The sequence below is a fragment of the Botrytis sinoallii genome (assembly GCF_014898435.1).
Source record: "Botrytis sinoallii strain Bc 23 chromosome Unknown BSIN_033, whole genome shotgun sequence".
NCBI classification, from domain to species: Eukaryota; Fungi; Ascomycota; class Leotiomycetes; order Helotiales; family Sclerotiniaceae; genus Botrytis; species Botrytis sinoallii.
In genome coordinates this window covers 433,180-505,268 of record NW_024066060.1, presented here as the reverse complement: position 1 = coordinate 505,268, position 72,089 = coordinate 433,180, and the positions used below count along the sequence as shown (strand labels likewise).

At 31.3% G+C, this 72,089-nt stretch overlaps 5 protein-coding genes across 5 annotated transcripts; 2 read left to right on the top strand and 3 right to left on the bottom strand.

Annotated features, from left to right (window-relative positions):
- Positions 1-52,658: 52,658 nt before the first annotated feature.
- Positions 52,659-54,613, bottom strand: EAF02_011599 (uncharacterized protein; the record flags this gene model as incomplete). The annotated part of the gene is made up of 3 exons (XM_038907646.1): positions 52,659-53,479; positions 53,548-54,414; positions 54,472-54,613. The coding sequence occupies 3 exons, from the start codon at positions 54,611-54,613 to the stop codon at positions 52,659-52,661; spliced, it is 1,830 nt and encodes a 609-aa protein (XP_038752659.1).
- A 601-nt stretch (positions 54,614-55,214) lies between these two features.
- Positions 55,215-56,986, bottom strand: EAF02_011598 (uncharacterized protein; the record flags this gene model as incomplete). Its single annotated transcript, XM_038907645.1, has 3 exons — positions 55,215-55,419; positions 55,473-56,640; positions 56,698-56,986. The coding sequence occupies 3 exons, from the start codon at positions 56,984-56,986 to the stop codon at positions 55,215-55,217; spliced, it is 1,662 nt and encodes a 553-aa protein (XP_038752658.1).
- Positions 56,987-58,103: 1,117 nt separating this feature from the next.
- EAF02_011597 (uncharacterized protein) lies at positions 58,104-59,409 on the bottom strand (the record flags this gene model as incomplete). The annotated part of the gene is made up of 4 exons (XM_038907644.1): positions 58,104-58,530; positions 58,579-58,955; positions 59,019-59,126; positions 59,179-59,409. 4 exons carry the CDS (start codon positions 59,407-59,409, stop codon positions 58,104-58,106), a joined length of 1,143 nt encoding a protein of 380 aa, XP_038752657.1.
- Positions 59,410-63,497: 4,088 nt separating this feature from the next.
- On the top strand, positions 63,498-65,204 carry EAF02_011596 (uncharacterized protein; the record flags this gene model as incomplete). Its single annotated transcript, XM_038907643.1, has 6 exons — positions 63,498-63,726; positions 63,792-63,926; positions 63,981-64,387; positions 64,454-64,789; positions 64,842-64,949; positions 65,007-65,204. 6 exons carry the CDS (start codon positions 63,498-63,500, stop codon positions 65,202-65,204), a joined length of 1,413 nt encoding a protein of 470 aa, XP_038752656.1.
- A 987-nt stretch (positions 65,205-66,191) lies between these two features.
- Positions 66,192-67,591, top strand: EAF02_011595 (uncharacterized protein; the record flags this gene model as incomplete). The annotated part of the gene is made up of 4 exons (XM_038907642.1): positions 66,192-66,723; positions 66,783-66,811; positions 66,864-67,114; positions 67,168-67,591. 4 exons carry the CDS (start codon positions 66,192-66,194, stop codon positions 67,589-67,591), a joined length of 1,236 nt encoding a protein of 411 aa, XP_038752655.1.
- Between the last annotated feature and the right edge of the window lie 4,498 nt (positions 67,592-72,089).

The window sequence follows — 72,089 nt, the reverse complement described above, 5'->3', positions numbered from 1 at the left end:
AAATTATTATTATCCCTGCTATATTTCTTTTTATTGATATAGAATTTCAACAAATTAATAAGAAATTGTATATTAAAATATATCAATGGTTTCTTATCCCTATCATATCAACCTCTATTATCCTTCCTATCACCATCACCATCATCGTTATTATCAGAATCTCCTCCTTTGTCACCTTTTTTATCATCTTTTCAATTATCTTCGTTGTATTCGAAATTGTTATCAATGAATCTGTTAATTGTTCCGAATCTAAACTTAGGTTCTTTAAGATTACAATCTTTCAGAACTTCCTGAACTTGGTTTTTTGTCCATATATCTGTAGTAGACCTATGTGATTGGTTGTATAAAGCTGTAGATGCTTCAACACCTAATTTCGGTATTCATACCCCTTGGGCATATAGTACCATATATAGCTTTCGTGCATCCAACTAATGGATCTTCGCGAATTGCCTATTTGTGAATATGCTGAAGTCATTATAAAAGACCTCGGCTAGCTCATCGTTGTTGATATCCTTATAGTTGTATTGCTTGCACTTGAATTTGATGTATTTAGTGAACTCCTTAAAATCAAAATCAACAATTCCATCATCAGCCTATTATTCCTTCAATAGGCTTAACTACTCTTCGCAATGCTCCTCTTCCTTTTCCGTATATAATTCCTTACTGATAACCTTAGAAGTAATCGGGGTATTGTCGCTGTCCGACATGATAGGGTGTGTATAGGGGTATTTCGAAGGTTGTAGGTATTTCAAAGGTTGTAGGTAGGTTGTAGATATGAGAGGTATAAGAGGGTGTATGAAAGGTATTTAGATAAAGGGTTTTACCTTGTACAACATGCAGTACAAAGATGAATGTATGATGAACGCAAAATCGATTCGTCACACTTGATCAGTTGATTCTTTTGAATATATTTTCCTGATACAATTATCCAGAGCATATTCTTTAGTACAACAAGGAGAGAAAGCGTATCGTATCCAGTATAATAATATCTTTCTTTGTGATCTCTTCAGAATTTCTACCAATCCTAAATACTACTTCTAAACACCTAGTACTTTCTAATAGAATCCAAAGCCCTAATTTGTGATATCACTAATTAGTATTAATATCAATTTGGTGTTGATTAAAGTGTAAAGTACTTTATTCTTATCAATATGATTGATTGTATTATTTGTCTTGATCATTATTAACTATGGGAAGCTAGTACTTGATATAGTAGAAGTGCTAGCGCTAGTGCATACGCTAGTACATACGCTAGTGCAATACAGTGCCCTCTTAGATCACATGATCGATATCCCGACAAAAAGGAAGGTATACACATAAGCCAACTCGATCTTGATTGATTAATTGATTTAATTTAACATCCCGCTTCAGTTCATAACTATATAAAACAACTAGACCATAAAACATTAGCAAATAACTTTTGAAATATACAATAGAAATAAAATATTAAAAAAAGTGAAAACAAATACTAAGACATATTATTCACTATTATATATAATTCACATAATAAGTTTTGAAAAGAGTTTTACTCTTTTCTTTTTTCTCTTTTATCTTTTTTTTCTTTCTTCTCTTTTCTCTTTTATATTTCTTTTTTTATTTCTCTAATTACTCTTTCTTCTTTCACTTATTAAATCTATTTCTTCAACTATTTCGTTTTGAATTTCGGCTTTAATTAGATGCCAGATCCTTATAGCAATTTTAATAGTATTAATAAAATTAATTGTTAGTTCGATATCTATTTTTGTATATAATAGGAATTGTAGATTAATTTGAGATATTAATAGGTTTTTGAAGATTTCTTTTCTTTCTTTTTTATATATTGGGTATCCAATCAAAAAGTAGACAGCAGTTTCAATATTATTATAGATATACTTATTATTAGAAAGCTTAAATCGATATAAATAGAATTTAATATAATTATAACCAATTTTGAATTAAAAGAAGACATTAATAATATTTTGCTTAATACCTTTCAGTAATTTGATTTTAGAACTAATTTTCTATAAAAAGAGTTTCAAATAGATTATATTGAATTGATTTGATCTGGATTTATATTAATTAAAAATCTCTAATTATTAATCAGAATTATATTCTTTAATTATTATGCCAAATAGCCTTATATTAGTTTTGCTTGAAGTAGCCTATATTGAAATTGCTTTTTTTATTAATTTATTTACTATTTTATTTCCTTATATCGAAATATAATCTGAAACCCAATTTAAAAAGATTTCTACTTCTTTTGTTTTAATAATCTCTACTATTTCGATTATTTTTATTTAATAAATTTGTTCTAGATAATTGAAAAGAGTTTTGAAATAATAAAGTTCAATTTGATTATTTAAATAGATTTTAAATTTCTGGTTTTTATATATTATAATATTAGTATATTCAATAGTTTTTATAACTCTAAAGAGTTCTTTATTATAAACTAATTGATTTGAATTAATATTGATTTGTTTTCGATAAGAAATTACTCCGTTTAGTTATATTATAATTATTCCTATTTCTATTCCAATTTCTTTTTTAATAGAAAATATATCAATATATATATAAACTATATTGTTATCTTTATATTTGAATATAATATTATAAGAATAATTATATTTTCTTTTGAAGCTTTGTTAATATTAACTTTATAAGGAATTTCTTTTTCCAAAAAGAAAAATTATAATAAATAATCTTTTGAAAATAATTAGATTAAAATCTTGATTTATCAATTCTCTGATTTTATCTAATTAGAGTAACTTGTATTATTTTCTTTAAAAATAATTATTATTTTTAAATCTAATTTATATTGAGATAATAATTCTTTTTCGATATTTAATTAAATAGTTTAAAATAAGTTTTATTAATCAAAAAGTATATTATCTTATATTTAAATCTAAACAGATTTTTGCTGGCTTTAAATTTACTTCAATTTCTATTAAAAGAATTAAGATAGTTTTGAAAATTCCAAATATTTTTTGAAATATTAGATTTTGAAATGATTAAAGGATATTCTTGAATTTAGCTTAATTTTTTTATTAAATCTTTAATCTATAATCTGTAATACTTGTTATATAAACTAAATATAGTTATTTTATAGTATTAGAATTAAAACTCTTTTATATATTAATTAATCAAGTTATTTGTTAAAAGGCTTCTTTTACTTATATTATTCTAATATTAATATATTAATCGAATTTGAGATTTGAATTAAACCAGATATCAAACTATGTAATTAAAGATTAAAATATTATTATTTTTATATTAAATAAAGTAATTAGATATTGAATTATTAATTTGAATAAAAAGAAATATATTAACTTTATTTTAATTAAATCGAATTGGATTGTATTTTTTGAGTTAAATTTATATAATTGTTTTATAATTCTTTCTAACAAATTGATATTCTTTTTTTAACTAGATAAGCTTAATTTATTTATTTATTTATAGTGATTAACGTCTAATATCTGACCTCCCAAGGGGTATTCTAGACGTACTAAGGAGCGGGCCTACGGGCCGCTAGCGTTCCAGCCGCTCATAGTAGTGTAATGTTAGCTAAACAGGGGCTTGTTGCCTCTGGTATTCCCCCGCTCAGTACCGCTCATGGCGATCCTGCGGCTGTTCTGTCTAAGGGTTTGTGGTCCTGTTTCAGAGGGCCTTGTTTCGTATGCCATCCGGGTGTCGGCGGATGATCAGGTCGATCGCTGTCGATCGGGAGAGCGCTCGGAGCGCTTATGGCTGTTCGGTGCGGGTCTTAGGTTGATCGGGGTGGAGAGCTCATCCTCGGGGTATTGGAGCAGGTTGGAATTCGCGTAGTTCCGCGTAGTTTGAGCATATCCTAGTATAGAATCTGGATCTAGCGAGAAGGTCAGTAAAGCTATATTGTGTTCGCAGGACGCGGTTGACATATGCTATCGCGTCCCATTCGGATCGACTAGATAAGCTAATAATCAAAGCGATATTATTAATATAAGAAAGGAATTTGATTAAAATTCTATTAAAAAAGGTTTCTAATATATATTAAAAATAGAATTAACGAGATAAAGCTATCTTGTAGGATTCCTATTGAAATTGGTTTGAAGGATTTGATTTGATTATTGAAGGATAATTTTAGTTATTTATATTGTAGAAATAAAACTATCCAAACAATAAAATTTGTAAATAATTATAATCTTTTATAAATCTCTAAAAACCGATTTTTAGAAATATAATTGAAAACTTCTTTTATATTTATAAATAAAATTAAGGTCTTGAGGCCTTTTTGTTTATTGCTTTTGATTTTTATATTTAAAAGAAAAGTTATATTAATAGCTGATTTCTTTTATCAATCTTTTATTTGATTATAATATAATAAATAAATAGTTTTCACTAAGTATTCTAATTTATTTATTTTATTTATTTATTTATAGTGATTAACGTCTAATATCTGACCTCCCAAGGGGTATTCTAGACATACTAAGGAGCGGGCCTACAGGCCGCTAGTGTTCCAGCTGCTTATAGTAGTGTAATGTTAGTTAAACAGGGACTTGTTGTCTTTGGTATTTCTTTGTTTAGTATTGCTTATAGTGATTTTGCAACTATTTTGTTTAAAGATTTGTGGTTTTGTTTTAAAGAGCCTTGTTTTGTATGCTATTCGGGTATTGGTGGATAATCAGGTTGATTGCTATTGATCGGGAGAGTGTTCGGAGTGCTTATAATTATTTGATACAGATCTTAGGTTGATCAGAGTAGAGAGCTTATTCTCGGGGTATTGAAGCAAATTGGAATTCATATAATTCTATATAATTTAAGCATATTCTAGTATAGAATCTGGATTTAGTGAGAAAATCAGTAAAGCTATATTATATTCACAGAATGTAATTGATATATACTATCATATCCTATTCGGATCAAAGTCGATTTGATATAAACAATTAGTTACCATATATCTAATTATTAATTGAATATTAAAAGAAATGCAATAAGCTTTTCTCAATCCTATATATACAAGTATTTGTATTATTTTCGTGATTGAATCTAATATGATAGGCTGTAAAGTCACTGTATTTGATCCGTATCGCTATGAATCTGTGTAGTACCCTGCGAGGGAGTTTAAAGCTTTTCGGTTTCAAAATATTATATATCGATTTCCATACATTATATATTTCGGAGATCAGGCCCCTTTTTTCCTTTTACTATCTACTTTCGGAATACTGATATTTAGTATATAGAACAAAGCGGGAACTGCTAACTGTGGGGAGGCAGGATGGGCCAGGGTCAAGCGGCCCAGCCGTGCCCTGATCAGCAAGGCGATCGGCTGCCTTGTTGCTCTCAATCTTAGTATATTTAGGGGACTACTTGATTATAATATTGTAATGTTGTATTACTTGATGGTACTTGTAGTATATTTATTGAAAGGAGGCAGTAGTGCTTTTTCGTATTCCCTAGATTACTGAGGTGCTATCAATATATAACTATATTCGTTTCTGGTAGAGGCAATCAATGATGTTCAGGAGGTATTTTAGTCCTCGCTATACATTAATCGCCTTAGCATCAAAAATATACGATTATTTGTGTATATAGCTGTAACCAATATCGATCTGTTGCTTACCACGATAGATTGCAAAGCCATACCCTATACAATAATTATATTCATTGTATTATTCAGATCCATCTGAAAACACAAAGTAATCTTCTTAAGGGATTAAGTTCTATCATTTCTTGAATATTTTCACAATATCCTTTTTATCTATATTATTCGTTAAATCAGTATAGCACTTGGGAGAGAAATGAGGTTATAAGAGTTTGGAACATTCGGTAATAGGAATCGCCTATTCTATTCTTTACAGTTTTGTATTGGAATCTTTCAGAATACCTATACCTCGTTCTCTCTTTCTGATATACAGCTTCAATCGATTTACAAATAGATATTATACATTCACTATCTAAAGCCAAAACACGAACCTCAATCTGATTTATTTTAATACAATAATTCCAACTGGGAAACCAGTTTTTATAAAGAATATAGTTATTGGGATTGTTTTGTAAACGGGTAAAGCTTCTTATATTGTATTATGAATCGTCTTGTTAACTAGATTAATATATTTCTTAATCCCAATGCTAACCGGAATATGGCTTGTATTTGGGCGTTGTTTATATAGCCCATCGAATTATACTTCGGAGTTGAAGAAGGCGACAGGGAATATACAGGTAATAATCGCTTTTTGTAAGCAGGCTACAAATAATCTGTAGGCTGTATAAGCTATTGATTGGATATAGGATACAATACATATAGCTTTTGCGATGCGCATTTTGATATGCTATAGGAACATTAGATACCGATCAAAAAAAACGCTAAGCCAATATAAGGTCGGTTGTACTCTATTAGTGAGCCCTAAAGGAATCGGCATAATAACTAGATCCCGACTTATTCTTATAGCCAGGTTTGCAATTTCATATTTCCTCGATATGTAAAATAGCTCAAACTTTTCCAAAGTGAAAAAGACCTTATTCTGATCTCTTTATTGTAGAATACATCGAATAGTTCGACAGAGCATATATGTATTTGTGGATAGGTCCTTAGATGTGTAATATATAGCTATATCGTTAGTATATTCAAAACACTATGCTCTATCTTGATTGAGAAGCTCAGCAAGATAAAGGGTATACAGAATAAGGAAAAGTAACAATCCCTGGGGAATACCGCATGCGATCGGGAAATCCTGTATTGTGATCCCCTCAAGCCTTACACGTACACATCTCCCAGTCAGGAATGAATCAACGAGTTATAAGAGTACTATAGGCCAACCTTGCTTCTTTATATATTGTAGAAGCTGTCTTTTAAGAAATACATTATAAACATCTTGTATATTCATTGTTATTAGTGTGACCACTTTGCCAGCTGCTAAAACAAGCTCAGCATTATAAGTAAAAGCAGTTGTAAGATCAATACTAGCTTTTTTCAATAATACTTTATAATACTAAAGGCTGATAATATTGTATCTTATAGCTATCCATACAATTTGACTAACGATATATCTTTCTAATCCTTTTTCAATATACAATATCAATGCAATCAACTTCTACGATCTCGGGAATATTCTGTCCTTCTTATCAACCTTAGGCAGTATAACTATTTCAGCGAGTTTCCATTCATTAGAGTAATAGTTAAGCTTGAGATAGGTTACAAAAATCTTATGTATTATATTCTTTATACTAAGCCAGTATACTTTGAGAAAGCGAATAATTACCTAATCGATTTTAAGTAACATACTCCTGATTCCTATTATATATTTTTCCACTTCCTCCACAATGATCATTCTTTTTCATGGTAAAGTTGTCTAACAGTTTTGTTTTTGTAAAGGGTTGTGCTATAAATTATTCAATGCTTTGAAGTGATCGAGTATTGTTATAAAGAGTGCTTTGGCTTTTTCTTTAGTATTAGTAATCTCTTAGTCTTTGATTACCAGAGAAGGGGCCTTGAGGCTTGCTTTTGGGGTTAGCTTGTACCAGTTCATGACTTTGTATAATTCCTAATTGTTCTGTACATTGTCCAAGTACTTAGTCTAATAGGCTCGTTTCGATATTCGTACAACCCTTTATAGATCCTGCTAGACCATTGCTATTCCATCAGCAGTTCCAGTTCTCCTGGTTTATATATATATTCGATATACCTCCTTACACTCATCAGTTCACCACAAGAATGATTGGTAGGGTTTGCAGCCTTTCTACCCTATAGCTACTATAGAGGCGCTCAATGCACTTATGAGTCTAATAATCAGTCTGTCGACATTATAGGTAAATCGGAAATCTGGGTTTTGGAGGTTTATTAAGCGGTTAGTCATTATGCCTATTAAATAGAGTAAATCTGAATTGTATATCCGGATATATATTTGCTTGTATTCAGAGATTTCTCTATTCAAGATGATAGTAATTTAAGTAGTATGATCGAAGCTGTTGTGCAGGTCGTTATCAATCACTATTGTAGTGGTGATCAGGTTGGAAAAGGTCAGATCCAGAATGTATCCCTTTGTATATATAGAAGCACCAGGAGTCCCGATATATTCTATTTCCTGTTTAGCAGCCCATTGTACAAGCATATTATCTTGATTAGTAATTGCTATTCTAGATTCCCATAAATCATATTTAGTATTGAAGTCACCTCCGATAACCATACCAATTCCTAAGGCGATCTCTAATTCGAGTATATATTCTATTATCAATGGATTAAATAGAGTGTGGTAAGTATTGAGGATCGAGTATCTATTAATATTGATTTAAAGTAAATCTTTGCTTCCGGTTTGTCTTATTTATTTGATTTTCAAATTGCCTCCTTTTGTATATAGATAATCATTTGTGGCTTATACTTAAAACTATTAATCACTTTCTAGGTGTCGATCAGCTAGTATCAGTTATATACAATATGATTTTGGGTTATCGAGTTATTATATAGTTGGGGTTCTTGAATACAGATGATATTCATATTAGCTTTTCTAGCAATCTGTAGGAGGGTAATATGATTAGAGTGTTCGTACCCCATATTCGCCTATGTAATCGTGAATCCCCTTTCCCCTGTTGAGTTTGTATTGATTATATAATTTATATAGAGGTAATGGCAGCTTTATTGATATTTGACTTACTCCTCTCACTTATTTCAGAGTTGGAAGATGAGAAGGCTTTTTCAGTTATAATTGTTATATTGTAGTTTATCCCTTTGTTAGTGTGGTGTGGAGGGTTACAGTTTGGGGTATAAATTGGATTATTGGAGGGATTCTCCCCTAATTAAGTCTATTTAAGTGATTAATCCATTAGTTATTATTCGTTCTTGTAGATAGTAATACAGATTTCTGATACAGAGAGTCTGAGAATAACCACTTAAGGCTATTTGACTAGTATTGGAATAAATACCTTTCTCTTATATACTTTCTAAATCTCCCTTCAACCAGCAATCCTGACTTCTCTTACTTATCGGTAAATAAGCCTAATCAGTTTTCTATTGATTGATTGTAATGCTGCAGGGCAGTTGTTGTATACGAATTGGAAGAGTCCTAGGCATTCTGTACATTGAATATCGTTTTGGTATTGCTTATAGATCTTTCCGTTAGTGTATTTAGTAGTCAGTTTGCTGCACCTAGAGCAACGAGCCAGGCGATAACATATATATGGATTATAGTATAACTGGCACCCATTGGAGTACTATTATGATTAAGGGCATTACAATCTATTAAGAGACTTCGAGTATTCACTAACATTAAATAACCGGAATGGTTTTACTGTCTTCTTGAAACTAACAATCCAGTTAGCCCTCCCTGTAAAAGGATTCACCTTATATTTAGAGATTCTATATTACATTGATTCCTCTCCTACCTATACCTTGATCTCTTCTCGAATAATTGTATCTGGGAGTGTTATGAATACACCCAGCGTGTTATAAGGGATCTGAAGCACAATATAGTTATACCAGGTCTCCGCAGCTTAAGCATTATTCGTATTAAGCGTAATAATCAACTATATACGATTTTCATCTTGCAAAAGGTTTTTGTATTCCTTTAACGTCTTGTATCCCAGAATCCACCCCGTTTTGTTGCAATAGAGCGAGGGGATTAGTTCGAGCCTTAATCCAGGAATTGCTTTTATAATCTTCAATTACAATTCGAAGAGGTTATTGACAATCATCTATTACCCACTTCCCATCTTTATAAGAATCATGCAGCTATTTCGCTCCCATCATTCGCACTCCTGTATCGTCTCCGTCGTTTTGGGTATACTCGCCTTAACGCCCTTCAGTACCTAAGGCGCTCTCCTAATCTTGAGTATATTAGTATAGGATTTAGCAATTCCCTCTGGAATTGCTCTTATGATTGATATAGAGATTCTCTATATAAGCCCGGCTTATCTTATAATCTTGATTATACCATCAATACACACAGACCTCAACATATCAACATAGCTCAGTTCCATCTTGCTTAGGGTTTTAATACACACGTCAATCGCGCTCACGATCTTTAGGGTTACTCGTCGCTTTCCGTCCTCCTTATAAAATTGATCGGTTATTGCTTTGTAAATAGACCGTATGTCGTCATCTTTATTTGCTTTAATTATCGATGTGGTCGTCGTCGTCGTCGTTAGAGCGATTGGATTGCGACCCGATGCGTTTGGCAATACGACAAGTCGCTTACGATTGCATATTGACGGTATTATGGTATTGTAAGATTCCTTTAATATGATTTGTTATAATATAGCTAGTATCCGACTTTTGTTTTGTATATGAATCTTTGTTATGTGTAAATAGATATATAGATAGAATGTGAAAAAGTACTTATTAGAATTGGAAAAGAAAGTGATTATTCAATATATGCTAAGTATTCTAATCATTAAATTAGAATTCTTTTATTTACTTTTTCTAGATAATTGAGAAATGCAATAACTTTATATACCTTTGATATTGAATAATCTGACTTTGAAGCCTTTTTGAGAATTGTTTTAATAGTTTATTTTCAGTATTATAAATAATATTTAATATTTAGAAGTTTATTATATAAAATAAAAAAGATTTGGGAAATAACTTTATAAACTTTTATAATGATTTTCTGAATAATATTATCTAAACCAGGAATTTTCTCTTTGATTTTAGTTGAGTAAGTATTCTTTAATTCGATTTGGAAAAAAGCAGGCTATTCTTATTCATTAGATTATCGATATCCTTTCCATTCTGATTCCGAAATAATAAAAGATTGAAAAAAAAAAATAATTCGAAAAGTGGAGTATTTTTCTTTAAAAAAGGTTTCTAAAGCAATATTAGGAATCCTTTGATTTGATAATCCTTTATATAAACTATTACTTTGAAAATGATTTAAATATTCTTTTTTTCTAGGAAATCATTTTAATAATTTTTCTTTATTATTTTAATAACTTAAAAGTATTTGTTTCTAATAATTTGATAGGTTTCTTTTGAATCATTATTTTCGAAATTGGATTTAACTTATTGTTTACTTTTCCTAATTCTTTTCAAAAAGCTTTCAATTCAGAAGATTATTATACCTTAGTTTTTTTATTTGTAATTGTTTTCGAAATATAATTTTCTATTACTTTTTGAATAATTCTTATAAGTTTATTAGTAGTTTAATTTAATTTCAAACAATAAATATTGTTTTCTTATAGAAAGTTTATTGAATCTTATATAATAATTATAAATATTTCTAATTCAACTATAATAAATAAATAATTGATTTTGAATTATAAAATAGATTTGAATAACTTTCAATTAACTAATTTTATATAATATCTAATAATTGATTCTTGATTAGAAATATTCAAATTCTCTTTTCCTTTTAATTCAAATAGTATCTCTAAATGATTGGATCCAATATTTGGGAGTGTTTGCTAGTTTTGTATTCTTGAAGAAATGTTTTCGAAGGCTAATGTTAAATCAAGTATATTTGGATTTATAAGATTAGATCAAAAGAAAATACTAATTTCAGGTTTGTTTAATAGAATTAGATTTTGATCTTTGAATTACTTTTCTAGTTAATCGGTATTAATACTTTTATTTGAAAAGGGATTTTATAATAGATAATAGGAATTGAAGTCGTCTAATATTATTGTTTATTAATTAATTAACTAATTATAAAAGAATCGATTAATTATATATCCTTTTTCTTATATTTAATCTGTTTTGTTATATATATTAATAATTTGAAAGGTTTTGTTTTTATATTGATAGTTTATTATCTATATATCTAGATCTATTAGAGAATAAAGGACTAGATTGATTATAGTTTTAAAGTTTTTAATAATATAAAAAAGGATTCGAGATTTAAATTCGGAATTGAAATTGGGGAGAATTTGTATAAAATTGGAATGTATAATCGATTTGCAATTGAAGAAATTGATTCTATTCTTTTGAATTCAAGGTTTTGAATTAGAATTAGATTGATATTTAGTTTAAGAATAAATTATAGAATATTTTCTATAACTTAAAAGCTTTTATTAAGATTTATTTAAAGAAATCTAATATTATTATAACACATTAATTAATACTATTAGCTTTTTATTAAATTACTTTAAAGATTTTACAGCTTTTGAAATTAGCTATATAATTTTCTTGATAATTGAAGTATTTAATAATAATATAGAAATAGGCTTTTTCTTTTAGATTATAAACTATATAGAAATATATTACTATAATATATTTACCTTTACATAATTTATAAAAAGGATCTTTTTTGTAATACAAACTTTAATATCCAAAACCTTAACATTTTTGATATTAAATAGTTGATTTGGATTTATAGAATTGCTTTATTCTAATATTAATACTTGCAATATATAATTACTTTCGAATAGTTAATTTAGTTTCTAATTTCAAAATAAAGACTATTATAATAACACTATTTTTCTAATAAACTCTTTTAACTAATAAAATAAGCCAAAAGGGAGTTCCTATTAGCTTGAAATCTATATTGAAGATTTCGATTTTGATTATAATTAAATCCATTCTTTTAGATTTAGAAAATTCTTTTATAAGAATATTGTAAATAATAACCCTATGCCATTTTTGATCTTTTTAAATTCTTTTGAATTTAATAATATTCTTTTAGATAGCTTTTTTTTAATTAGAAATTGTAATATAAAGGGATTATTAATAATAATAATAATATTATTATTAAAAAAAAATGTTATTGTAGTAATTATTGGTTCTTTGATTTCAATTTCTTGAAAAGCCTTATTAATTTTGTTTTGTATTATTAGAGGCAAAAAGGTTTTAAGATTAAAGATTTCTGGTTTAATTAAGAAGAATCTTTTTTAAGTAATTTTAAGCTTTTTTTTATTAAAATAAATTTGTTGTTTTTTCTTTTAAAAATTAAATTCTATTCTTTTTCTTTTATAATATTGGTATAAAAAAATTTCGAAATTGGATTGATATTAATCAAAAAGAATTTAATTAAAGCTTTTACTTGTAATTCGATTTTTCGAATTGTAAATTCAAATTATATAATTTGAAAGATAATGATTTTGAAAACTATAATAAAATTGCCTTTTTTAATATATTCTCAGAAGATTTTTAAAAGATTTAATAATTTAGATTGTTCTTTATGAATTTGAATAAGAATAAAAATTAAAAGAATAAAATCTTTTACTTTTAGAATAGTTTTTTTTAAGATAATAAATATAATTTGGATTTGTAATTGTTTATTTGAATTATAAAGGGAATTTAAGAAATCTCTTTTTTTATTTTGAATAAATAAAGTTGATTTAATTAAATTTTGAATAATAAAAGGGTTATTACATAGATTGAAATCCTTTATTTTTATTATAAAATTAAATATAATTAGGGAATTAGAAATCGATATTGATAACTTTTTAAGGGGATAAAAAAAGTTTGTTAAAGTAGGAGTACCTAGAATAATTATAGGATAGGAAAATAATAAATTAGAGACTTTGGGAATAGCTTCTTTCATTTTTATTTTATTAAATACTACAGAATTATTAAAATGATTTATATTGATATTATATCTCTAAAGTATAAGGTTTTTGGAGAAAATTTTTACACAATTTTTTATATAACTTTTGTATTTAGAACACTGATAACAATATTACAATAACTATTGATTCAAATCAATTGAAAATAATTACAATGAAATTGGTTTAATAACTATGATCTAAAACAATTGCGAAAGGGTTGATTGATTGATTGATTGATTGATTTCATTTACGTCCATCTTCAGTCTAAGACTATATAGGACAGCTAGGCCTCTAGAGGCTCTAGCGGATAACTTTTTATTCTACAAAAATGGATATATATAATTTAGGGAAGTAAAAACAAATACTAAGGAATAGTGCCCGCTCATTATACATATTATATATAATAAGAAAATTATGAAAATTAAGAAATTGTAAGGAAATCAAAGTCCTTTCTTATTTCTCTAATTACTTTTTCTTTATTCTCTTTTCCTCTTTCTTCTTTTACTACTATTCCTTTTTTTATCTTATTTTGTATGAAAGTTCTAGTCAGATATTATGCTCTTGTAGCGATTTTAATGATATTGATAAATTTAATAGCTAATTCAATATCTATTTTTATATAGAATAGGAATTGTATAATGATTTTAGATAGTGATATATTTTTGAATATTTCTTTTCTTTTTATTTTGTATATGGAACAATTAATAAGGAGGTGTTATGAAGCCTCAATATTATTATATATATATTTATTATTAGAGAGTTTGAATTGATATAAATAAGATTTGATATATTCATAATCTAATTTAAATTGAAAATATACGCTAGCAGTGTTTTGCTTGGTTTCGCTTGGTAGTTTGATTTTCGATTCTATCTTTTATAGAAATAGTTTTGAATAGGTCAAAGGGGATTGATTTGATTTGAGTTTGTATTGATTAAGAGTAGAAAGTTATTAATCTGAATTGTATTCTTTGATTATTATATCTAAAAATCCAAAACTTATTTTATTTGAGATAGAATATATTGTGGTTGTTTTCTTTATTAGTTTATTTGCTAGCTCATTTTCTTCTATTAAAGTATATCCTGGAATCCAATTTAGAAATACTTCAGCTTCTTTTGCTTGATAATTTCCGCTGCTTTGATTGCTTGAATCTGATAGGCCTGTTCAGGGTGGTCTGATAGTGTTTTTAAGCGATATAGACTAGCTTGGTTGTCTGAATATATTTTGAATTTGTTATTAATATAGGTAATTGTACTAGTATATTTAATAGTTCTAGTAATCCTGTAAAGCTTTTTATTATACACTAATTGATTATTATTAATATTCAATTGTTATTGATATGAAATTCGATTGTTTGATTGTATTGTGATTATACCTATATCTATACTTATTCCTTTTTCAGTAGAAGAGATATCAGTATAAATGTAGATAATATCCTTATCTTTGTAATTGAAAACGATATTGTAAAGAATAGTAATATCTTTTTTTGATAAATTGCTAATATTAACTTTAAAGGGAATTTCCTTTTTCTATAGGGAGAAATTGAAATGAATAATCTTTTCAAGTGAAATAGGATTGAGATCCTGATTTATTGATCCTCTAATTCTATCAAATTGAATTGATTTATATTGTTTTCTTTAAGAAATAGGAATTATTTCCAAATCGATTTGATATTGAGCTGATATTTCTTTTTCGATATTAATTGAATAGTTTAGCGAGAGTTTAGCTAGACGAAATGTATATTGCCTAATATTTAAATCTAATCGAATTTTTAAAGGCTTTAGATCTATTTCTATTCTATTGAAAGAATTAAGGCTATTTTGAAGACTCCTAATATTTTTTGAAGAGTTAGATTTTGAAGTGATTATATTATATTCTTAAAATGAATTTGATTTTTTTATTAAATTATTAATCCGTAATTAGCTATACTGATTATATATATTATATATAATTGTCTAAGGGCTTTAGGATTAAGGCCCTTTTCGATATTAGTTAATTGAGCTATTCGATGAAAGGTATCTTTCGCTTATATAATTCGAATATTAACATATTGATTGAATTTGAGGTTCGGGTTGAATTATATTCCTAGTTATTTAATGAGAGATTGGGGTACAATTATTTCCGAATTGAATAGTATAATTAGATATTTTTTTGTTAATTTGGATAATGAAAAGTATATTAGTTTTATTTTTGTTAAATCGAATTGGATTGTATTTCTAAAACTGAATTCATAAATTTGTTTTATAATTTTCTTTAAAGTTTTGATATTCTTTTTTTATATAGATAAATGTATGATTAAAGTAATATTATTTATATAGAAAAGAAACTTGATTGAATTAAATAAAAAGAGCTTTCTGATATATATAAGGAAAAGAATTGGAGAAATCGGGCTGCCTTATAGTATTCCAATCGAAATTGGTTTGAAAGATTTGATTTGATTATTAAAAGATAGTTTCAATTGTTTTTATTAAAGAAATAAGACTATCCAGACTATCAGATTTGTGGGTAGTTTTAGCTTTTTATAAATATCTAATAATCGATTTCTCGAAATATAATCGAATACTTCTTTTATATTTATAAATAATATTAAGGTCTTTTTACTAATTTGCTTATTTCTTTCAATTTCTATAATCAATAAAAGTGTAGTATTAATTGCTGATTTCTTTTAGTGTTTTTCCATTTGATTTTTGTAAAGAAGATAGATTGTTTTTGCTAAATATTCTAATTGTTGAACTAAAATCCTTTCGCTTATTTTATTTAGGCAATTTAAAAATATAATTATTCTATATACTTTTGGAAGGGAATAATTTAGTTTGAAAGCTTTTTTCAAAATAGCTTCTATAACTTGTTTCTAACATTTTGAATAATATTCTAAATTAATAAGTTTACTAAAAAAAGTAAAAAAGGTTTGTAGGATTATTTTATAAGTCTTTATAATAATCTCTTAAGTGATTTTATCTAAACCAGAGGTTTTTTCTTGGATTTTGATTGAATAGGTATTGCTTAATTCGATTTGAGTAAGATTAGGCTATTTCTATTGCTTGAATTGTTTATACTCTTTTTATTGTGATTTTGGAATAATAGAAGGGGGTGGAAATAGAATTGATCTGAAAATAGAGTATTTTTCTTTGAAAAAGCTTTTTATTGTAATATCCGGTATCCTTTGATTTTGAAAATCTTTAATATAGACTATTACTTTGAAAATTGTTTTTATATTCTCCTTTTCTAGAAACTTATTCTAATAATTCTTTTTTATTATTTTAATAGTTTAAAAGTATTTGTTTCTAGTAATTCAATATTTTTTCTTAAAACTATAATTCTTCAGATTTGATTTAATTCTTTATTTTGCTTCTTTTAGCTTTTTTTAGAAATCTTTCAATTCAGGTGTCCATTATGATTTAGCTCTTTTAATTAAAATAATTTTAGATATATATCTTTCTATTGCTTTTTGAATAATCCTAATAAGTTTATTTACTACTTGATCTAAAGTTAAATAATGATTATCTTTGTTTTTCAAAAAGTTTAAAAAATCCTTTTTGATTAAAAGGATTAATTCTAAATTCGATAGAATAGGGGAATATAAGGATTTCGATTTGAATATTAATTCGAACTTTTTTCAATTTGTTAGCTTAATATTATATCTAACTATCAATCCAATATTAAAAGTACTTAAATCTTTTTTTCCTTTAATTCGAATAATATTTCTATATAATCAGATCCTATATCTGAAAGCATTTGCTAATTATGAATTTAAGAAAAGATTTCCTTTAATGTTAATGTTAGATCAAAAATACTTGAATTAAAAAGATTAATTTAATAGAAAATATTGATTTCAGATTTGTTTAAAAGAATAAGATTCTAATCTTCAAATTATTTAGTTAATTAATTAGTGTTTCTGTTTTTCTTCGAAAAAGGATCTCATTATAGGTAATGAATATTAAATCGCCTAAAAGGATAGTTTCTTGTGTAATAGATATATTATATAAGTACTTTTCGATTATGAAACCTTTTTTTTTAATTTGATTAGTTTTATTATATATATTAATAATTTAAAAGATTTTGTTTTTATTTTGATAATTAAAAATCTGTATATTAGAATCTATTGGAGAATTGAAAACTAGATTGATTATAGCTTGAAGAGTTTTTGATGTATATAGTAATATACATAGTCAATAATTAGAATTGAGTCTTAATAATATTTATATAAAATTGGAGTGTATAATAAATCTTGAATTTGAATAATCGATTTTGTTTTTAATAATCCAAGGTTTTTGAATCATAATAAAATCGATATTAAGTTTTATTGTAAACTATAGAATGTTCTTTGTAGCTTATAAACTCCGATTAAGATTTATTTAAAGGATTTGAATATTAATGTGACTCATTAATAAGTAGTATTCGATTTTTATTAAATAATCTGATAGATTTCGCATATTTTCGAATTTGCTATATAATTCCCTTAGTAATTCAAGCATTTTACTTTTAAATGTTGATAGAACTTTCCTCTGATATTATATATTATATACAAGTATACTGATATAATATATTTGCCTCCATATAATCCATAGGAAGAATTCCTTTTACAATAAGCATTCTAATACCCAAATCCTTAACATTTCTGATATTATATAATTGATTTTGATTTATAAAATTGTTCTATTCTTATACTACTTTTAGTAATATATAATTGCTTTTGAATAGCTAATTTTGCTTTTAATTTTGTAGCAAAAGTAATAACAATAGTACCTTTTCATTGATAAGCTTTTCTGAAGGTGGGTATAAGCTAAAAGGGGATTCCTATAGGTTTGAAGTCTAGATTGAAGGTTTTGATTTTGTTGAGTATAAGATTTATTCCTTTTATATCTAAGAATTCTTTAATTGGGATTTTGTGAATAATAACTTTATACCATTCTTGATTCTTTTGAATTTTTTCGAATTTGATAATATTACTTTAAATTGCTTTCTTTTTTAATAAGAATTGTAATGTAAAGGGATTATTTATTGTAATAATAATATTATTATTGAAGGATATAATTGTTGCTATAATAACTAGCTCTTTGATTCTAATCTTTTGAAAAGCTTTATTTATTTTGTTTTGAATAATTAGAGGGGAAAAGGAGGTAGAGTTTGGAAAATCTGGTTTGATTAAGATAATTTGTTTTTGGATAAGATTAGATTTTTTTTTTATATTAGTAGATGTAATGTTTTTTCCTTTAGGGATTAAATTCCATTCTTCTTTTTTTGAAATATTAGTGTATATTGATTTCAATGTAGTGGTAATAGTAGTAATGGGTGGAAGAGGTTTAGTTAATGCTTTTGTTTGTAATTCGATTTTGTGTGTAGTGGTTTCTAAATAAATGATTTGAGAAGTGATGATATTCGAAGTTGTAGTAAGCTTCCCCTTTTCAGTATATTCTTTAAAGATCTCTAGAAGATCTAAAAGCTTGGATTGTTTTTTGTGTGATTGGGAAAGAGAGGAAGCTAGCATTATAAGGTTTCTAGCTTTCAAAATAGCTTTCTTGAATATATTTGAGTTGTTTTGGATTCTAGATTGTTTGTTTTGATTGCTAAGGGGTATTGTAGGGCTCTGTTTCTTATTCTGATTAAATATATAGATAATATTGATTATATTTTGAATAATAAAAGGATTATTAAGTAGATTGAATTCTTCAAATCTTTTTCCAAAACTAGCTGGCTAATTGATTGATAGAATAGGGCTAGAGATTTCAAATTAAGGGTTTTCAGAAAGCAAGAAAGGGCTTGAAGATATTAGGGTATCTAGAATAATAGTAGGATAAATGTTTGATATAATGGAGGTTTCAAAAAAAGCCTTTATTATGACCATATCCCTAAGTATTGATGGATTGTTAAGAGAGCTTATATTGAGGATCTAATTCTTATTCTAATAATTCGAAATAAGAAAATTTTATGCGAATTTTCATGTATGTTTTGTATTCGGAGTGCCGACGATAGTAGCATAACAACTATTGGTCAGAATCACTGGGGGGCAATTGCAATCAATTTGGTTTAATAACTATGATCTAAATCGATCGCGAATGGGTTGTATTTCGAAGAAAAAGTTTCCTTCGAAATTTGTTGTGTGACAGACGACATCTATCTATACCAATCATCAGCAAACGTTCAACAAAACGTCGCAATGCTAGCAAGAAATGTGAAAAGCATATTCCGCTGAAGAGCTAGGAACAAAATAATCTTCGCACCCGAAAAGATGGAGATAATCCACATAACACAGCACAAGCATTCCATCAACCCGACATACAAAATAAACCGCGATTACACCATCTCACCAATCGCACCAGGATCGGCTCTACGATAACTAGGCATATAGTTTGATCGCAAGCTCACATTCAAACAGCATATCGAAACGCAAACAACCAAAAACCGGAAATTAGCTCATCACATCCAAAGGCTAGCCCGAATCACAAACAAACCCCCAGCAGCATCCTTACGGAAAGCAGTAATCACTTGCTTATACCCAGCCCTATTCTATAAAACAAAAATATAATACGCAAAACAAACAAAAACCACTGGACAGCACCGAAATGGAACACCAATAATAGTGAGCACTCGATTAGGAAGAACGATTCTAACTATCAATAAGGTCCTACGAATAGCAATCAGAGAAGTCCTCCCAGTCTGACGAACAACCCCGAATACAGTGATAATGAAGAACAGCACTCTCCCACCAGCAGAAGTAGCACTAAAACAAATAAAATGGAGAGCAGCCTTCCGTGCCCAAACTATTGATCCAAAACACCCGCTTTATCATCAAGAAATAAGAGCCACCTACTCCTCCAACAACAGGGAAGGCCAATTGCAGCCAGCCAGAACAAAAGTCCAGGTAATCAGCCAGTGCCTTCCCCAAATCAAGGAGACAACTTTAGCAAAGCCCCACTACACACCAGGGTATCGAACAGATCCCACTAGAAGCCTTACAAAAGAGATAGCGGCAGAGCAGTTTCAGGAATAATAGAACAAGCATACACACAATCAAATCACCATATTCTCTAATAGATCGAAACAGACCGATAAGGATAGTAGACGAGTAGAATATAGATATGTTATATATAGAGAACAAACAGTAATATATAAAGGAAACAATGGATTGCATTACAACTCTTATGTATTCAACGCGGAAGCGATCGGGGCATACCAAGGCCTCCAAGCAGCAATCAGAAATATCACTGGCATAAAACAAATGGAAATCTATATATACATCAATAATATATTAATAATATAAGAAATAAGAGATACAGCCTTTATCACATCGCAATGGGCTTTCCTCAAATACCACAAACTAATACAAATGTATTTAATCTAGATCAAATAGTCGCCAGACTATACAGGGATCGAAAGAAATAAGTGTGCGGATGTATTTACTGATAAAGGGATAAGAAAATCAGCCTCAGAATATACAAATCGATCTACAACAAGCAGTATTCGCTCTATAACAAAAACTATTATAGAATCAGTAGTATAGGTGTAATAGATCAAATAGATACTAACACTCTCCAAATAATACTAGAAATGAAACCCAAAAAATACAAATAAATGCCCTAAGAAACTAAAACTCTCACAAGCAATTCTCTATTGTATATTAACGATCCGTTCAGTATATAACAACTTTGAAAGCTATTATCAACAATTTAAATATAAGGAAGCAACAATCCACTACTTATACGGAGTATTCAAATCCCCCAAGCATATTATACATTACCGTAAAGTCCTTGCAACCTATAAAACCTGGCCTCTAGATATTAAGCTCAAATACCTATTCTGCAATTAAGCAGCTCAAAAACGATTATTGAAATAGCTAATATATATATTAATTAAATTCGCTAAATTCATTATTGTAATAGATTTTTATAAAAGTATATGTCTTAAAACACTATCAGAAGAATAAAAAGAGAAAAGGAAAGGAATCGATTGATCTAGGCGAATATAAGTAGGGAGTAGGAGGGGATAGATCTAGAAAAGCTATATAAAAGAAAATTGAAGTATATAGTATATCATATTACAATAGAATATATACAAAAGCTATTTTTATAAGATAAAACAGCTTTCAAATAAATACTATATAGGAAATCGGAAAGCGCGTACGGAGGTACTTAAAGAATCGGAAACAAAGATGTAAGTGCGCTAGCTATTGCTTAGGAGGCTATTGAGGGTATTGAAACCCCATCTCTAGGAAAGGGGGATCATATAAACTAGAAGATCATCCCACAGTTAGCCTAACCGTAATGCCCCCTGGGAGGCTCGCCTATACGGCCCGGTTGAAAATTACTAATAATAATAATAATAATATAGTACCCCTTAGAGATCCTTACTATTACTTATACTCTATATACTCTATCTTACTGAATTTCTTAATCGAAATACGAAATTTCGTTTTGATTATATAGATAATATCGCGATCTACCATTCTTCTAAGCATTTCTCTATAAATACTAGGATCCTACAATAATAAATATAACAAATCATTAGATGAAATAAGGAGAACAGAATTCTATTTGTTCTTAAGAAATTCGAATTACTTTATATTACCAGATAACATAATATTATTAATTTATTATTGATAGTGAATCCAGATCTAATAATTATTTCAATATCGATTACAACGAGTAGAAACATTCAGTTTATTTTAAGATAGTTAGGTATCTTCTTTGATCACTAGCTTTTATTCTTATAATATATTAAAACATATATAGTGAAAGCTATAAAAGTAGCCTTGTATATCAGATCAATCACTTGCATTATATATAGACTACCAGCTTTCTTTTTAAGAAAAGCAATAATTATCTATGTTCTTCTAGTAGTACTATTCGGTACGGAAGTATAATATATTGGTAAATATAAGCCTAGCCTAAACTAAAGTAATTTAAATATAAGTGTAGGCATAAAAGATTATTTTTGTTGTATTAATAAAATAATTAATATTATTATAAGAAAAGTAATCTCAATATACAAGACTATACCGATCATAGCTTTTATCAAAAAGCGAGTCTGTTATTAAAAATAATTGTATTAGAATATATTAAACTATAATTCGTATTTCAATTAAAAACAATTAATAATCAATACTTACTAATAAATCGTTTAAAGTTAGTAATACAAAAATACAGATGAGAAGTAGATATAGTAAAAGGGTTTTTTATAAGAATCCAGTAATTTAGTTATCTTATCCCAAAGATATATGTCAAGGTACGGGTAAAGACTTATATTGTATCATAAGGGTAGAAGAGCTATAGAAGAGTGAAGCCCTACTTATAGGAAGTAGAGCGTGCTAGTATACTATGCCTAAGGCACGAAGGTAACTACAGATCATGTAGTTGGCGCTGTGATAGTATTCTCTGCTTAAGGCGATCGGTTTACAATCGTAATATCAATTGATCTTTTAGAAAACAAAATAATATTAAAATATTCTAATTTCTATTATTGGATTAAAATAAACTTTTTTGGGAATAGTAATCAATTACTAGAGCTTTTTAGATTTACCTCGGTTTTGATTCAAAGGTGTGTTTGGTGTAAGTATTAATAGGGGATCAGGAGTAGTAGATCTTTTGAAGTTTACTCAAGTAGATAGTTCTGGTTTATCTAGATTTGCTAAATGGAAAGCGATAATTGTATCTTTTTAGCCACAAAGGTTTTCAACAGGTTGCTAAGATACTGGGTGATGTTTTTATTTGATTTGATAGTAAAATCCATCTTTGTTATAATAATCAAATAATTTATTGAATTCTCATCACTCAGTTTTCTTATTCGTTTTGTTATCTTTTTCTAGAATACAGCTTTGGTTTCGATAGGATTCGGTTTCGTTAATTGCTTTTTAATCAGTTAGTCTAAGTGAGTGGTGGAGTAGTTGAAGTAATAAATTATGGAATACTAAAAAGATTTTAAAACTAGTGAGGAGTTGGAGTAGACAGGTTTGTTTATAAACTTTTAGAATTTTATAGGGGCCATCCTATTTGTTATCACCTTTTTTTATTAAGTAATTGGTTTTTATATTTTTAATACTAATTTATACTTTGTTATCTTTTTTATATAAAAAAATATCGATACAAGTCTTGTTAGTATAATCTTTATATCTCTAAATGGATTGAGTGGTTAGAACTTTCAATTTTGTTAGGATGATATCAAATCGGTCTACAATCTTATTGGCTTTTAGAAATTTGTGTTTGTATTAATATAATAGGTTTAAGGGAACAGGTAAAGAGAGCTCAACGTCGAGGCATAAGTGAAAATCATAATTAGTGAAGAATAGGGATATGTTAATAGTCTTTGAGATGATATTATTAAGTATAAACTCTGTGAATGGAAGCTAATTGTACTAATTATTTTAATAGAAATTCATAAAAGCCTGAAGATATTATTCTATTATAGCATTAATCCTTTTTGTTTATCCATCGGATTCAGGATAAAACGAGAAGGATCGTTTCAAAGTGATCGATAGACACTTGGATAAGTGTTTTTAGAATTCTAATATAAATTGTAAACCTCTATCGGATACTATATTATTAGATGCACTGTGTAGGCAGTAGACTTTTTTGATAAACTGATTGGCGAGCTCCTCTGTGGACAGTCTTATAACTGGGATGAAATAATACATTTTTGTTAGACGGCAGATAACTGTAATGATATGTTGATGCTTTTTACTATAGTATTTGCTGATTGATAGCGGTGTAATGTAGTCAATGGAGATATCGGACCAGAAGCGGAATGGTACTGGCAGGGGTTTTAGGAATCCGGGTGCAGCAAGATAGAAAGCTTTGGTTCGGAAGTAGAGTTGATAGGTTTGTATGTAAATTTCGATTTCCCTTGATATATTAGACTACCAGTATGTATAGGAGACGAGATTAATAGTTTTAATTCGATTGGAATGTCCTGCCGGATCAATAGAGTGTATTTGATATATAATTTGGATGTAAAGCTTAGTGGAAGGGAGAATAAAAAGCAATTGTGATAGAAAATTTTATTATTAATTAATCTATAGTTTTGAAGAGTAATTCGGAGATCTTTTTGGATTAATAGTGGTCAATGGTAAACAGTTGGGTTTTGAAGTATTTTATGTATGGTAGTGATTAATTCAAATGATTTATATATTTTATTAATAAGATTGTTAATTGGCTTTTCAATATTAGGAATAATTATACCCATAGACATTGTGATGAGGTTGATATTGTTATTTGTTTATCGGATAAGATTCTTGAATGTAGTAATATCGAATACTCTTTTCGGAAAAACTATTTATAAGCGATTCTTGATTCGGTTGTTATTAAGATTGATGTATACAAAGTGATCTTCTGCTTTTCTATTCAGTGTATCGAAGCGAATTGTTTTAAGACCCGGTCTGTATATGATACGAAAGTTGAAACCAGCTAGGAATTCAGTTTATCTAGTTTGTTTTTGATTTAATATTTTTGTTAATATAAAGTACTCTAGATTTTTATAATTAGTAATAATCTTGAACAGCTTTTGAATTCTATATAGTTCAGATTTCTATTTTTCTAAGAACTTGATAATAACTAATAGTTCTTTATCATAAATCTTATAGTTGCATTCGGCAGCGCTGTATTTTAAGGAAAAGTATACAATCAAGTATAATCGGCCCTTATCGTTATACTGAGAGAGTACTCCGCTTGTAGCTTAGTCAAAAGCATCTATCTCGATAATTGTATAGTAGTAGTGATCAAATATTACAAGGACTAGAATGGAGGCAAAGGTATACTTCAGGTTTTCAAAGGTATTCTTTTGATCAATAGTCCAATTCCATATATTCTCTTTTTTCAGCAGGCAGTTTAAAGGTTCTGTAATTTTAGAAAAGTTGCGAATGAAGTGTTGGTAGAAGTTGGCAAACTCTAGAAAGTATTGAAGGTCTTTTAGCTTAATTAACAACTTCCATTCGAGGATAGTCTTAACCTTGTCGGAGTTCATCTCAATATTATTAGGAGTAATAATCAGGTTGAAGTACTTTGTTCTCCTTGTTTCGAATTCGCATTTGTTAATATCAATTTGTAATCCAGTATCAATAAGTCTTTATACAACTTTGCGAATTTGCTTTTAATAATCTATAACATTTTCAGAATAGATTAAGATATCGTTTAGATATACTATACAATTCTTATCCAGGAGATTAAAAAGAATATGATTAATATAGTTCTGAAACAAGACAGAAGTATTGCAAAGACTGAAAGGTATTACTAGGAATTCAAATAAGCTAAAACAAATTGTAAAAGTAGTCTTCTATTTGTGATTTTCCATAATCTATAGTTTATTGAATATAATGATAATATTCAATTTGATATAAACTTTAATATAACATAAAGCATTAAGGGTTTCTTTAATCAGTAACAACAAATAATGATTCTTAATAATAATATTGTTCAGTCCATGGTAATCCTAGCAAATTCAAACGCCCCCCCTGGGCTTTGCAGCTAGAAGGAGTGGGACAGCTGATCAAAAACGGAATTTGTGGATGAATCCTTTATTTAGATTATCATCAAGCCATTTGTGAACGATTTGAAGTTTGGCTGGGGATATTGGGCGACCTTTGTTGTATAAAAACTCTTTGCCTAGCATAATCTCGATCTTGTGATTCCAAGAGTATCATAACAAAAGCTTATTAGCGAGAGAGGGTAAAAACCCAGCAAACAGATCACAAAGCCAGAATAGTAGCTTGCTCTAAATCTTTATTATAAATGATACAGGTTGATCGGTTTTTTCTATGAACTTCTTGATATCGTTTTTCATGATACTGCAACGTAGTTGAATAGGATCGTTTGTTATTATACAGTGTAACTCGCAAGCTCTATCTAATTTATCCTAGGTTACTTTTGTGATATAAGCTTTCTGATCTTTACAGAATTGAACAAAGCTATTAGCTATAAGGAACTTTATATCATTCATTTTCTGTCAGATATTTCGTAAGACATCAGTTAGTTCCTCAGAGAGCTTCTATAGCAATAAGGGATTTAATAGGAGTAAAACATTTTGGTTTCGTAATAGTCTTTTATGTATTCTAAAGTCTACAATAATCTACGCTAGGGCTGGTTTCAGGATTGGCTGGTTTGATATTATCTTAATACAGGTTTCTGTTTTTTTATTGATTTGGTGAGTGTAATGACAGTTTGAGTCGAATAGCATTAGATTAGCAGGATTTATGTTGTAAAGGTTTCTATTAGTATTCTTTTTTACAGCTAAAGTTGAAGGATTGTATTCCAAAAGTATTGACTGGTTTTAGAATGAAAAAGAGAGAGTCTGGAGACTTTTGTCAATAACTTCTTCGGTAAAGGCATGATATAGGATTGAAATAGATTTCTTTGAAGTAGACTTCAAAATAAACTTCTTAATGGGTATATATAATATTGGATTGAGCGTTGTATCTGCTGGGGTTAGCATATCGTTACAATCGGGAATAACAATTACAGTAGAGTTAACTAAGCAGCAATATCTAAAGCAATATATGAATATGAATTTAAGAGTTATTATTACTCAATTAATAATAGGATTATAGCATTGAAGTCATAGAAGACCAAGGATTATAGAATTTGTATCAAAAAGATTAATAATATAGAATAAGCCAATTTCTTTATAATTATTAATCCGTAGATCTAATAGTGTATACTAAAATAAAATATCAGAAGTCCTTCCATCTGCAAGTAATAAATTGCAGGTAGTAGAAAGGGGATATATAGGAATACCAAACTTGAATATAAGGGTTTTATCTATAAATCCATATCCCACAATTCCATTATTTATTAAGCCAATAAGTAGGATAATCATATTAGATATAAGGAAAATTTCCATTAAGATTTTAAGAGATTTGCTATTCATTATTCTAAAATATAAAGAATCCCTAGATATAACCAATCTCTTAATCTATAAAGACAAACTTTCTATAACAAACCTCAATTCACAACTATAAATCGAGATTAGTCTTTTAATATACTTAACTAAGAAATTGAATTTCCGTTATTATCCGAATGTACAGAGTCTTTAACAAATCCGCCCAAATCTCTATTACTAATGGGGATTGGAGAGGTATATCGAAATAGTATTGCGGTAATCGGGAAACAATTAGTAGACGGGAATGTATTCTAATAAGTAGAACTATAAGTGTTGTAATAGGGTTCAGGATTATGATAATAATTAATAATAAGAAAACAGTGGATATTTAGAGTATATTGATTTATAGTAGGGGGACAATCGGGGTATTGTATAATTCCTGAGTTAGTATTATATTTTGTATTGTTACATCACTTTTCTTTATAGTTGAATTTAATATAATCAGGCTTTTTGTAATAAAAACAGAGACTAAGATTTAGACATTGTTTTTTATTGTAATATAATAAGAATTGCTGGTTTTGACAAGCAGTATCCAGTTGTATAAAATCTCTAGAGGGATTAGGTGTAAATATTATAGTAACAATAGTAGGCTTTTTTTTATTAGGTTTTTTCTGATTACTGAAATTGATACCTTGATTTTTGCATTAATTATCAAGATAAATCTTTTCCTTTAAGTCATTATAAATACCTTGCCATCAAACTACCCACATATCGATATCGATAGTAAAAGGTTTATTAGAATAATTAATTAAAGTATTGATTAATTCTTATAAGACTTTGAGTTTAAGATCAACAATTTGTTATTTAACAGTCTTCTTGCATTTGATAGCGAGCTGCTTGAATTTGATAATAAAATTATCAAATGGGGTCTTTTTCATTTTATATTTATTATAATCTATGGAAGCTTTGTATAAAAGATTTAGAGTTTGATATTGCTTATTTAATTTACACCAGATATCTGCTATAGTGTGTTATTTAGAAAGCCAAAAATCGGAATTATATATATTATCTATAATTGTATCAAAGTATATCTGATTATTCGTATAAGCAGAGCTAGAAAGTAAACTAGCAAGAAATATGATTTTCTGAAATTCTAATTCATTTTCGTAATCCATGGTCAAGCAGCAATTGATTGTACTACGAAAAGTTGTGTACTGATCTTAGCGCTTTGCAATATCTTACTCATCACTATTAAACTTTTCGGGAACAGCGAGATACTTACAATAAAGTAAAGCTTACAAATTATTGCGAATAACAATCTTCAATATTTCAATTATATCTTTCAATTCAATAATCTTTAATTAAATATCAATAACTTAAGCCTAAGCAATAGCAACTTGGGTTTATAATAAGCCTGCGATCGATTCGATCAATTCAAATACAGCTTAAGCGGTAGTGAAGTGTATAGCGTTTGGATCATTAAATAGGTCTGTAAAGGGAGAGATATTGGTTTTGGCGGAGTTGAGAATATAGTTTAAGAAAAGGAATTGTGGAGGTAAGCCAAATATAAGTGTTTCTAGTATAGGTGCTTGTTTATTTATCTTCGGCACTTTTTGAAACTCAAAATATTGGTGGCAGGGTATACAATGGATTAATGGTAAATACGATTGGTGTGATCGGGATAAAATGTCGATAGAGCTTTGGAAATAAAATAAGAAATAAAGCTGTAATAGCTTATTTGAAGATAATATAAATTATCAAGATATAGATAAAGACTTATATTATACCATAAGGATAGAAAAGCTATGAAAAAGTAAAGCCCTATTTATAGAAAGTAGAGCGCGCTAGTATGCTGTGCCTGAGGCATGAAGGCAACTACAGATCATATAGTTGGCGCCGTGACAATATAATACTTAAAGTTACTCTATTCATATTTTTTAAATAACTATAGAACAAATCCAATAAAAGGATTAACCAAAGAAAAAGCAGTTTAAGTCTTCAAAAAATAATGATGATAATTCTTATTCAAAAATTATATAATCTTTTTTAATGAATCAGAACAAACTATTGATTGTAAATATTGTATTAGCTATGGATATGTAATATATTATAATAATATTTAAATAATCTTGGATTTAAGTAGATTCAAAGTAACTTATATATATTCAATATAGAAATAATAAAAGCATAATATAAATTAGAGTATCTAATTATTATACTTAAAAATCCCTTAAATAGTTAGATCTGAATGTATATTGATAATATATCAATTATTTGGAATATATACAAAAACATATTGTTTATAATACAATAAGCTTTCTATAAGTGTTATAAAGTAATGAAACAATTCGATGTCAGGATAAAGTGATTATTTGGATATATAGAGATTAAAAACAATGAGGAAGCAGATCGCTTAGCAAATACAAATGTAATTGAGTTTATAGACTAGACAATCGATAAGCTATTAATAATCAATAGGATTCAAACAATTATCTATCAGAAGTACCTATACACAAAATCTACCTGATAGGAAGAGATAAATTCCTCTTTCTTCATTAATTATAAGAAGTAGTCTTCTAGATACAATATAAAGAAATCAAAGGAATTAATTCTACCAAAAATAATCTTATATTAATTAATAACTATAAAAACAGATTATAGCAATTACACTATTTATTATCAGTCTTGGAGGTTAGCTTTTATAATAATAAGGAATAGTATTATTATAATGATAGTGGAAGATCTAGTCAGTTTAAGCTTGAGGGATAAATCGAATATATAGAATAAGAGTTGAATTGAAGTCAATTTAGAAGAGCTAGGCTGAGTTTGAGATGAATTGCTTGCTTTTTCCTAGATTTTCTTTAAAGAATATTCTAGGGTTATATAGTTTATAATGAAATTCCAGTATATTCTATGCTTATAAATAAGATCGATTTAAATCGTATCTTATAGAATCATTTTAGATAATAAAAAGAAAGTACAACCAATCAATTTAGCGATATTTCCTGTATACTTCCATCTAGTTCCATTTCATTCTATTCCATTATAAATCAATTTGATAAGAGATACTATTATACAACTATATGATAATATGATTTTATAATATAAGATCATATTATATGTGTATTAGTCATCAAGATATCCCTTATTTAGTAAGATATTAATAAGTGATTTAGTGGACTTATTATGAATCCTCACAATCAGCAATTTGATTATCAAAATAATAAGCTGAATTGTTTATACAACAATATTAAGAAATTATATCATTTCTTTAAATACACTATAAATAACCTAAAGTATTTAGACTAGCTTCTTGCCCCTATAGAAATGCAATTTAACAACAGATGATTATATATATCAAGAACTTTTATATATATCTAATAAACTTATTCAGTTAATTACTGATTCAGAATTCTATACTCAGATCTGTTCTAATTACTAAAGGATCTTTAAAAAGTAATAATCTTTTTAATAAAGCTTGTTGCTTATTTCTTATAAACTTATTATTCAATTAATTATTTGAATATATTATACTCTAAAAACCGCAAATCCAATATATAATACAAGAGCCCTATTACTTAGCTAAACAAATAGCAATTCATTTTCGCTTTTTTTTCTTTATTATAGGAATCAAAGCCTATAATAAGTTTATTTATTTGGGAATTAAGTTCTATCTTAATAATAATCCGAATCAGATATTCCCTTTTGGAAATAAAAACGGATTGTATCTGTAGAGGAGCGAATAGCCTTTAGCATTAAAGTTAAATTACTAAATTCAATTGCAACAATTATACTGCTCAAATAGTTCCTTATCTTAGTATGTCTAAATACCCTTAGGGAGGTTTAAAACAGATGTTAATTAATATAAATAAATAAAATAAATAAATAAATAACCATTTAAAAAAACTATATGGGGTAATAAATAAACTAAAGGTCTGTTCACATAAGATTGGATTTGGATTGTTTATTATACTAAAAAGGTAACCCTACAATTCGAAAATAACAAATCCAAAGCAATCCGTTGGTATATACACAAAAAGGATTTTACAAAAACAGATTGATACTCAAACTGCTAAATGATTGGATCCGATCTGATATAGATAGAGAAAACAGAATTCAGATAAAAAATACTCTTGTATTGCGATACAATATTAAATCGTAAAGTTATCAAACTCCACTAGAAACGTAGATACTATAGACAACTCTGAAACATTAGTACTATTATAAAAATTAATAAGGCTTTTTATAAATATATATATATAAAGAATTTATATGATTTAAATAGTAGATTTCTATTATAAAGGGGATATTGGAAATTATATGTGTAGCATATATATAGCATATACACATTACTATAAAACTCCTTCTTCGGACTTCCCGGATATATAGATCTGATATACATATTTCAATATATTACTCCTTATGCGTAACTTGCTGTCTATTTCTGACAAATATTATATATTATATATAAGTATACTAATGTTATATATTTGTTTCTATAGAGTTTACAGGAGAGGTTCTTTTTATAATGTATATTCTGATGTCCAAATCCTTGGCATTTTAGGTATTATATAATTAGTTTGGTGTAAAGGACTGTTATAAAAGGATTCAATTCTACCTTAGAATCTAAAACTAAAGAAGGAAGAAAAAAATAAAAAGAGAACTATAAGGGCTCCGGATTATATACATCAATGAGTTATATGTTAGGCTAAGGTTCTAGAAACTAAGTAACTAAAAAAGGAATCTAAAAGGGACTGAATTATCACATTACTCTTCCATCTGAAAAAAGCTTGCCCTTGAGTGTTTATTCATCTCCTTATCTCTAATAATATTATTATACTTATTATTACTATCTTTGTAGTATTTCAGTTATTAAGATAGTACTTTAGGCAGACCGGGAAGGTCTTGATTGGCCAGATGATATTCTTTAAATTTGTAAGAAGAGTATTTGAAGTTATCAGTAGTATACCAAATAAGGTAAATATCATAATTATACTATTATACTCGATAGTAAATATTATTATAAGTGTTTTTTGAAATTATAATTTGTTCGATTTCTTATTCTTTTTTATTAGTAATATTAATTAAAGGGTTAGAATTGTTTATTTGATTAGGAAAAGGGTTATTCATAGCTTTTTGTAGTTTTTCAGTTGGGAATATATCGAAAATTTTTATTATATTTGGTAGTATTAGTTTGAAGGAATGCTTTATTTTTTCGATAATAAGGAATTTGCTATTTATTGGAAAATCTAGCTTTTTTGAAGAGTGTTTGATTCAATAATATTATATATCAAGTTATACAAAATCGCTTACTTTGAAATCAATAGGTTATTAATATATATTAGTTTTAAACTAGGCTCTTTCTTGAATATTTGTAAGGTGTTTTGTGGCGAGTTTTCATATATTGTAGTATTATTGAACTATAATATAAGCTTTGTTTATATTAAGCTTATTATTGATTTCGATATTATAGAATTTCCAATCTCAAAAGATTTGTAGGGGATAGTTGTGTATAATTTCAAATGGAGAAATATTATCAAGAGAATTATAAGATAAAATAAACTATATGTAATCTATTATCGATAAGAGCTCTAACTAATTATTTTGATAATAGAAAACAAAGGGTTGGAGTTTCTTTTAAAAATATTAATTATAAATTTTACTTTGTTTATTAATTTGAGGGTGATTTATAGTTAAATAGCTAGTATTAGTATCTAAAATCTTTTGAAATTCTTTTTAAAAACTTAATATAAATTAAGATCTATAATTGGATATTATAAAAAGAGGAGAATCGAAATAACAATAAATATAATAAATATATAATTTGATTATTATAATTAAATCGATTATCTTTTTACAAAGAATAGAAATAACTTGTTTGTTAAATCAATTGATAATAACAAATATATTATTATATTCATATTTGTTTTTGTTGAAACTACAATAATCTATAATAATATATTCCCAAAATCGGCTTAATATGATAATGAGTATAACAAGCCAGGGGTTTTATTTCGAGAGATATTTATTCTACAACAAGTATTGCAATTTCGATCATATTGAACTACTGTTTGAGAGATTCCTCGTTAGTAATAATGATTAGTTGGAACTTTCCTATATATTTCCAAAAACCTTTAAGCTATAATTAATCTAACATACATACACAGTTACACACAAGCTTATAACAATCATATCTACGGATATCCCGAAATCATATTATACAATACATACCAGCACAATCGCTGTAGTACTCCGAGCTGCTTGGCTCGAGAATACTGTTACAGCAGAATCAGAGAAGGCTGGTAAGCTAGTTATCACCTACAAGAATAACAGACTCCCCGATCGATTTCGATAACTACTTTTCAACCACCACTTCGAAGAGAGTGTGGATTAGTAATAAAAGTGCTAATCCCCTCTCAAGCTTGTTCAAAAATGGCTAGAATATTATTGAAATAGTTATGAAGATAGTTATTCAGAAAAAGATCGATATATAATGGAAGCATATTGTAGACGAGATTTTAATACTCATCAGCTTCGAGATAATCCTTGTACAGTTCGCAGTGCAATTTGTGGAACAGGATCTAAGCCGATTAGCAGGAGAACTGGTATACAAAGTATTAATAGTTATTATAGATAATATAAAAGGAATTTTCAACTTAAAGTTAGCAATAAAAAGTGTAAAGTCAATTATATAAATGTATATGGGAATACTTCGAATCTCCAAAACCGTAATTGCTATTCCCTTTGGCTCAACTGTGGAAGTAGGGGCTATAAACGGGCTCAAACAGATGATTAGTGGAGTATCAAGATTAGAATGTATAAACGAAAGACTCTTCCTCCGATTCGACAAATAAATCAAGATGGAGTTATTCTCATGAAGGATCAGATAGGTATTAGTAAAAGTGGTTCTAAAGATTGCTACTTTAGGGGCTAAAGCTATTGTAGCAATAACATCCACTCAAACTGGGTGGGCAATTACAGCTTCCCCAGAAGCTCGTATAGTCCTTTTTGTGAATAAGCAATAAGCTATAGCAATTATTAAAGCTATAGATCTTGCAATCAGTGAGCTATAATATACATATATAGCATCAGGGATCCTGATGATTATTACTGATCTCCTGAAAATGCCTACAAAGATTGGGGAAAAACAAATAAGGAAAGAAATCTGATATTAGATAGAATTACATCTAATACAAATAGCAAGATTCAAGTTTGGAGCAAATAAGCAAAATCGGATTATCTGGATATTATCCTTTTAGAAGTAGTTATTTTGTTATAATTTATTCAACAAGATCTGAATATTCCTAGTAAGTAAAAAACAAGCCTTAGGAAGATACAATCCAGAGTATCAGCAATACTATGAAAGCTGGAAATGCAAAAGAGAAGTAGTATGCAAAAAGTATATACACTCATTATCTATTTATAAGCCAATCAGGGATTATAATTACCCAATATAATACACAGAATGCACAGGCCCTTCCCAGCAGATTATAACAACTATTCCACTAAGCCCTAATGAATGAATAACAAGATAGTGTGTCTAGATCAAAAGCAGATTTAGATTATCTAATGAGTAGAGGAGATTAGTATTACTATTACCTCAGCACTAATAGTAATAGTTCAAATATTAGTAATAGTATAAGGAAGGAAAAGAAAATTTAGAATAAATGCAATCTCCCGATATAAAGATAATAGTAATTCGGAAAGCAATACTGAAAAAAAACAAGCAATGATATCTCGAGAAGCTCAATAGATAAAGAGCGGGATATACAAGGTTAATGTATTACTCATAATAGAACAGCAAAGATCAATAAGAATCTCAACCTTAAAGCTCTAAATAATCAGACTATAACTAGGGGATATAATATAATAATAGAAGATCTATATGAATAGATCGAATCTACTATCTATTATCTAAATAAACACACGGAAAAGCCTTACACCACATACAGCAGCATTGCAGTGAGTGTTTAAGGAAAAGATTGATATAATATATATACAAAAGCCCTAGATATTTAATATACATACTCAAACACATAACAAATACCAATACCTATCCCTAATAACCTCCTGAAGGGAGAGCGGGATATGCGAGGAAGAGCAGGAACGCCCACGAGTAATAACATATATCAGAACTAAGACTAGACTATAAGTGCTATAATTAGCAGAAAAGGAGCATAGAAACTATATATAGCTTTCTATAAACGGAATTAAACTACTAAACCTATATAGGGAACTGAATACCTCAGGATCCTGGAGATAATCCTTGATCTAATACTAATTAGGGACACGATTATTGAGGAAGACTTCAATGCTCACTATATATTATTCGAGCTAGATATAAATACAGTGCATAGTAATAATCAGCTCGCGGAATGATTTAGTAATAAAGATTTCAAGTTCACGAATATCCTGGGTCAAGCAATACACAGAGTAGGATATATAATCGATCTAGTCTTTCCAATATCCTAGGAATATATACAGAAGTAAGGGCTGATATGTATTACGGATCTGATTACAATACCCTCCTTATTATTATATAAAAAGCGAGCTTAACATCGAGATCCCAATATATGTATTGTATCAGAAAGGAAGACCTACTTTTGTTTCAAAGAATAATATTAGTTAATATAATAGGAATCAAACAGAAAGTATAAATAGCAATTATAAGTATAGCCCTAAATCAAGCTATCGAAAATATATAGAAGGTATTATAATAGGCAATTAAAACGATAGGAAAACCAAATCGAAAAACAGGAAAATCGACTTTCTAATAGATATTTGATTACACGATTACTTGAGATATATATTTCCGGAACTATACAACTAATAATAATTACTTTACAGAATGTAGAGCATTCTTATTATATATATAATAAGCCAAAAAAGAATACTAAAGGAAATTCCTTAATAAAATGAAATCAGATTGAGATCTATATAGAGTGATTGGATGGCATAATCTGAACTTTATATACCACTCTCTATCAATTATAGTAGGCGAATGTATCACTATATTGGATAAAGAAAAGGCTGAACTACTATGCTTGGAGATTCTGTAGCGCTTCAAAGCCACCAATAATCTCCCGGATTTTGGATACGATTAAAATAGGGAAAAACTATTCTAGAGAAAGCCTATCTTTATAAAAAAAAGTGGAATGTAACACTATAGGGATCTTAAGTATATCCCCGGGGATAGATTGGATTACAATAAGATTACTGAAGGCTATCTAGATAGAAATAGGCCTAGTTCTATATATCATTTTTAATAAATATCTATAGCTCAATTATTTCCCTATAGTATGGAAGCAAGTAGAGATAATTATATTATCAAAAATGGGAAAAAACAGATTAAATGTCCCTATGATTATAGCGGTCTATTACCCTCCTCTTTTATATTAAAAAGGATTTTGAAAGGATTATAGTAAGATATCTAATGTAGATAGTTTTAATATAAGAAATATTTAGTTTATAATACTACAATGCCCTTCCGAAACGATTGGCTATAGACTTAGTAATATTGTTTATTTATGATGTAGAAGTAGCACTCAACAAAGATTATAAGATTATAATAGTTATACTAGATATACAAAGAGTATTTAATATTTTATTTAAAAACAAATTCCTAAAACAAATAAGGAAATAAGAATTTCCACAAAACCTGATTATTTTAATCGACTTCTTTTTAATCTAAAAATAATTTAAGATTAGATTAATAAAGCAATAACTAATTACATATAATGAAATATAATATTCTATAAGACTTACCCCTTTTGTTAATCCTATATATACTTTATCTTACAAAACTACTTTAGCAAAACCCTAAACTCCAATTTAGGTATATAAACGATATCTATCTATACCAATTATCAGCAAGCATTCAATAAAACATTGTAATGCTAGTAAAAGATATGAAAAGTATATTCCATTAGAAAAACTAAAAATAAAATAATCTTTACACCCAAAAAGATAGAGATAATCCATATAATATAGTATAAGCATTCCATCAATCCAATATACGAAATAAACTGCAATTGCATTATCTCTCCGATTATATCAGGATCAGCTTTACAATAACTAGATGTATAATTTGATTACAAGTTTATATTCAAATAGTATATTGAAATGCGAGTAGCCAAAAGCCAGAAATTGATTCATTACATTTAAAAGCTAATCCGGATCACAAATGAACTCCTAATAGTATTTTTATAAAAAGTAATGATTATTTGCTTATATCTAGTTTTATTTTATAGAGTAAAGGTATGGTATATAGAATAAACAAAAACCACTGAATAATATCAAGATGGGATATTAGTAGTAATAAGTGTCCGATTAAAAAAGTAATTCTAGCTATCAATAAGATTCTACAAATAGCAATCAGAGGAGTCTTTCCAATCTGGTGAATAATCCCGAATACAGTGATAATAAGGGATAGTATTCTTCTATTAATAGAAATAGTATTAGAATAAATAAAATAAAGAGCAGCCCTCTGTATTTAAATTATTAATTCAAAACACTCTCTTATTATCAAGGAATAAAAGTTATCTACTTTTTCAGCAATAGGGAAGGCCAATTGCAGTCAGCTAGAACAAAGATTCAGGTGATCAGTCAATACCTTCTCCGAATCAAGGAGACGACTTTAATAGGGCCTCATTATATACCAGGGTATCAAACAGAATTCTATTAAAGACTTTATAAAAGAGGTAATAACAAAGCAGTTTCAGGAATAGTGAAACAAGTATATATACAATCAGATTATTATATTCTTTAATGAATTGGAACAGATCAATAAGAATAGTAGGCAAGTAGGATATAAATATATCATATATAGAGAATAGACAGTAATATATAAAGGAAATAGTGGATTACATTATAATTTTTATATATTCGATATGGAAGCGATTGGGGTATATTAAGGTCTTTAAGTAATAATCAGAAATATTATTGGTATAAAATAAATAGAAATCTGTATATATATTAATAATATATTAATAATATAAAGAATAAGAGGTATAGCCTTTATTATATTGTAATAGGCTTTCTTTAAATATTATAAACTAATGTAAACACACTCAATCCAGATTAAATGATTGCTAGGCCATATAGGGATCGAAGGGAATGAGTATGCAAATATATTTATTAATAAAGGGATAAGAAAATCAGTCTTAGAGTATATAAATTGATCTACAATAAGCAATATTCGTTTTATAGCAAAAACTGCTATGGAATTATAGTATAGGTATAGTGAATCAAATAGAAACCAATACTTTCCAAATAATATTAGAAATAAAATCCAAAGAGTACAAATAAATACCCTAATAAACTAGAACTCTTACAGCTATTCTCCACTATATATTAGCATCCACTTAGTATATAGCAATTTCAAAAACTATTATTAATAATTTAAATACAAGAAAACAACAATCTATTGCTATATAATATATACAAATCCCTTAAGTATATTAGACATTACCACAAAATCCTTACAATCTACAAAAACACTAGCCTCCAGAGTATCAAGCCCAAATAGCTATCCCACAACCAAACGGCTCAAAAACGACTACTAAAACAGCTAATATATATACCAACCAAGTTCACTGAATTTATTACTATAACAAACTTCTACAGAAGTATATACCCTAAAACACTATTAAAAAAATAGAAAAAGAAATGAAAATAAATTGATTATTCAGATAAATACAAATTAGAATAGAAGGCGATTGATATAGTAAGGCTATAAAAAACAAAATCAATATATACAATACATTACGCTATACTAGAATATATACAAAAGCTATTTTTATAGAATAAAGCAGCTTTTAATCAAAACATTATATAAAAGATCGGAAAGTATATACAAAGGTATTCAGAGGATCGGAAACAAAAGTGTAAGTGTGTTAGCTATCGCTTAAAAGGCTACTGAGGGTATTAAAACCTCATTTTTAGGAGAAGGGGATCATGTAAATTAGAGATTATCCCGCAGTTAGCCCAACCATAATGCCTTCTGGGAGGCTCGCCTATATGGCCCGGTTGAAAATTATTAATAATAATAATAATAATAATAATAATAATAATAATAATAATAATAATAATGATTAGTTAATAACTTCAAGGTTTTTCGGATACCTGAATATACAATAGAGATATTATTATAGGCTTTTTGAATTAAAAGAGTACAAAGATTATCTATATCAGAAATCACTAGTTTGTTTTATATAATATAATCTATTTTCGAGGCTAAAATGATTATCGTTTTTTTATATTTATTTCCGTAAGGCTTTTAAAAAAGGAATATAGCGATTAATGAATAAAATATAATCGATAATCTATAGAACTAGGAAAATTGAAGTTAAATTTAGGATTCGGATAAAAGCTTTTTCGGCAGGATCTAATCGAAGCTCGCAAACCAGGATAAAAGGATTGATTTGATCATCTTTCAAAAGTTGCTAGTAGCATTGCAACTTTTTCTTTTGATTTTGGTTATCCAGTTCGTCGGTATAGCAAATAAGAGCATCAGCTAATAAATTGTTTTTTCCTGAACAATAGTATATTACAAAATTGTAATCCGCCAGGAATTCGGTTCATTGTACTTATCAGGAGTTTAAGGTTTTCGTAGTTATAAAATAAACTAATGCTTTATGATCAATATAAACACGAATCTGGTATAGTATACTAATAAGTTCAGTATGCCAATATCCAAAGGACTTCACAATAGAGAGTATCTCTTTATTGTAGACTTCGTAATTAAGCTTAGCAAAAGCTATAGTTTTCGAATAGAATCCTACAAGTAGCCAGTCTTCGCTATACTTTTGTGAGAGAATATTCGCTACTACTCTATCTAAGGTATTTATTTCCAGTATACATTCAAGGTCTTGTTAATAGTACTGTAGAATAGGAGAAGAGGTAAGAGAGTTCTTAAGAATATCAAAGCGTGTATATAGTTGTTATCGAATTGGAAGGGGATATTATTTTTAATCAGATTGATTAAAGGTTTGATTAATATACCAAAGTTACATATAAATCGGCAGTAGAAATTATAAAATCCTAAAAAGAACTGGATTCCTTAACTGTAGTCGGATACGCCCAATTGCGTATAATAACAACTTTCTCAGAATCTACTTTAACTCCTTCTGTAAAGATTATAAAGCCAAGGTATTTAATACAAGTGATACTAAATTCGCTCTTCTTTAAATCAACTTAAAGATCAGCATTTTTTAAATATTGTAAGATCTTTTTCATATGGATTTGATATTCCAAAGGATTTAAAGAGTAAATTAAGATATTGTCCAAATAGACTATACAGAAATCATCGAGGTAATCGAAGAGAATGTTATTTATATAATATTGATAGGTAGTAGGACTATTGGTTAGGCTAAAGGAAGAATACGGTACTTGTAGGCTCTATAACACATACGGAAAATCGTATATTCTTCAGATTGAGGGTCCATTCTAATTTGATAGAATACTTAACGGATATCGAGTTTGGTGAAAATCTTAGCGTCAATAAAGCAGCCAAGGATTTTGTTAATTAAAGAAAAGGGTATTGATTCTTTTGGATAAGTAAATTCAGTATGCGAAAATCGATATAGAATTGAAAACTTCCATTTGCTTTCTCACAAAGAGAATAAAACTATAAATAGAACTTAACTAGATTTAATAAAAGACAAAAAGACCATTGTCCTCCGCAAGGAGCCCGGCTGGTTTAGTGGTAGAGTGATCGGGCTACTCTCCCACTGTTCTACAACTTAAGGCTATAGTGATCTGATTTACATGGATTCACTCTATATATTGCCTTATAGACCATCTTAGTGTAAATCTTTTGATACAGCTCCACTAAGCTCCAACAATCTACCGCTAACCCTAATAGAGCTTTTCTATTATAAGCCGCAAAAGCAATCGATCGAATGCTGAGAGGAAACTGATCCTCTCTTTAGTTATTATTACTACACTTATATGCTATTCTACTACTCAGCAGAACTATCATTCCGATTGCTTCTCTCAAGCAGCCCAATAGCCGAATCCTCCACTCCCATAAAGCACCATTACACATATACCTGTTTTTTTGAAGTAATATATCTATATATATTGCTTCTACTCATATAATTTTATGATAGGAGTAATTGTATAATCAGAGCGCTCCTCTTCACGAGTAACAGAAAGTGCTAGGAATATAGAACCAATCAAATAGCCCTATTTGCAAACATTACACTAACTTGTTTAGGATATATAAAAGAAACTAAGTTTACCCTATAAGGTTTTATTAGTATACACATCAGCGCCTTTCTGTATTTGTAACTCTAGATCTAGCCACATCTTTCATACCCCTAGGGAGGTCCCCCACAAGACATTAATCACTATAAATAAATAAATAAATAGATTTAATAAAACCTTTATAAAGATTATCAGTAATATACTTCTTGACTGTTTTGAGCTCTTCAAAAGATATCTTATAAAGAGAGTTATTTTATTTATTATTTTTATTTATATTAATTAACATCTGTTTTGGATCTCCCTAAGGATATTTAGATATACTAAGATAAGGAATTATTTGAGCGGCGTGATTGTCGTGACCGAATTTAGCAATTTAATTTCAATGCTAGGGCTATTCGCTTTTCTGCGGGTGTGATCTGCTTCTATTTCCAGAAGGGAATGTCTGATCCGGGTTGTTGTTGAGGCAGAGCTTGATTCTCAAATGGATAGGCTCATTGTGGGCTTCGATTTTTATGGTAGAGGAAAAGAAGTGAGAGTAAGTTGCTATTTGTTTAGTTGAGCAGTAGGGCTTTTGTGTTATATATTGGGTTTGCGATTTTTAGAGGTGTAGTGTATTTGAGTAATTAATTGAGTAGTAAGTTTATAAAGAATAAACAACAAGCTTTATTGAAAAGATTATTGTTTTCTAAAAATCCTTTAATAATTAGAACAAATCTGAGTATAGAATTCTGAGTCGGTGATTAACTGAGTAAGCTTGTTAGGTGTGTATAAGAGTTTTTTTGATATATGTAATTGCCTACTTATTAGATTACATTTCTATAGGGATAAGGGGCTAGTTTGAATGTTTTAGATTGTTTATAATGTATTTAAAGAAGTGATACCCTTGGGAGGTCAGATATTAGACGTTAATCACTATAAATAAATAAATAAATAAATAAAGAAGTGATATGGTTCCTTAGTGCTGTTGTATGAGTAGTCCAGCTTATTGTTTTAATGACCAAATCGCTGATGGTAAGCGGCGTAGTCGCCGATAAAGAGAGTTATATTCGAAAGCTTTTTCATTATTACCTTCAAAAGTAATCTTATAGTTATATAATCGATATAATAATAATATATCCGATTCGGCTTTCGAGAATATATCGGCATAGTCTTCATATTCTAATAGAATAGAAGGTTCTGCATCCAGTGCAGATAATGAGGCTAGTAACGAGTATGCAGCTGTACGATGTTGCTATAAATGGGGCTTGATTAGGTTTAATAAAGTTTTTATGAAGGTTATTAGTGATATACTAGGGCGGCTCAAGAACGACTACTGAAACAGCTAATGCACACACCAGCCAAGTTCGCTGAATTTATTGCTATAACAGACTTCTACAGGAGCATATGCCCTAGAACGCTACCAGAAGAATAGGAAGAGGAAATGGAAATGGATTGACCGATCCGGGTGAACACAAATACAGAATAGGAGGCGATCGATATAGCAAGGCTATAAAGAACAAAATCGATATATGCAATACACTGCGCTGTACTAGAACACATACAAAAGCTACCCTTACAGGATAAAGCAGCTCTCAATCAAAACATTATATAAAAGATCGGAAAGCGCGCACGGAGGCGCTCAGAGGATCGGAGACAAAAGCGCAAGCGCGCTAGCTATCGCTTGGGAGGCTACTGAGGGTATTGAGACCTCATTTTTAGGAGAGGGGGATCATGTAAATTAAGATTATCCCGCAGTTAGCCCAACCGTAATGCCCCCTGGGAGGCTCGCCTATACGGCCCGGTTGAAAATTACTAATAATAATAATAATAATAATTAGTGATATACTTCTTGATTGTTTTGAGTTCTTTAAGAGATATCTTATAAAGAGGGTTGTATTTGAGAGCTTTTTTATTATTATCTTCAAAAGTAATCTTATAGTTGTATAATCGATGTGGTGGTAGTATATTCGATTCGGCTTTCGAGAATATATCGATATAGTCTTTATATTCTGGTGGAATGGAAGGTTCTGCGTTCAGCGCAGATAATGAGGCTAGTAACGAGTATACAGCTGTACGGTGTTGCAATAGGCTAGAACAAAGGTCTTACAATGTAGTATCAATTAATTTGATTGATCTTTCTCTTTAAAGCATTGATCAATTAATTCGCTAATTTTGTAAAAAGAGCTAATAAATAATTCATTATTTTATTAATATATATAGATCAAATAAAATACAGGGTTTGTAATGAAAGCAATTCGGTTAGGTGCTTTAAAGCTATTTGAGGAATGTGGGATAGAAAAGTATCTTTTATAAGGTATAGGTATAGGTGAATTATTCTTTAAGATTTTGTATAATAGATCCTTCAGAATTTTATTTATTTGCTTAATACTTTTGGTTATTGATTTTTTAAAAGTATTATTAATAATAATTAGAATCGAGAATATTTCCTTTAAAGTCTTTTCGAAATTTTCTTTTAAAAGTTTCAAGATTTTAAAATTTTCTTAAAAAGGAACTTCTAATACTTGGATATCAGAGGATATATTAAATTCTATTGAATTATCCGAAAGAATGATTTTATAATCAAAATTAATTTGTAAAATTAGATTCAAAAAATAATATATATTATTAAAAATAAAGGATTTTCGTTTTTTTCAATATTAATCTAACTTTCAATCTCTTCACTCAGTATCTAATTGTATTGCTGAATTTAAAGGCTTAGATTTGAGATCTTTTCAAGAAAGAATATAATTAAAAGTAAAAGAAAGAGTTGGAGAATAAGAATAAAGCCAAAATAATTTCTACTTTTTGTAATCAAGATAAAGGGAATATTCAGCTAGCTATTATCATTCTAGAATAATATTATTATTCTGAAGAATAATAATCAGAAAAGAAATATATGATTGAATATATTTATCAATCATAAGTATAAAACAAGTATAATAAATAATTTATTTATCTACAATACTATTATATCCTTTGATAGGTATTAAAACAAATAGTTTAGCAATAAAAATAATAAATACCAAGGAGATTTATTATAGAAGGGTTTTGTTAATAAATATATAACTATTAATTCCAAAATTAATAAAAACTTAAACTTGAAAAGCAATTCCTTACTTCGAAATCGTATAAGGAATAATCATATAAGGATCTTTCATTAGCTTTTGTAGATTAAGGTATTTTATATTTTTTAGATGTTTTAGAAGGGAGATTTTTTTTAGAGTTTGTCTTTTGGAGGCTTTATATTTATTTTTTTTTTTTTTAAACGAAATCTATTAAATATTAAATATTGGAAGGGTTATTGATAGGTTTACTAAAAAGTTTATTAGTATTGATAATCTTTTGAATTCGGGAATTGGATTGAGCTGGAATCGAATTTCTTATTGGACTATTAGATTTTTAAGATTGGGAATTATAATAAGAATTATTTGAAATAGAAATTATATTGGATTAATAATTCAATAATAAACAGAATAAAACAATATTTGCAGAATATTGTAGAATCTCTTAACTAATCTTAGACATAAAGTATAACTATTGTGAAGCAGTCGTACAGTTGCTAATAGGGTTCGATCGAGTGGCCGATGCGATTGCATATTCCCTAGCTTTAATAGATCAATAATTTATATTATGAATTTAAAGGAAAACTACATAATCATTAATACTTCAAAAACTAATGAATTCTGTAATACAAATATATACTAATCTGATATTAATTCGATTTCGAAGACCATTGAAAAGAATAAAGCTATCTTGAATTCCAATAGTATTAGCTAATTATCGAAATTTTTGATAGAATTCCCAAAATGGCTGATTTGCGTCTTATCTCAATATTTCGTATTGATCTAATACTACTCGTTGCTCAGCCGGATTAATAGTAACTTATACAGCGGCTTTAATTAATCCTTATAGGGATATGATGACTCTCACCTGTACATAGTGTATCCTACGAATCTTTGATTGTACAATCGAAAAGCTAAATAGAGTTAGTTAGAGCCGGGTGGTGGTTGTACACTAATTGGAGGCTATACTAAAAGCAAAGGTACACACAGCTAATCACCAAAGAATAATTACAAAGATACTTAAAACAAAGAATTATTAGCAAAACAGAAATAAAAACTATTTGATAATAAAAGGGAAATAAAAGCGGGATTGATATAAAATTATGCCTTTACGAATTTATATAAAAAGCAGAGTTAGAGTATATCGCAATAGAATATTTGTAAAATAGAATTAGTTCTTGAAATAATGAATAATGAAGTTTTTATAATATAGTTAAGTCTAACTAAAGCCTGTATTAGAAGCAAGGCCGATATCCTTAACTTAACAAATAAAAATCAACAAAACACTTTTAGAATGTTAATATACAGAGTTTTCATAATTCAATAATATATACAATCTGCAGATATACTAGATTAGATATTTATAAATAATGAGAGGAGTAATAGGAAGTATACAAAGGCTAGGATAATGTCTATTAGAGTTGGCAGGAGTATATATAGAATAGGAGAAGGGATATTTTTAATATCTTATCTTTAAGTATACAAGAGTAATATGATAGTAGAGAAGTTCTAATATAAAAAGAATACTTTTAGTAAGTTATACTTGATAATGCTCGATTGGTATTACAGCAACAAAGGATTTCAGACAAAAGCCAATCCTACAATATATATATAATACACTCCTAGCACTTTACTTTCGATTACAAATTATATATTAAGGAAATGGATTTTACAAGCAGAGCTTTGATTAGTAGATTGGAAACACTATAGAAGGACTGCTTAATTAAGAATTTGAAATAACAAGTCTGCAAGATATAATCGGTTTTGTTATATAGGAGAGATCCAGCAAGGTAATACAAAACAGCTACTAGTTGCAAAGCATAATATATAATGATAGCAACAGCGACACTATCTATATAGCTCGAGAGGATGGATGCATGTATTAGTCTATAATCGGATACTATAGGGCAGAGGGCATAATGAAGATATTAGATAGGCTTAAGAAGTAAATAGGAATAAAGATATAAAAAAATGATTTTAATTCTGATTGAAACTTCCGAAAGTAATTATACAATAAATGATTTAACATAATCAAAAGATTCTATAGAAGCTTAATATTAGTAGCTTTATTACAAGTAAGCCGGGAAAGCGTCTATAGATATAGCGAACCTACTTTGTATTATAATATATTCTAGAAAGTAGTTATAATATAATTCATTTCTGCTAACACTAGCATCAGAGGGAATCTCTCCTCAAATTCAATCAACATATTAATATTCGAATCACACAAACAAAAGAAACCTTCTACCGAATAGCTCGATTAGCTAATATCAAAAAGGGCCTTAATCCTAAAGCTCTCAGATAACTATATATAATATATATAATTAATATAACCAATTATGAATTAATAATTTAATAAAAAGGTTAAACTCATTTTAAGAATATAATATAATCACTTCAAAACCTAGCCCTTCAAAAGATATTAGAAATATTCAAAACTACTTTAATTCTTTTAATAAAAATAGAAGCAGGTATAAAGCCCACAAAAATTCGATTAGATTCAAATATTAGATAATACGCATTCTGTTTAGCTAAATTAGCACCAAACCACCCAATCAATATCGAAAAAGGTATACTAGCTCAACATCAAACTAATTTGAAAGCGATCTCTACTCCTCTAAGAAAACAATATAAGCTCACTCAATTAAATAGAATTAGAGAATCGATAAATAAGGATTTCAATCCCTTCTTATTCGAAAAGATTATTCATTTTAACTTTTCCCTATAGAAAAGAGAAATTCCTTTTAGAGTTAATATCAGCAATTCGTCAAAAGAAGATACTGCTATTCTTTATAATATTGTTTTTAATTATAGGGATAAGAATACTACTTATATTTACACTAATACTTCCTCTATCGAAAAGGGAGTAGGTATTGGGGTAAGTATAATAGTTATACAGTTAAATAATTGAATTTTATATTAAGAGCGAAGCAATATTGATATTAATCAATTAGTATACAATAGAGAGCTTTATGGAATTATAAGAACTATTGAATATATTAGCTCAATTACTTATACTAATCAAAAATTCAAAATCTACTCAAACAATCAAACAGATTTATATCATTTAAAAACACCTTCAGATCACCCAGAACAAGCATATCAAATAAAAGCAATCAAAGCAACAAAAGTTATCAAAGCTAAAGGAGCTGAAATATCTTTAAACTAAATCCCAGAACATACCTCAGTTGAAGGAAATGAATTAGCAGATAAACTAGCAAAAAAAGCAACCACAATACAACCCATCTCGAACAAAACAAGCTTTGAACTACTAGATATGACTATCAAAGAATATACTTCAGATCAATAGCTTAATACTCTCAACCAATACGAACTCAAATCAAACCAATCCCCATCAATTTACTCGAAACTATTTTTATAGAAAATTAATTCGAAAATCAAGCTACCAAACAGAACTACTCGAAATACTACTAATGCATTCTTTCAACTCAAATTAGATTATGGATATATCAAATCCTACTTATATTACTTCAAACTTACCAATAATAAATGCAGATGTAATAATATCAAGGCACCTCAATACCTCCTTATTAACTATTCGATATATAAAACAAAAAGAAAAGAGATCTTTAAGAAAATACCATTATCCAAAAACACTATACAATTCCTATTACATACAAAAATAGATATCGAATTAACTATCAAATTTATCAATATCACCAAAATCGCTATAAGGGCATAGTATTTAATAAGAACTCTTAAATAAGAAGTAATAAAGAAAAAAGTAATAATGAAAAAGAAAAGAGAAAAAAATAAATAAAGAAAAAGCAATTGAGGAAATAAGAGAAGGGTTTAACCTCCTCACAATTTCTTGATTTTCAAAATTTTCTTATTATATGCAATACGTATAATGAGCGGGCATTATTCCCCAGCATTTGTTTTCACTTTCCCAATTAGATTATATCCAATATTATAAATTAAAAAGTTACCTGTTAGGCCCTTAGGGCCTAGCCGTCCTATATAGTCTTGGACTGAAGATGGACGTTAATAAAATCAATCAATCAATCAATAGTAACTACAGCTGTATATACGAATAGTCGCATATCTTTGATATCAAGGCGATTGGCGTATAGCAGGGATTGGAATATCTCCTGAATATTATCAAACACTCTTATCAAGGCTGAATATAATTATATATTGATAGCATTTTAATAATCTAAGGAATATAAGGAAGTGCTGCTGATTCCTTTTAATAAATCTATTATAAATGCCATTAAGTAATGTGACACTACGGGATGCGAAGACTCAACACCTGTACGCGGTGCATCCTACGAACCTCCAGCTCTTCTTCAAGAGTCTGTAGAGTTAAGATTGAGTTGCAGATGGAATCGGAAGAATTGGAAGAAAAGGGGTTTGGAAGATATAGGGAAGGAAGGATTATATTACGATTTTGCGATAGCGATCCCTACGAAAAGATAAATATTAGCAAAGTAATGCGGATATAAAGGTTATGGAAGCCCAGTCAGATTCAATATTTGTCTTTTATTATTACCTCTACAGATACGATACGGAAAGTTAGCCTCTTTTCTTTTTTGGAAAAGTCTTTTTAATATAAAACTCGTCGCCACTCTCTTTGAATTACAATTCTTTCTCTCTCTTTGGCTTTTAGTTATTCGAATATGATTTTACGATATAGAGAATACCATCGCTTTTTAATTAATTCTATACTCTGGGCATCAATACGATACGACGTTTTTCCTTTGATTTTCGAATTTTCGAATTTTTCGAATTGATTTGTGTATAGGTTATAGGGCTTAGGGTTCGATTCTATCTTATTATTTTCAATAATTTCGATTATATATATTTAATAAGGACTGGAGGATATCAAGCTTATAAAGGTATATAAAGGGCTAATTTAAAAAAGATAGAATTAAAAGAAGAATAGTGCCTTCTATTTTCATCTCACTAGCAAGAGAACCTTTTGCTATACTAGAGGCAACTCGGGAGGGGATAACTTTTGTCTCTTATAGAAGAAAGGGATAGCAAATTGGATTTCAAGTTTGAAAGAAGATTGAATATCGGAATACTTTAATAGGATTAAGAGTAGGAAAGAAAGAAAAGGGAAAGGTCTTAATGGATGAAGACATTATATCTCTATTTGCATTCCAAATAGAGATCGGACAGAGCACCCCAATATTTGTTTTTTACTCCCCCAAAATTGATCATATCTACTATAGATATTCACTAGTATTGCTAAGCTTTTAGAGCCTAGCCGTTTTATATAGTCATGGACTGGAGCGGGACGTTAAACTAAATCAATCAATCAATCAATCAATGTGACACTACAATATCACAATCAAGTGATTCCTTGGGTATACCGAGATAGAGGGTAACAAGGCAGCTAATCATCTTGTTAATCAGAGTATAACTGGATTATTTGATCCTGGCCCATTGTGCCTCCCTATTATCAGCAATTCCCATTTTGTTCTATATGCCAAATATTGGTATTCAAAGAGTAAATAGTAGAATACAAAAAGAAATCTGATTTTCAAAATATATAATATATGGAAGCCGATATATAACACCTCGGAACCAAGGAGTCTCAAGCTTTTTTATGAGTATTATATAGATTTATAGCAATACGAACCGGATACGGTGACTTTACAGCCTATTATATTAAATTCAATTACGAAAATAGTATAAATATTTGTATATATTTATTTATTTATTTTTATTTATAGTGATTAGCATCTATTATCTGACCTCTCAAGGGGTATTCTAGATGTACTAAGGAGTGGGCCTATGGGCCGCTAGCGTTTTAGCCGCTCATAGTAGTGTAATGTTAGCTAATCAGGGGCTTGTTGTCTTTGGTATTTTTCTGCTCAGTATTGCTTATGGCGATCCTGCGGCTGTTTTGTTTAAGGGTTTGTGGTCCTGTTTTAGAGGGCCTTGTTTTGTATGTTATCCGGGTATCGGCGGATGATCAGGTCGATCGCTGTCGATCGGGAGAGCGCTTGGAGCGCTTATGGCTGTTCGGTGTGGGTCTTAGGTTGATTGGGTGGAGAGCTCATCCTCGGGTATTGGAGCAGGTTGGAATTCGCGTAGTTTCGCGTAGTTTGAGCATATCCTAGTATAGAATCTGGATCTAGCGAGAAGGTCAGTAAAGCTATATTGTGTTCGCAGGACGCGGTTGACATATGCTATCGCGTCCCATTCGGATCGAAGTCGATTTGGTGCAAGCGGCCAGTCGCTGCGCGTCAATATTTGTATATATAGAATCAAGAAAAGCTTATTATACTTTTTTCGATATTCAATCAATAATCAGATATACAGCAACTAGCCACTTGTATTAAACCGATTACAATCGAATAGAACGTGATAGCATATATCAACCACATTCTACAATCACAATATAATTTTACTAACCTTCTCATCAGATCCAGATTCTATATTAGGATATACCCAAACTATATATAATCATACAAATACCAACCTATTCTAGTACCCTAAGGACAACCTCTTTACCCTAATCAATCTAAGACCTGTATCGACCAGTCATAAACACTCCGAGCACTCTCCCGATCAATAGCAATCGATCCGATTATCTGCCGATATTTGAATGATATACAAAACAAGGTTCTTTAGAATAAAACTATAAACTTTTAAACAAAACAATTATAGGATTGCCTATAAATAGTATTAAACGAGGAAATACTAAGGCAACAAGCCCCTGATTAGCTAATATGACACTATTATAAGTGGCTAGAACACTAGCGGCCTGTAGGCCCACTCCTTAATACATCTAGAATATCCCTTGGGAGGTCAGATATTAGATGTTAATCACTATAAATAATAAATAAATAAATAAATAAATATTAGATATATATTATATTAGATATTATAAGTATTATATAATATTTCTGAAAGAAATCTTATCAATTGATAAGTAATATATTAAAAGCTAAATTGGATTATATTTATATATTTATTTTAAGATAATATAAGAATTGTAAAAACAAAAGTCTATAAATAAAATATTTTAAAGCTTTTTCTGGATTTAATGTTTATTATATAATATCAATTCTTTTTTAACAATTTTATTTTTATAAATGTATTAATATATAATTATTTATAATCGAAAAGCTAATAAATATAAGATCATCTTGTTATGGGAGGAGTATTTATTATAAAGCTTTTTTATTATTAAAAATTATTAGAATTATTTTCGAGTTATATAAGAAACGAAATTTTATAATAAAAGTAATAATAAGATTCTATTAATATAATTAAAAAACGATTCAATTAACAAAATCGAATAAAATATATTAAATATTTAAAAGAATTTTTTCAAGGAAATAAGTATTATCTAGAATATTAAGGAATTTCAATCCGAAAAAATATTGAATTATATAATATTATCAAATTCCTTTTTTATTTAATTAATTTAAAAAAAAAGATTTAGGATTTATATAAATTATTATTGAAAAATGAATTGAATAAAGATTACCTTAAAACAATAGATTTTTAAATTATTTGAATTCTTAATATTATCAAAGCTATAATACAAAAAGCTATTGATTATATTTCAAGATATTTCTCAATTATAAGATAATTCAACAATAAGCTAATATTCTTAATGAATTATATTAGAAATGAATAACAAGATGAAGGGATTTGATATTATAAGAATATTTCTATTTTAAGCAAATATTTTTAATTAAAAACACTCTTGATATATTATTATTAAATAATATATTTAAGAATAGCTTTTTTATTATTACAAAAGCAATCAATAATTACCATATAAAATTATCAACTCAATCTCAATCTAAATTTATATAATAATAATAATTATAAAGCCTTGAATACTAAAAATCCTAACACCCTCTCAACTGGTATTAACTGTTTTACTGGTATTAAGTAAAATTTAGAGTTTTTAGAATTAAATATATAATATTATACTTTTTTTATTAGGAAAGGTAAAATAGAAAAGAGTGATTAGTTTCTAGTTAATTCTATCTCTTATAAGTTATATAAAGAAATTTATAAATACTAGCGATGATAGAGTGTTAAATAATTAGTATATGTTTTTTGCGTATAATATTAATTATAATCAGACACATTTGGTTGCGGTTTCATAAAGCAGCATCGAATCAGGAGTCAAGTAATAATATATGATAAATGCGTCTATGATCTCTATATAGTTTCAAAACTTCCAATTACTTTCCACGAAGGATGACGTCCGCAATTTTTTCTGCTAACATGTATACAGTAGATTGTGGATGCCCTGGCACTGCAAAAGGCGTCACAGAATTATCCACCACTCGCAACCCTGTACCAACAAACACACGAGCCTCAGAATCGACAACGGCACCCGGAGCGCCAAGTTTGCCCATGCTACACGTCGCAGCTGCATGATAAATCGTTGAAGTTGATTCACGTATATAATCCAGAATAGCTGCATCAGTTGTTATATTAGGTCCAGGAACTAATTCGGAGCCTATAGTGATTGCGGAAATTGAAGACCAAGCTTGTCGTATACGCTTTACTGCTGCGACAGCCACTTGAGCATCTGTATTGTTTGGATCGCTTAACCATCCCAGATTAATCACTGGTGGAACAGAAGCATCTGCACTCGCTATCGTTACGTTGCCTCTTGATAAAGAAGCTGTCAATGCCGCGAGTATGTAGCCTACGCCTACTCCACTGTTCGAGACGTATTCAACTTCCGGCCAATCAGAGGGGAATGAAGCCAGATCCGAGAGTGCTGCAGAGGTAAAGTTACTTCTCAGAGCTTGGGGTATCTTCTCAAATGCGATGAAACCGTTCTCAGAGCTCAAAGGACCAGCAGTATTATTCAAATATTGCTGCAAGGTGTTCTGGGAGTATTGAGGTTCCGCAATTAGTTCTGCTCCGGTCGGAATATCCATCGCCCGGACGACAGGAAATATAATCTGATCCCACAAATTCTGACCCACGCCAGATAGGTCAGATATAATAGGGATTCCATATCTTGACAAAGTTGTGCTTGGTCCAATACCTTTATCACAAAAAGTCAATCAATCGGCATCTGCAACTACTAACGCGGGAGATGATGGAGAGACATACCTGATAACATCAATAGTTGGGGCGAATGAAATACACCTGTTGAGAGGATAACTTCTTTCTTGGCTGATATAGTGAAGTTGACGCCCTGTGTTGCGACAGAAACCCCTGATGCAACGGTGCCATTGAAGAGTATTCGATTCGCTCTGGCCTGGGTGTAAACCACCAGGTTCGGGTATTCGATTGATTGAGTCAGGAAAGAAGATTGCGAGGACGAGCGAGTAGCATCGCTTGGAGATATCGTCGACGGAATCCAGGCAGCATATCCAGAAAGAATGCCGCTGTTGAAGTTTACTGGGCTAATTGGTAGACCAATTGCTTCGAAAGCTTTTTGAAACCACGTGAAAGGAGGGTCAACCCAGTTTCCCCAGGACACCTGCAAGGGCCCGCCAGAATTGCTGAAAACGCTTGGATCATATACAGTTGTCGCGTTAGGGGTGTTGCGTTTTGCTAGGTTGGGTGGCGTCAGTTGGACCGATTTTTTGAAATAAGGCAACAGATTGGCGAAAGTGTAGGAATCATCCCCCACAATATCTGCCCATCGCTGATATGTGCCATTGGTTGCCCGATGAAACGCCATAGAATTCAAGGCTGAACCACCTCCCAAAGTTTTTCCTTGCGCATAATGAATCTGCCGACCGCCAGCACCAGCCTGCACAGTTGAAACGAGTCCCCAGTCTACAAGAGGCTGTGGCTGAAAAGGTACCGCGGTTCCCAGAAATGGAGCAGATAATGCGAGGCCGGGTACGACGCTGAAGTTTCCGTTGTCTACCTCATAGAATCCTCCTGCTTCGATGATTGCTACCGATGCGTTGGAATTTTCAGCAAGCCGTGAGGCAAGTGTTATGCCAGCAGTACCTCCGCCAATTACTAGAAATCATGTGTGATTAAATTATGTCTTCTGTATACTGGGTGGAAATTTCTTACCAACATAATCATATGATGCATCAACCCCAGGTGCACCGAAACCACTAGATGCTATGCGACCACGAGTCGCGCTACTTGCTTCAACACATGCGATTGTTGATGTCAGCACAAAGAGTATATGTGAAACAGAATAAGTCTGCATGATTGAGGAAGAACAAAGTGATTCGTATCTCAAATAAGAGAAATGAATTAATCGAGCAATTTCAATGCGATTTGCATCCCTTATATACTATGTTGATTCCCAATTCAATGACGAGATTAATCGAAATGGATGGGCTGATTACAGGCATAAAATCCAACAGCTTTTAGGTTGCATCAAATTACTTAGTACTCCTGGGGATCCATGTGAACCACGTTCGTTTCCAGCAATATTGCCGCGCTAAATACATCTAATCCACTGAATCGCCCGGATCAATCAAACCTTTACTGGGATCCTTGTAAAAGACTGTCTTCTCGAACAATCTCTGCATCTCTTTTTAGCATATCTTGCGGGGCAAGATGGATGCACGGAATATTATTGTATTATTGCCACAAAGATTTGGGAGGAAAGACTCCAGTAGAGCTTGCACATCATCACATGGATTCTACTAAACTCAATTCTTGCAGGGCTTCCACTGTCTCAAAATAATACAAGTTTTCAATATTTCAAAGAAGCAAATACCACTCATTTGATGGGCAACTATGTTAACTTTACGGGTTCTTCATGCCAAAGTATTGCCTGCCTGTCTCAGTGTTAAGTCCATCTAAATCCCACGAGGTTGAAAGCTAGACCCAATAATTTCAGCTGCCTGCTCAGAGAAAGCATAAGTACAAGCTTGATAATGAGCCGTAATAGGCAAAGGGATTACACTAGCATCAACGACACGTAGTCTTTGGACTCCGTATACGCGCAAATTGCTATCAACGACCCGACCCATAGCAGCAGTTCCGGCGGGGTGATAGACTGTCCTGTTGATAAAGTTAGTGTAGATTCCTTTTGGATGGAAGGCAGAAGTACGTACTTTCCACGTGCTTTGATGCGTTCGTCAATCTCATCATCACTGGCCTTCCAATCTAATGGTTTCTCTCTTGATGCTACAGTTTCTGTCTCTATCAGATTCTGCCCTTCTGTGGTGCCTAACATGACCTCCATCATTTTTCTCAGTCCTGTGCGCAACACGTATCGATCAGCTTCCGTCGAAAAGTAGTTTGGGTCGATGATTGGTGCTACGGTTGGATCATTCGATGCCAATTTGACAATTCCTCTTGAAGTCGGAAGACCACCAAGAACTACTGTTGTGATGTGGCTTCCGTCCATAGGTATGACGGGCTCGGATTTATTTGCTCCAACGTAGACAGTTAAACACTCTACATGAGACCGGGCTGGGCTAAGGAGCGGGTGAGAATCATCTACTGTCCCCTCATCTTTGGCCAAAGCGGCTTTGAGTCCTTCACGAGGTACTCCGTATGTAACGACCCAGTCTAAAGGTGTACCTTTCGCAAAGTTGGGATTGTTAAATAAGGGGGATCCAAGAGCATATCCAGCTTCTGGATTTTTCAATTTCCACCATTGGGCTACGGACATGTGATCATGCAGATTTTGTCCGACATGAGGGGCATCGATTATCTGATTAATGCCATGCTTCTCTAATTCTTCTGAAGGCCCAATTCCAGAGAGCAACAAGACTTGAGGAGTGCGGTATGCACCAGCGGAGAGAACTATTTCATTTGTGGCAGTAATTTTCCTGCCATCTGCGAGTTCAACGCCTGTTGCCTTTGGAGCCGATCCCTGGATATCGATGAGGACACGTGCCACTAGGGTCGAAGTCATTACATGAACGCCAGTGAGTGGATAAACGGCGCTCGCAACTTGTCGTTGGCCATTTTTACGATTTTCCACGAGCTCTCCAAGTCCCTGGGGTGAACCTGAATTGGCATCGCTGTTGTACTCAACGCCCACGGATTCCCATGCCTTTCGAATATTTTCGCGTAAAGGATAATCACGGCCGGTAGATGAGGCCGATTGGGTGTAAAGAGGCCCTTCATAACCATGTTGGGTCTCCAGCCCTGGTTTTTGATAATGTTCGGTCCGACGAAAGTATGGTAGAAGTCCATCATAGCTCCATCTGGCATCATTAACCAGCTTTCCCCACGCATTATAATCGTTTGCATCGCCGCGTATCCACCCACCTGAGTTGAATTTCAGCACAATTCAAGATCGGTAGCATATTTCGAATTTGGACTTACCTGCGTTGATAGCTGATCCTCCACCTAAAGCTTTTCCAGCATTATTTGGCAAGACTCTATTGTTTAGATGACGCTGCGGAACCGTAGAGTATCCCCAGTCTAATTCGGAACCTACGAGGAATGGTCCGTTCGCTGAATCAGTCACCAATGGATTATTGGTGACATCTGGTCCTGCTTCTATGAGAAGAATGGCCAACGCGGGATGCTGTTCGTGAAGGCGAGATGCTAATACCGAGCCGGCAATACCGCCACCGACTATAATGTAATGGTAGTTCGAATTTTCTGCCATGGCTGATTAGGTACCCGTGAACTAGCCGTGACTGCAAGGCGATCCGTTCCCTCAGTATATATTGTAGGGGGAGGGAGGCCTTGTCCTGTCATCTTGTCTTACTTAAATAAGATTTTGCCCCGGCTCCGACCAGGTTAGGCTTTCCTTCCCCTGAGAAATGAAGCAACAGGAACAAAATGTATGATGGGAAACATTAGCGAAGTGGATCAATTTTTCATTTGTCATGGTTCGTTATTGCCGATACTCCCGTCTAAACGACAAAGACTAGGCTTGATAAAGGGCTGGCAAAATCCCTATTAAGTGTGATAAGCTAGGGAAGCAAACTGCAATCAGCATCAGTGCATGAGACTCAGGGGTGTTCAATTCCGCGGCATTTTCAGGACCTCCGTTTGCTGACAGCTCTATTGTATTCGTATTCGAAATTGTTTAGTTTGCATACAAGCAATTTTAAAATTCGGAAAATCGACGTTGGCCAGACACTGGTTTTTCTAACGCCGAACTACGAGTTGCTTGAGCGATTTATATAATTGGTATCATTAGCAAAGTGGATTGTTCTCGCAAGAGTTTCGCTCACTTTTTTGTTGCCAACTCGTAGAGAAGCAAGAAAACTAGAGGCCAACTTTTGGTTCCCCAGTTTTGACGATAGGATAATATAATTAGCATTCCAAAGTCCGTGATGAAACCCCACTTTCATATTAAATACATCGGCTGATTCATCCCATTCAGCCCTGCAAGCCGATCGATATTCCGGAGAAATGGCGGGGTTGTTAAATGGTTGGTGCGGATCCCAAAACACCTTCCGCAGTAGGTATAAATTTGCTATCCCTGCAATCAACGCAAAGAAACATCAAATTGTTACTCCTGGAGGAAGAATCCTTATCGTTGCAAACTTAGTCTTACATTAAAGTCTAGAAACTATCAAGGTGCCAATGCCCCTTCCAACTTGCTAGTTATGCATCTTGACAATATCTTCACAAAATTATCTTATACTCGTTCCCACAACGTGCTAGTGCTCACTCTGTTATCCTAGCCAGTTCCTAGACCCTAGCCTATCGATTCAGTATGATAATCAAATTGGCAGTGCATCCCTGATTCCAAATTAGAGAAATGTTGGAGATTATGCACAATCCCAAGCAGTCTCTACCACAATGGCCTTGTTATCAGAAGATATAGCGTTGCCGGAAGTGCTTGTTCTGTTGTTCCGCGCGTCGTTGGTGGCGCTGATAGTGTTGGTGTGCGTTCCTTTCGCCACCGGCTGAAGGGGTAAACCATCTTCATCCAAGTGACTGAATCCTCGGTGGCCTCCTCTTTTGGTCGTCGAACTCTGTCTTCTTGAATCCTGCTTTGACCCCAGTCGAGTGCTGATCGAGGCAAGAGCCCCAATAATAGGGGTCAATATAGGACGCAACAAGGGACCACAGCAAACAAAGATAGCAACACCGAACTCTATCACGGGCCAGATATAATTGTAGAGGTTGTAGGTAAAATCAGAGAAATCAGTATTGATAATTGTTACCACTCGTGCAACGCTCATAGCGACAGTACTGCTCAAAGTTAACTCGTGATTCGGATCGCAATGAATGAAGACTTACAACAAACCAAAACACATCAATGCTGCAAGTGCTATTTTGTTTGCCGTTGGCATTTGTAGCCTCCAAATCATAGGTTGGGGAAGTAAGAGAATCATCATATCCGTGATGATATCTACAATACCAACGGCTGTATAGGCAGATATCGTGTTGCCACAATGCCCAGCTGTAGGTTGAAGATTCCAATTATAGCCCAATGGACGGCAGATAAGGAAAGCTATCAGGATTGTCATTACAGTCCATGAAATGCACATTGCCAAGACAAAGTATCCTGCGAGTCTGAATTTCGGGACCGCAAATATCCTGATTAACATGATGGTGATACTGCATTTGATTAATCCAAGCCCGACACCGTACAGCATCTGGTTTGCAAGCAAGACCTGATGATAGATGTCAGCTTACTCTTGCAATTTTGATTGATCCAGTGTGAGTTTGATTGATACCTTTTGGGCGGTCTTCAGCTGTGCGGGATTCAATTGATCCCTATGCCATCCAGAACCCCCAAAAACGACCAGCATTATGTCTCCACTCCCAAACCCATAAAATATTATCTGCCGCTAGTTAGTCAATTTCCTTTTGAAATTCTCTGTGGGGGACGCTTACTAACGCTCCTACCACCAGCCAGTCTTCAATCATGAATGCGATTCTTTTCATGCGACGAGCATGAAGTCGCAGCACAACAGATATCGTTGCGATTGTCCAGAAAACTGCTACAATGACAATGACCTGTGCTCCACGGTCATTGAGCCCACGGTAGGAGTTTGGCAACTCTTGCCTAGCTTCGAAGCTCATTTGCGGTTTGAGCACACGATAATGCTGCGAGTCCAGAATCATCTTTCCTGGCAGGATACCGATCAATTGGGTCTCTGAATAGTGGGTTGTTATACCGCACTCACTCTGGCTACCCGCTCTGTACATATACCAGACCCTTAGATCTCCTGTATCTTACATGCTGAAATATACCTATCGCTTCTGATGTAAAAAAAGATGTAACCACCCCCAATATGGTAGGTTACTCGGAGGAACTGTGATTCTGTTCCTCATCTGCAGGGCTATTAACTCCTAAGTGAACTCTTTGAAGAAAGCTGTCATCATTGTAGCCACTCATTTTCTCCGATATTGACATTCAGGAGCGACTGCACATGTGATTGAAGAAAGCTAGGACAGATCCTACCTAGGCATGCGATGTCCCAGGTACATTGGACAAGAACACCGTTTATACTTCGAACATAATTTGTATGAGAGTACATATCACAGGCCGGAGAGTTCATTTCACAGGGAATGAGGAAGGGTCATTAAACCAGGTGGTGCTTCCTTTGAGTCAAATCAGACCACTTTTTGGCTTTTGCGAATCTACGTTACTTTCATACAAGTATATTATCCAGGCCCATAAGCGGCGTTGAATATGGTCCTGGAATCATTTTTGTTTCGAATCCTCTTCAATTTGCATTCACCACGATATTACCAGAACGGCTTGAGACTTTGCCGTCAAATTACTGATAGAAGCTTTCCACTGCCTATAGACTCTCGAGTCATAGCTATCAATCTCAATTATCAATCTTCATATCAGTTGGAGATCCACTGTGAATAGTACAGAAAAGAAAATCGGCCAGCATTCGTTTCAAGAATACATGGATAGCACTTGGGAGCCTTGAGCAGCATGGAGGCAGAGTATGATCAAGTCAATTCTTTTACATACCTCAGATCCACAGCGGAGTACAGGTGGAGACAGTTTGTCCGATTGCGCCCCCCCCCCCCCCCCCCCCCCCCCGCTACCACCTCTTAGGGGTAGCGGTGGTGCAACAGGAGTGTGATAGAACGGCAAGTCCGGCATATCATTTGTTCCTAGGATGCAGCGGAAGACCATTGAGGGCCAATTAGATACGGCCAAGGCGACTCCATCTTGAGTTATGTCATCGACTTCGTGATAACGTGGTTTATCAGCATGTGCACCATATCAGCATGTGCATTACTTTTACCTCAATTACTCACATTATATTAATATAAAATAACAACAACGCTATAAAATAGAATCAAATTATATACAATCTAAAGATCAATTAATACTGGATCCAATTGATAAGTTTGTGCATTATATAAAACACTACTGCATTTACTACATCGTTATATAGTAGATTGCCTTTTTGTTGAAGAATTACTATTTATATATTCATTGTATTGTATTTGATTATCTATATTCTCTTACTTTAATATATCATATCCATTTTCTACTGAAAGAGCTCCTTCTTTTTATATAAAAGCCTTTTGAACTCTATAATGTTTACTAAGTACTTTATTTGCTTTATAAAGATTATAAATCTCAACAATTAAAAGTATATTCGTGTAAGCTAGGAGCTCTATACTCTTAGTTAAAGCTGCAACTATTTCAAATATAGTATAGGGGAATTGCTTAGATATTGTACAATACGACTTTTGATTAAAATAGATTGAGAAAAAGCTTCGATAGGATTATAAGGTGTTTGAGATTGCCATATTCCAGGATCAGTTGAGGTTGACCTATTTGATAAAGTCCTTATTCGAATATCCAGTTTTGAAAGTATAGCTTTCGAATCAAATGGGATGAGCCCAGTTCTACGGAATTCAGTTTTCCTATTTGATATTGATATTACTTCAGTATATATAGTTTTGAAAGTTTGAAAGAATTTGATTTTGGTAATATGAGTGATATGTGCCTTAATAAAATTCTCGATCTGTCGACTGTATGAATGCTTTAAAAAACTAAAACAACCGATATCGAGTGGTTGAGTTAAATGTAAAGAATGAGGCGGTAAACCAAATAATATAATATTGTTTTTCTTGTAGTATTTCCGAAAAGCTATAGATTGATAATTTTCATATTTATTAAATACTAGTATACAATATCTATTTACTTTTTTACCTATAGTATGCTTATCAAAATGCTTAATTCATTTAAGATCGGTTTTATTATCTATCCATCCATTGGGAATAGGTTTTATAACCTAATTGTGTGGTAAACTATTTTCAGTATACTAGTTTGAAAAGTGATATTTGCCTTTAATTAGTAGAAACGGAGGTATATTGTGACCCTCTCCATTTATACAAATAATCACTATAGTCTATTTTCGATTGCTAGATTGTATAGCTTTATTTCTATTACATTGATTGGCTTTAGTGATTACTATATACAATATATTTGTCCCATTATAAAGCTAATTTCATCAAAATTATAGAAATCGTAATCGAGAATGCTATATTTGGCTCACATATTCGCTACCCAACCAAAACTATTTTTCAATAAACTCTAAATCTTTACAGAAAGCTTTTTGGAAATTATAAACACAAGTAAAATATATTTTTAAATCCGAATATTGTTATATGAATCAATTCGCTTAAAGCTTTCCAATTTTCTTATTACCTTTTGATTCCAGAATACTATTTGCTATATTTTCCATATTATTTATTCTAGGACTAAATCCTCTATCATCCATATCAAATATATATTGAATAATAATCTTCTTTTCCAAAATAATCAAATTATAACTTTTTGATTGGAATTCTATACAAGGGATCAAATTATTTATTCTGTGAATGAATATTATATATAATATATTATATAGCTTAACAGCTTTCCGAATACTCAGTTTTTTGTTTCTTTGAATAACTTCAATAGCTAAAAGTATTTATGTTTTTTTATTATTCGATTGCATAATAAATTGTTGATAAATCGCATGTTGAAGTGGAAAGATAATAATTGAGGTAAAAGTGGTGCACATGCTGATATGGTGCACATGCTGATAAACCACGTTACAATGTAACATTCGTATTTTTGTATGCTTGTCAATGGTGCCAGACCTAGTAGTATTCATCCGAATGTGCTTACTCTGTAGATTGTATTAGATAGGCATAAAATTTCATAAATTACTTTCAACCACAATTGAGTACCGCTGTCTAACGATTTTATCGATTAATGTATCGAATCGATATGGATTGTTCAAAGATTGAATTGATATAAGCTACCTATTGAAATGAATTGTATAGGAAAACGCAGGAGCTAATCAGGGGATGCTTCTTGTGCACTAGCACTATCGCAAGGCCCCACACAGAACAATTCTTCGTAAGGGTCAATGACTTGATAAGCACAATGGAAATAGACAAAGTATGGAGACTAATTATCAGCTCTTATGAAACATGATAAAGGCACGTAATCCGTAAGGGTCACGAAGTTATACGATTTAGGAAAGAAAGTGGATGGATTATTGAACGAAAAGGTCAGGTCATCTGGTGTCCTTACCTAGCTTACCAAACCAAAAGACCTGCATTTTGCTAACCCCGCAATAAATGGGATAGAATTTGATCCAAGGGCGACGCGAGCCTCGGCTTTAAGCCTTTTGACCTAGACCGATTTCTCAATCAGTATCTGGTCGGGGTTCCGACACAGGCCTCTCTACAATTGGATTGTATGAATACTACCAATACAATAGGAAGCTGTTTCCCCTCCACCCATGAGTGATTGATTGCTTAGATCATACACGCCAAACCCAATATTGACATACGTTTTTTAAACCCCTGCACAGAGTGAAAATCGAAAATGGTACCCGTCGTAGGAAACCTCTTACTTCGTAGAGATGCACCCATTATCAACTAGTGGTCTAGGGTGGGGATATGTCACATAAGGAAGGTTGCAGAAAGATTACTGACTGCAGACTGGATGTCTGTAATTATGTTGCTTTTGGATGCAAAGCCGTAGCGCTTTAGTCATGAGCTCTTGAAGCGTTGACTATCTCGTTCAAGTGGAGATGCTCTATCCTTAGCTTTATGCATTCTCATTTCTGCTTTATACAGCACAGTAAGCACAGAGCAATGTGTCAAGAGCGTCAAAGTTGGCGAAGAGAAGATCTGTTTCCTCTAGTTCCGTCAATTCCTCTTGCACATACACTTCAATGCTTTTCCAGCAAACGAGCATTATCGGGCCTACAGCTGCCATAATATCGGCTGTAGTTTGCTATGTCATCGTCTTATCTGTCTATCGTTTGTTTCTACACCCTTTGGCCAAATTTCCAGGTCCTAAGCTCGCTGCTCTTACAAAGTGGTATGAATTTTACTTCGACCTGCTGAAAGGCCATGGGGGGCAATTTGCCTGGGAAATACAGCGAATGCATGAAATATATGGTAAGTAAAATGCTGCCGACTTCAATCATAATCAATATCGACATCGATAAAAGCTAACTGGCTAGGACCTATTGTTAGAATAAATCCATTTGAGCTCCACGTACAAGACCCTGACTGGTTTGACACACTGTACGCTGGAAATCCTACCAAAAGGGACAAATATCCGCCAGCTGCAAGTATGGCTGGCGCACCTCTGGGCAGTGAGTAGTTGTCGAATTTGGAGATAATTAATCTTATCTAACCACCCGTCGCAGCTTTTGGCACAGTTGAGCATGATGTCCATCGAAAACGACGAGCTGCCAATAGCCATTTACTCTCTACACGTGCAATATTCGATGCTCAACCTCTGATACTGGACCAAGTACGAATTCTCTCGGACCAATTTGAACGGTATTTGAGTACGAAAGAAATAATTGACCTTCGCGTTACTTTCCTGGCCTTCACCACAGATACAATCACAAGATATGCGCTCGGGGAAAGTAAAGATCTTCAAGAAAACAAGACACTTGCAGTCGACTGGAGCGCAACAATAAGGGCTGTTGCCAGAATAACACCGCTGATGAAGCAGTTTCCCTGGATGATGACCGTAGCTCTTTACGTCCCTATCGACATTCTAAGATTCTTCATGCCTGAACTATCCAGACTAGTGCAGTATCATGCTGTGAGTGTTATTTCTTGGATAAAGCAATTCACTTCTCAGGACTGATATGATGGTCCCATACTATAGGAAATGCGAGCTTTTGCCGAGCGATTTTTATCCCAGCAACAGGCGAGCCAAGAAAAGCCGAAAATTCACGAAACTCCTTCTAACATGGCCTTGTTTCAATGCATATCAGATAGCAATCTACCAGTTCATGAGAAATCGGCAAAACGACTTGCTCACGAAGCAGTTGTAGTGATATCCGCAGCAGCCGAAACCACATCTCGCGCTCTGAGCATCACCATGTTTTATATACTGTCTGACCCTCAAGTTTTGAGACGACTACGGGATGAAATAGATATAGCAATGCCTGATTACTCCATCTTACCATCCGCAAAAGCTTTAGAAGAGCTTCCTTACTTGGTATTATATAGTCATTCAATCCTTTCATTCGAGCTACAACTCACCAAATTAGGTTGCAACCGTCAAGGAGGCATTACGAATATCTGCAATTATCACATCAAGAATGCCATTAATGGCTCATACTGAGCTGGCCTATAAGAATTGGAAGATACCAGTAATGGTAAGTCGTACATTTTTCTTTTGTAATCGAGAAATTGTTTGGCTGACTCATTATAAGACGCCTACGAGCATGACGATTCATGATATTCTACTTGATCCTAATATATATGAGAATCCACGCAAATTTAATCCAAATCGCTGGTTGGGGGAAGATCCCGTCCCAGAACGTTACTTTGTACCCTTTGGGAAGGGTACTCGGATGTGTCAGGGAATGAGGTATGCTCCTGCTACAATTTTCCCGTTTGGCCGAGCCTAATCGAGACTGACTTCTGGCAACTTCTCAAGATTTGCCTATACCGAGTTATACGTAGTATTAGCTACATTGCTCAGAAGGTATGAATTACAGCTACATGATACTTTGCGAGAACGGGACGTTGAATCTGTCCGGGATTGTTTCATCGGAGAGCCATATCCAGATAGTCTTGGGGTCAGAGTCAAGATCCTTGGCAAAAGACTGTAAAAAGTTAAATTTGACGATGGATTGGGTGGAAGTGCTGTTGCAAAATCGATCATGAAGCGCGACGCCGGGAAGTCGCATATACATACCTAAATTGGCATTTTCTCACAACCCGCTTGATGACATATCGTAACAGGCGGAAACTTCTCTGCCCTTAGACGGATGTAAATCTCGTATTCTTCAACAGTTCTGTCACTTGACAGATGTTCAAACTTGTTATTCATGATTCAGTGATGTATTTTGTACTTGATATATTTATACCGGAGGCTCGATATACCAACAAAAATCGTAGTAAACACCGCAATGATAAATTAAATCACTCCTCGGCCGTCTGATCAGAGTGATGGAAAACACCAAACTAGCCTTGCTTTTTCGACATAATCAAAGTAACTTACTCAAGCACGAGTCACTTTTGCTCCACATCACCGACAGGTTTCCCCCCTTTTGCTCCACATCACCGACAGGTTTCCCCCTGGTAATGCCCTTAAATTCGTGCTCCACACTTCGTGCTCTGTCGGAGCACCTTCCCAAAAGTCTCATGCAGTGATTATTCACGCCGCACACGTCGCTGCATGATTGTAACATCATGCTCCATATTGTATTGATGAATCTCTTAGCCATTCCTACCCTGCAGGAACTTGCAGAAACACCCTGATACCGGACAAAAAGTAAGCTTGAGTTAGCTGACGAACTATTAATGGCTTGGGAAAGCACTTCCCACATTTAAAGACCTTGAAGGCTGGAACCCCTTGGAATCTTCGAATCTGTCAAATAAGGCTCCTCAACATGAATCTTGTCATGAAGGCCAATGGCAACGGATCACTTAAGAAGCTCCCCGTTGATTTCGATAACTTCACTAATGGAAAGGACGCGGATATAATTTGTCCAATAAAATACATTTACGATTATCTCCCTCAGAAGCCAAAGTGGCTGCAGGCACAACAAGTCACTCTCAATGACGTGCTGCAACTACAATCAGTCGAGATACAGGGAGATACCAGAAACAATAGAATTTCCATCTACCCTGGAGCAGCTCATCTACCAGTTCACACTGGGCTTGGAAATTTTCGCCAGAGCAAACACTGGGAAGCAAACGAGAGGGCGACGACAGAGTTACTCGAGTTATTTGCGCAGGATCAACACTGCAAGGATGCGATGCTAACCAATGGACAATCTATGGCAACTCTTGCCAAACACCAGCTCCGAACTCCCGTTTTGGATACATATAGTCGCTTTAGCATTTACATGTTTGCTGATGCGGATGAGAACCGAATCCAGCTTCTGGCTCAAAGCGTGATTTTGATCTTCATATTTGATGGTAAGTCATTTTTCCTAGTCTCCACTTATGCTCTTTAGGCCTACTCTCACAATCTTTAGACATGTGGGAAAATGCATCCTCGGAATTTGTAAGTAGCCCTCCAAGTATAATGTTGAAGTCATCAAGCTTATTGCTCGAAGACCAGCCAGGTGCGAGATGATTTCATTGGACGTATCCAAGGCAACGTCTCCAAGTCTATAGCAGACACTCCACTACAGAGACGAATGCATGAAATTAGACAAGGATTCTTGGACGGGGATGAGGAAGATGGGGGAAATGCAGGTGCAGAGGTACTTCAAGAACTCATTGATTTTTGTCGTCATGAGCACCCTGAGGAATTTTCATCTGTACGGGAATACCTTGATTACCGTTATGATGACATTGCAAATAGGTAAAAGCAAACATTCCAAGTTTCTCAGTTTTTCTGACAATCGTTCTGATCAGATTCACGTGGGCATGTACCAAATTCTCTCTCCATTCGAGGGTTGACCTACATAGTCCAAAACTTCGTCGATTATTCGGCTACCTTGGTGATCAAATCTCTATTGCCAATGATATTGCTTCGTACGACAAAGAAGCAAAGCAATTTCTTGAAGGAAGAGCGAAGGAGATGATTAATCTAGTACATACTACTATGCAGGTCAATTGTATCAATGATGTCACAGCAGCGAAGTCAATGGCTTATGCTATACAACTCTGGACCGAGAATGAGATTTTAGAAGAGCTGAGAGCCCTGAGTCGCCAGGGACAACTCAGCGCTGAGGAATGGAGGTTGGTGGATGGGTGTTTGGTTGCTGCTTCAGGCAATCTTTTGACTTCAATTGTGATATCTAGGTATGGGGGTGAGGAGGCAAAGGTAGCCTTGTGATATACAGAACCCATAGAAGTTTGTGAATCCGAATCTAATGATATCATCACTTTCAGCTATTAGAAAGCCTCTTTATTAATTGTTCTACCTAAATGTTACCTACGATAATTGTAACATAAGGCTAGCAAGTACGTGTCTTAGGGTCGACCGAAGATGCGCGTGTTATCCTCTAGACTGCTGACTTAGAACATCTTAAGTAGTTCGTACATCTTTATAGTCATTAATAATTCAATAGATGATATTATCATTAAAAGTCTTTATATTAAATCTGAAATCTGAAATATATTAGGAAAATAACAAAATCTCAAATTTATTTTTGTCCTTTTCTCATATAAAAATAACTATAGACTGATTTCAAAAACATTATTATATTTTATCTTTTAAAATGAGATAATTTTATAAGCAATTTCTAAACAAATCTTATATAATTCATAATTAGAAAATATAACAAATCAAAATCTCGATGTTTGTTAAAAAGATAAAAGTATATATAAAATTGTATAGAAATTTAAAAATTATTTATTCCTTTTTATTAAAATAACAATCTCTTCACAATTTTCATTAAAAAAACATATTGAAAGAATGAGAATTCTTAAATTCCTGATGTTCTGATTGGTCAATAGATGCCCTGTATAAACGAGGTGTCCTTTGTTGACAGTCTAGGGGATAGCCGCCCAGCCTACTCGCCGACTCCGAGGGTACTCAACATACATCTTTATGCAAATCAGACACAACACCTTGTAACCTTGCCTAATAAACATTCCTTGAATTTATAATTACAGTCATTAATACAAACATTCTCCTATCACACGAAGTATTTTCGACAAAAGACGACTCAAAACATTATAAGCAGTGAGTTGCGACGTGATCAGATATCCACAAACAACTCATATAATCTCCAATAGACAGTGAAAATCGCATTGAATGCGGAGTCTGTTGCTGACAGTTTGTTAATAGTTGATATCAATCGAATACGGCCTCTGGGTTAATGAAATATGCCTCTGGTAGAACTCAATGATGGAACCAGTGATTGGCACGACGTCAAATATGCTGCCTTAATATTATGGAGAGACTCTCAAATTCCAGATATTATTGTTCTACAGAGCGATCTTCGCAACTACGATACAATTTCCGCCTCAAAAATTATTGATATTCACACCGGTATCAATCAAAATCGCAAAGCTATTCTTGTCAATGACCAGGATACAATCACCATTGCCTTTGAAGGGTCTACAGATGATGAGATTCTGGTAAGGGCTAGTTTGGATGTAAAATCCGTGCTGAATCCGCTGAAATAATCTATATTTTGTACCATTGCAGATTCCGTGATAGCATTAATCCGTTTCAAAAAGAGTGGATTATTAATCTGTGATTTTATAGTTAGATATCAAATCCGCTAAATAATCTATGATTTTTCTAGAATATTCAATTTAAATTTCAATTCGATATTAAAAACCCTATATTTAAAATTGAAAATTATATAAAAAGCTTTAATAAAATAATAATCGTGAAAAAGTACTTAGAATTGGAAAAAAAACATATTTTGATTTTATTTTCTTCTTTCTTTTCTTTTTAAAAAAAACCCTTTTTTGAAGTTTTTTGAAGTTATTTTCTATATATAAAATTATTTCAATAGCTAATAATGCAATCATTATCTAAAATATCTTGAAAGTGTTTAGGAAATCGAAAATTATTGATAACAATAGTAATCGAAGATTTATATCTATACAAAAAAGAGATAGAAAATCTCGAATTCAAAGTCTCTCTCCCTTAATTCGTTATTTTAAACAAAAGTCTAAATCTATAGCAAAAATAATCAAATCTCAAAGTCAACTTCGAGATTATAATACCTCCTTCTTTTTTTCTATTAGAAATTCACTTAGCCCTCAGCATTGCGGAGCGCTGCCGAAAAGAGCCGGTATTGATCTCACAGCTGTCTTCACTCATAATGCTGAGTTTGCTTTAATAACTAGCAAAGTGGTCACATTAATAATAATGGATATATAAGATATTTATAATATACTCCTTAAAAGATGGCTCCTATAATATATAAAGAAATAGAATTGGTCTATAGTGCTTTTGTAAACTCATTGATTTATTCCTGACTAAAAGATATATGTATATAAGGCTTGAGGGTGTGACACTTTGCCTTAGAAGAACTGCGAGAGCAGGGTATAATTTATCCTTAGAATCTACAATTACAGAATTGGGAGTAAAGTGTTTGTAGAGTGCTCTTATATACTAGCTATATATATGTGATTGTATATATATGCAAATATGCATGTAAGCGATCACAGTTATAATTGGGTGTGATCTATAATACTATCCCCTTTTTTGAAAAAGCTTATCCTTAAGCTTTATAATTATCTAATCTATAAATGTATTAGTAATCTCAATAAGGTATTGTTATTTATATTATAGTATAGTATAATAAATAGGTATATACGCAAATTTTGTTTTTTTCGCGATGGGAAGGTGTATGGGAAATAGAGGAAATCGTTCTGTAATCTAGCAATAGTGTGAAGCCTTCGAAATATATAGATCGCCTGAATTTCTCTCTCTCTTTTAAATCTTTTTCAATTATTTATTTTTTTTGTATTTCTCAATCAATAATCAATATGCCTTCTATATTATCAAGAAAACGTAGTAGTAAGAGCAAATTGTTGTTAGTGTAGTTAAAGCAGTAAGAGGATGTGTGTGTGATAGTAAATTGTTTATTTTTCTTTTACATTTGCTTTGCTGATATGCTTCTTTATAGTTTATAATGAAGAGAGTATTTGCCTTTTTTGTTGTGCGAGGCAAGTGTTCTGTTGAGAAAGAGAAGGAGTTGAGTTGTAATAGGAGTGGTAGTGATCCTATTGGTGAGAAGGAGGATGATAAGGAAGATAGATTGGATAATAAAGATATATATAAATAAGGCTTTTTTTTGATATCTCCGGCTTGCAGTCGGCTTATTTAACAAATATGATTATAGATACTAAAGATAATGTGTCTAAGGATAGGGTCAATCTTTAATATACTTATTGAATATATTCATTTTATTATTTTTCGAAATAGAATTCAAAAAAAGAATACAATCCCTTAATTAATCGTATTGATAATTACAAAAAAAAGTTTGCTGATAAGTTGATTATAATAATATATCATTTTTATGATCTCGAAAATAATAACGAAATAATTAAAAAAGATATCCTGGAGACCTTATATCAAAATCAATCTGATTGCAAATTCGATATATTCCATCATAAAAGCGTTAGCTTTATTGATATCAACAAATAGGGATCTCCAAGCAAGAGGTTATCAAAAAAGATAGTACTATAACGAGAATAATGTATTTGAGAAAATGGTTGGGTTTGTACTGACTACATACACAATTGTATTTTTGGTAAAGAAAATAATATCTATTATTGACTTTCTAAATAATTGTCTGGTTAATCTTATTGTTTACTTTATTTAGCTAGTAAGTATAAGTATAAGCACTTGTCTGATAAGGATATACACAAAATGTTTTTTCAATATTGATTGGCTGTTATTGAGTACAATAACATAACAAAAATAAGTTACAATTTTATTAACTTTTAGCAAAGTTAACTCTTGAGATAGTTTAATATACGGGAGGAACTAAAGAGTTACGTTTCGAAAGAATACTTTCTCTTACCCTTGCTCGAAAAGCTGCGAAATGTTGTGTAGTGGAGGTTGCAGTATGGAAAGACGAATTGGAGTAGCAGTACCAATTCGTCCTAACTCAAATGGAAGTAGAGCTTTCGGCAATTTGCAAGTAGTTGAATGCAATTGAGCACAGGCTTAGCCTTGTTGTTGTATATGCTGCAGCTAATAGTTATCTTGTCTTTTAGCTTGTGATTGTTCTGTATATACTTATTGTTACTATTGACTAAAAACTTAATTAGTATTTTGATTTAAACTATTTAGTTTTTGTTATTATATCTCATCCGACTGTAATTGTTAATATCTATAGAGGCTTTCTTTTTGATTTGATTTAAATCTGTTGGGCAAAGAAAAAGACTTTCTTTATTGATATTTCATTTTTGTTCAGTCACTTTCAGTTTTTCATATGATTAGGATTTTCTTTATTACAATAATAAATTAAAGAAATTCTTTTTATCTTTTTATTTATATATTGATTGTTATTTGTAAAATCGTAATTATCCTTTCTATTTTTGTAAAAACGAATCCATTTCGATAGATACATAGAAAGTTCTGGCAGAGTGGGATTTTGTAAATAAAAGTCACAGAGGTGATGCGGGGTAGTTTTTAAGTTAAAGGCGGGGTACCAGGTGAGATCGTTATTGGTGTTCAGCCATGATACTCTGTATTTAAGCTATCAGTATACTTTCTTTATAGCTAGAATATGCTTTACTTCCTATTCGGTATCATTAGTGATATTTATTAGGGGTAATGATTCGAGGATTTGTCCAGGAAATGGATTGTCTGCCGCTTTACAGAGTTTGCTAAATGGAAATATAGGGTGGATTTTCAT